The following is a 72,089-nucleotide window of genomic DNA, read 5'->3' as shown; positions in this document are numbered from 1 at the left end:
ACTTCTCACCAGGAGGGGATGTTTCTGAATCAGTCAGTTTTGAAGGAGGGAACGAAGTGTCAATTACTAGCCCAGGTTGAAGAATCTTGGTGATGCAAAACAAGGAGAGCAGAAAGAATTAAGAGGGACAGAGAGGAAACTTGGAATGAAATGGACTTGGCATTGGAAGTAATAGGGGTGTTGAGAAGGTCTGTGATGTCTTGGAAAGGAGGAGAGACAAAAGTTAAGTGTAAAGAAAAAAATACTTTGGACAAGCTTACATCTGATAGGCGTTATTCATTATTCAGGCATACTGCGATTGTTACTAAAGCTTATATTTCTTTTACTATACTACTCTCTTTGGACCATGCTGCTTTTAACAAGAGCATCTACTTTGAAGAATCTGTGTTTTAGTTTCTTAGTGAAGGGGATCTCCCTTGACAGACGAGCCAGGGAAATCGAACTGATAGTTTATTCATTAAATGATTCAACAAAATTGATTGAGCAATATGCATTTTTATATCTGTATATTTACAGATTTCCATGAATAGTCAATTATCTTTGCATTGCCTTGAGAAACTAATACAATATTTGGCTGCTTTATAAAGATCTGTGAATTGTATCAAGTTTTTGTAAGAAAAAAAGCACAGGTTCATATATAACCTCTTCTCATTTGAGAAATGCCTGCCTGTTGGTTTTGCCAGCTCAGGTGGCGGTTCTCCAAAATGCAGGCTGCATTTGTAGTGCTCCAAATCTCACCTGCCCAGATTCAAATCTAGACATTGTGATCTATTAGCTCTGTGACTTTGGGAAGCTTACTTAACCTCTCTGGGTCTTAGTTTCTTCATCTACAAAATCAGAATAATTGTAGACATATAATAAAGATGAGACATTGGAGCAGTGAGAATGGCAAATTTCTACCTTGGGCATAAAACTTGATTCTTGAAATTACTAGAAAGATAGGGAAGAAGAAGGATATTTCCTTGCCTCATGGGAGCATACAACCTAGTTTGGCAACAAGAAAATATACAAAATTATGAGGAAAGGTATCTCTGAACGTACAGTGATGGCTATCAGGTTATAGGGAACCTGTGATAGGTGTTATTAGTTGCAGTTTTTTGGATTTCATCTGGGTTTTAAACTAGGGTCAGATTTAAATTCACAATGAGAGTTATACACACCCATAATCCCAATCCCATATCCACAATTCCAAAATTCAAAATGCTTCAAAAACCTTTTTATTCATAACTCATGTGGCTACAAGAAATGACCTAATAAACCTTTTAGTGAAAACTTGACATGAACTGATGTGAGGCTATTTATTATTGCTATTATCCCACATCGTGACTATTTCTAGATGTCTCTATACTAGTGTATACCAGTTATCTTAGTGCTATGCAAAGAGGGACCCCAAAACTTATGGCTTCAAGCAGCAATCACAATTTCTTATCTCTCATGGTTCTGTGGTTTGATGGGCTCATCTGGGTGGTTCTTCTGCCCCAGCTGGTGTCAGCTGTGGGCTAAAGTCATCAGAGGTCCACCTGGGCGGGGACTTCTGAGATGGCTCACTCACACAGCTGGCAGCCAGGGCTGAGCTGGGCCTTGGGCTGAGATGTCTCAGGTCTCCTCCACAACCTTCTCTCTGTGACTCATTTGGGCTTCCTCAGAACAGCAGCTGGATTTTGAGAGGGTGAACTCCAAGAAGATCGAAGAAAAGCTACAGCTTTCTCAAGGCACAGGCTCAATGTTTAGGGTGTCACTTACACTGCCTTCTAGTGGCCAGAACGAGTTACACACCGGCCCAGATTCAAGGACCAGGGTAATGGACTCTACCTCTCAAAGGGAGACGTGGTAAGAATTGGTAAAGTGGGAGAGGGATAAATTGGGAGATTGGGATTGACCTATACACACTACTATATATAAAATAGATAACTGATAAGGACCTACTGCTGTATAGCACAGGGAACTCTACTCAGTACTCTGTAATGACCTATATGGGAAAATAATCTAAAAATGAGTGGATATATGTATATGTATAACTGATTCACTTTGTTGTACAGCAGAAACTAACACAACATTGCAAATCAACTATATTCGAACAAAAATTAATTAAAAAGAAAAGAATTGGTGACCACTCTTAACATACCACAAGATGCTATGTACTCTACAATACAGGTACCAAAAACCTTTGTAAACATACATCTCCAGCCCCAGGAGCTTTGGGTGAAGATCTGTGCATCCTTCCACTGTGTGCTTTTAGTCCAATCTGGTGCATGCCGATGTGGAAAGGCACTAACACCGGGACTGGCATCTTCAAATATTTTTCCTAACAGAATGTTGTATGTGTGAATGTTTCCCTTCACACATGTTTAGGTTAATATCCAAAATGTCTTATCATAGGGCTTCCCTTGTGGCACAGTGGTTGAGAGTCGGCCTACCGATGCAGGGGACACGTGTTCGTGCCCCGGTCTGGGAAGATCCCACATGCCGCAGAGCGGCTGGGCCCATAAGCCATGGCCGCTGAGCCTGCGTGTCCGGAGGCTGTGCTCCACAACGGGAGAGGCCACAGCAGTGAGAGGCCCGCGTACCGCAAAAAAAAAAAAAAAAAAAAAAAAAAAAGCAAAATGTCTTATCATAAATTTAAATAATTGCAAGGTTATAATTTCAAATGTCTTGTCAACATTGGAAACTTAGAGTAAAACCCTAATATTTTCTCTTTTAAATATATTTAAATATATTCAGTGAAATCTCAATCCCAAAGTGATCTGACATCCACCACCAGCTACATTTAAACTACATGAACAAACTCTTCTTTTACAGGAGAAGTTTTACATTATTTCATTTGCTCATTAAATTTGCATTTCCATTATACTTCTCTACAATATAAATATGGGTCTGTACTTAAATTTAATTTTCTAGAACATCATGTGATATTTTAAAAACCCTGGTCTACATTTTGAATAATTACTTCTGGATTTAGTTATCATTACAATAATTACTATTGCATAATGGAACAAAAATGAAAATGTCTCACAAACTTTGATAATTATAAGAAAGAACATAATATTTTATTGAAAAAAAATGCATCATTAGTGAAATGGGTGATTTTTTTTCCTTCGTTTTCTTTTCTTTTTTTTTTGTTCTTTTTTTTCTTTTAGTTCATATGTCTCTGGATGAATATTACCTATTGCTAAAATGAAAGAAGATTCAGTATCATTTCTATTCCTATTATGTTGCTCATTTCTTTGAACTCTTCCAAGCTACACTTCAGAAATCATATTACAATCTATCATCAAAAATTACTTTCAATATTCGATGAGCTGACAATTCAATTAAGTTCTCCTTTAATTTTGTTGAAAAAAAATTGGAAACCAATCTGACTTATTATCAAGTCATTAGTATAAACTCATTTCCCCATTTCTCGAAATGTGCATCTCTGAGACAGCTACCTTGGAAGATCAAGGAACGGTGAGAGGAATGCTTTTGTTCAGTAAAATGACTTTTTACCCCTTAACAATCTACAGAACCGCTGAGTCCCCTGGGTGAGCAGAAAGCACAAAAAGGAGATGGGGGAGGGAAGTGGAGAGTATGTTCTCTGGGGTTGTCAGTCATGGCTTTCAACGAGGAAAGCCAGCTCAACGTCTATGTTTTAATAAATAGGGCACTGCCAGGAGAACAGCTCCCTGACTGACCCATAAACCAGAGCATTTTGAGGAAATGAACAACAAGTTCAACATGTTGGAGAGAGGGGTGGAGAATCAGTTAATACAGTTTATTTCCCTTTGGAAAATTCTTAGCAAATTTACATTAAAAACTACAGGTAATTAAATTAAATATTTTATACTGACTGGAATGTAAAATGAGAGTTCGTGCCTGGATCCTAGTAGGAGAATAATGAATATTTCTGAATGAATGAATGAATGAATGAATGAATGAGATAATTGAAAATTATCTGAATTCCTTCCTAGGGAATAACTTTCTGAGGTCATCAGATTTTTTATGGTATCTGAAAGAAGGAATGTGTGATTTGCATGATACCATGTTTGTCCCCGCCCCCAAATCATGAATGTAGACTGAAACTCTCCAAATGGGCCCAGTAGTACTAGATGAACTTTAATTAGCAGATGTTTATACAACAATGATTTGAGAACTAGAATGCAAATTGTTTCTATAGAAAGATGGAGTCAGATTGTGAATAATTCAGTGCTGTATGTAGACGTTATCCCTTGAATTTCAAAATAAAATTGACATATTGTTGACATAAAAGAAGGTCATTATTTTTAAATATACGTGGAAAAAATCATAAAGTATGTTACCCCTCCAGGTGATTATGGCAGGAAAACTAGCTATATACCCCAAATTGTGCTCCTTCTTCCATAATATAGAGACATTATGGTAGGTGGTTGCCCAACTTAGGACATTTTTCAGCTCAGCTTTCTATACAGGTCTGGCCATCAACCATTTCTTTCCAGTGAGATATGAGCAGAAGTGATGGGTATCACGTCTTTGCTGGGGTATTTAAGAAGCAGAGGAGCCTTATCCACTGTCTTTTTGCCTTTCTGATGGTTGCAAACAATACTTCAGGGGTCCAACACAGCACCCAGGAATGGTGGAGCCACAAGATGGAAAGTGTTAGGGTCTCTGAATCACAAGTTAGAGGAAAACTGCCTACTAACCAGGAATTTCTCCTTGTACTATTACATGAGCAAGAAGAAAAAAATCCCATTATCTTAAAACACCCAAATGTTGGGTTTATTATAGCACTGCCCTAATAAAACCGAGGTATAGATTGAAAAAAAAGTATACGAATAAAAAACAACTTAAGTAAATTAATGCATGGTAGGTTTATATTTTATCTTTAAGCAAATATAAAGTGTTTATATTTAAGGAAACATAAGGTAAACATGTGGTTATATTTTCCTATTGACTGGGAGACTCCAAGGTGCCTCTTTTATTGTCAGGACTATACTCATACGTGTTAATTTTCCTTCAATTAAAAATACTTAAAACTTGTTGTAAAGCAACTATACTCCAACAAAAATTAATTTAAAATAAAAGGAAAAAAAAGAATATACTATATGCAATGTCACAATTAAAAAAAGACAACAAAAACCTTTCACAACTAACCTATGGATTTTATCACATTATGAATAATCTTTTGGAAAATATTGTCACTCCAGCATGTATCAAACAAACAAAAATAGCAGGGTGTCACTTTATTAAAATGATTAAGAGTTAGCAGCAAAGTCAGAGTGATGGCCTAGAGTGAGATGAAGAGTTGTTCTGACCATGGCATCTGTTAATTGCACTTGGGTAGCACTGCCGCTGGGAAATGTGTCAGCATCCACAATTGGCAGTGGAAGAGGCTGCCTGGCCAGAGCCCGCCACCCATCCATCTTCATTCAGCCTCCTTCCTGAAGGCCAAGGTTATTGATACTCTAACAAGCAGACTGACAGGCTTTATCAAACTTGTTTTTAGAGTCCACTAATCAAAGGAGGGCAACAGCTTTCCTGGCAATTTATACAAATGACTTTGAATATGTGAGTTTAAATGTTGATTTTTTAAAAATAATCTGTTGAGTCTTCCTATTTTTATCTGAGGTAAAAAGAGAGGAATAGGGCAAAGAATACCAGTGTGTCAATTCTCCTCTAAACTTAACTTATATAAAACAGGAGAGGGGACTTCCCTGGAGTGCAGTGGTTAAGGCTTTGCCTGCAGGGGTGCATGTTTGATCCCTGGTCAGGGAGTGAAGATCCCACATGCCTCATGGCCCAAAAACCAAAACATAAAACAGAAGCAGTATTGTAACAAATTCAATAAAGACTTTAAAAAAAAAATGGTCCACGTCAAAAAAAAAAAGAAAGAAAGAAAAATAAAAACAGGAGAGATATCAAATAACATTTGAGTCAGTTATGGGTGGATGTCCCATTTTAAATTCACAGATATCCAGCTAAAAGAACTTCTGAATTTTGCTTCATCTTTGAAGAAGTCAGTTTTGATTACTCCCTGAGAAAATCACAAATAGCACACATTACAGTTAAGCAGAGTGCAAGCAAGTTCTAATTACTGGGTACTTCTAAATTCAAAAGCATTAAGAATTGTCATAACATGATGATTAGAGTCAAACAATATTTGGGGAGGCAACATCTTCACTTGAGTGCAAATTTTGGTATATAATCCAGATGTGTTATTTACATGCTGTCAGCCCTTCATCTTTCAGATTTTTTTAAACTTTAATTGACAAATACCTTTGACTATGTTACATGACACTTCATAGGCAGAGCATTGCTTTGTTCTCCTTATGGGAATAATCAATTAAACAAAGAGTTCGGTTATTCCAGAATCCATCCATCAGTTTTCAGAGCTTGCTGTAGAGACAACCCCCGGGTCTCTGGTTTATTTCTCACTCACACTTGATGTCCTTTGTGGGTCAGTTTCAGGTATCTTCTTTCCAGCACCAGAGCTGGAGGAATGGCCCCTGATGGGGACATGCCATGGGTGTGGCAAAAGGAGCAGAACGAGAGAGGTGGGGCAAACGCTGCATGGTTCTTGGAGCTCCTGCTCAGAGGTAGCCTACATCCTGTCAGCTCACACCTGTCAGTCACCGCAAGTCACACGGTCAGGTGGGAGAGAAGGAGCCAGTAGTTGACAACAGTAGCAAAAGCTACCCCAGTGCAACCTCTCAGTCACAAATATTCCTTTACCCACCTCTGCATGCGGCAGACATCACCCTCTTGCAGAGGAAAATATTCCCCAGAGCCCTTTCAATCAAAGTTCAGTATTTCACAAAGTCTCTCCATCTGGTCTTATCTGGAGACCCAAGAACAAGAGCAACAACAAAACCAAACAAATGGTCAAAAAGTTATCTTTGAAGAAAAAGCACACAATAATCACTCATTTTTTAAGGAATAGGCGGCACACCTCAGTCACATCAGCTGAGCAAAGTTTGCCAAGTCTCCTTACCCTGGGGTAGGGTATTGTGATTCTTGAATTCTTTACAAGAGTTACTGATTTGCTATGTTGGAACTTTACTATTGCTCCCCTCAATGCTATTGAAACATAAATGGGTTCCTTAGCAAGTGGTCCAACTATTTAAAAAAACTCCTTAGTTTGACTTTGGTGTGTTTCCCCAGTTGTGGCTGGATAGGGTGTGTGGAAGATTTTCTTCTCTTGCTAATGTTATGACTGATACAGAAGCCTGAAGACTGACATATGATGCATGACACCATTATCTACTAGTGTAACTTTCCATGTCCCAGGGGAAAACTCATGAGCATTTCCGGGCCATGATTAAGGATTTTTGCTTTTCTTTTTTAATATGTTTCTTTCTCAAAGGTAGAAATGATCATTCCTTGGTGTGCCTCCTTTCCATTTTGTATGAAGATTGAGGTACAGTCATTTCCCTTATCCACAGAGAAGGCTGGCAAAGTAGAGAAAGTAATCCAGGGTAGGGGATGAAAGACTGCAGGCTCTCCTCACAGCTGGGGCAAATCCAGATTCCAGAATCAGGACCATCAAATAAAGAGATCAATTTTGATGCGGGGTACTGGTGAATGTAGGGTTGGATCAGATGAACTTACTTTATTTCCTCTTGTCATTTTTGCAACTTCATTTTACTCTCTTATCTTGCCCCTGTAAGCAGACACGAGAAGGCCCATAAATCAGACTTAATCTTGATTCAGAACTTAAATAATAAAGAAACACAGTGGGTTCAGTTCCATGGAAGTGTAGGTAGAACTTACTCAGGTGGATCATAAAGGGCAGAGATACAGTAAAATGTGAGTAGCGTGGAAGGAGCTCTTCATTTGGCTTTTCCCCTATTTCTGAAGCTCAATAAACGTGGACAGTAGAAGAAAGATGAATTGACATGAGACTGATGTCATCATTTAACCTGAAATGAGACCTAAAGTCCATGCTTTCCAATTAGACTCAGGTGATCAGGCCTGGCACTGAGGGGCTCTGGGGAAAGAATGAAATCTGCTCGTGCCGCCTCTCCTATCCCCTCCCTTCTGGACCCTTGGATATTCTCCCTTTAACAGCTCTCATCTTTCCCACCACCCTCCCCCATCACAAGCACTCGGGTTCCTCCAGACAATCCGGGAATCTCAGGTTCCCTGGAGGAGTAAATCCTCTTAAAGCCAATCATTCTCCTGTTTTAACAATCAGAGCAAGAGCTACTTGAGCACCTCGAGTTAAAATCACACAGTGGTGTCTGATCACTGCTTTTGTGAAATCAACTTTTAAAATGTTGCCTATTCTTCTGCCCAGTCACTCTCTAACTTCTGGTGTTTTCAGTTTTAAACTTTAAAGGTGATATTTCCACCCTCTTGCTTTGTGAGTCTTTCTACCTTCTTCTGGGGTCAAAAGCAGTAAAATGCTGACACAACCTTAGTGTTAAATAATGTTCAACCCTTGCAATGTTTGCATTTTAGAGAGGACCCCACAGGAAGAGGGAGGGGTTGGGCTCCACTGGTGTAATTTAAGACTCACGAGATGAGATGTCCTGGGTCGGAGGCTTTTGCAGGGAGCCCTCACATCAAGGCTGATTTATTAGACCTTATATTTATCCATCCATCCACTCATTCAAAAACAAATATGATTAAGCACTTAATATCAGCTTGGCACTGTTTTCAGGACAAAACAGGTAAAAATCCCTGTCCTTATGGAGCTTATTTTCTAGTGAAAGTATTCTTTTCCTAATAAAAATAGAATGTATAGTTTGTTATAAAGTGATAGGTGCCCTGAGGATGGGGGACGAGGATGGAGCTCCACAGAGGAACTAGGTGTATGGTGGGGGGGTGACATTTTAAATGGAACCATCAGGTAGGCATCACTGGGAAGCCGACGTGTGGACAAATGCTTGGAAGAGGTGAGACCGTGTAAGAAAAAGTTTGACCCCATTTTGATGTATGGTTGCTGACAGCTTCCAGGGGAACACTGCTGCCATGTTCCCTCCCCTTATGCCCCAGATGTCAGTGAAGCAGTGGTGCCCCAGGAGGTCTAGCCAAACCCTTGCTAGAAGGGGCTGTACAGTGCGGGCAGTCACACAGCCTTGCTCAGATCGGCTTCACACTTGCTTTAATGCTTGAAACCACATCTAATGGCCACATCTTGAAATTCTTGATCATTCTTGAACATTCTTGAACATGAGCACCCGCCCCCCGCACACCCAGTTTTCATTTGCACTTTGTCCTGCACATGATATAGGTAGTCCTTTCTCCCAGATCTGAAACAGAGGTTGAGGGAGTTCTAATATCATATTCAAACCTGGCCTTCCAGGTTTCAAAAATAGCACTTTTTAACTTTTGAGATAATTGTAATTATAACTTTTGAGAAATTGTGGATCCACATGCAGTGGTAAGAAAATCTCCAGCGAGATCCTAGATATGATTTATTTGGTTTTTTCTAATGGCAACATCTTGCTTTAAAAGTATTTTTTTTTCAGTATGAGGATTGAGCATCTTTTCTGTAACAGCTTATTAGTTGCATTTACATTTTTAAATATTTAGTAAAGTGAGCCTCTTTTTACTGTTCATTCTGTCTATAAATGTTAGGAGATAGTTGCAAGAAACCTGTGAAAAACGGTCCACACTCCTCCATTTCTTCTCTCACCAGCTCTCAGACTTCCGCCCCTCTACTGCCAATAACTGCTCTCATCGATTCATGTGATTAAATCCAGTGGGTGTTTCTCTGTTTAGCTGACCTCTCAGCAGCATCAGTGGATTTGATTTCCATCCCTTCCCTGGACCTGCTTCCTTCTCCTGGCTCCAGGTCACTGAGCCACCCCTGGTTTCCTCCTATCTCGTTGGGCACTCCTGAATCCATTGCTGCTTCCACCTGATCTCACCCCCGAATCCCGAATTCTGAGCTCTGGGGCTCACTCCTTGCACTTTGAGCTTCCCCATCCCTATATCCCTGTTCTTAGCCTGTCCAATCATATCTCAACTGAAGACTCCCAAACCTCTCTCTCCAATTTCAGACTTGTACACCCCAACTGCCTGCCCGAAGAATACTTTGTATCATCACTTTGCACCAAGACAGCCTCATTTCTTAAACCAAGATTAAAAGCAAAATGATATTAGAATGAGAATATAGATTATTTTAAAATGTAATTGCTTGACCGTTTTCTAGTCGTTGCCCAAGAACTGTTAACATCTTTCTGCTTTTGTTTCTAGATCACATTTTATTATATTCTTCTTCTTTGAAAACTTCAGGAATAATTTGAGATGCATATTTCTTCTACTCTGACATGAACTATGTATTTGAAAATTGGATTTTCTGTTTTTACATTATTTCCTGTCATCTGTAGCTTTTAACATTTGAATTAAAATTTATTTAGAAATACCTCACAAATCTAATCAATTTATAAAATATTGTAAAAATTTTTTTCTGGCTTATTCTTCTAAATTGAAGGCAGGTGGAAACTGTATATATATACATATATATATATATATATATATATATATATATATATATATATATATATATATATATATCCCATTTCAATGTCAATACTCCAACCTGAACCTGTAAATTGATGGGTGGGAAAGTGTTATCCTAAAAATACTAAGTAAAAATCAACCAATTTGTGCTTATGTGAAAACACTGCTCAGAGCCCATACAGCTCTACCCAGCATCATTGCCTATGTGGGGCAACCAGCTAACTAGAATGTCTAATCAATCAGGAGAAAGATGTTTCCACTAAATGAGGAACAGACACAATTGAAGTAAGTTAAACCAGTTGAAAGTTTTTTCTACAGAAGTAAAAAAAAAATTGTTAAATATTGGCACTTTCATCTGGTTGGACCTAATATGTACAGGCACTTCAGTATGAAGAGTGATGAAATTGCTAAGTAGCAGAACAACTCAGAAAGAGATGATTCTGACAAAGGAAAAAGAAAAAAAAAAAAACGAAAAGGAATGAAAAATACGAGTCTTCAATAACGACAAACAACTCAGGGAACATCCTGACCGTGAGTGGGACCCCTCCAAGCCCAGAGCAAATGTGGTCCCCGTGGATCCTCCTTGCAGTGGACGGTGACCAGGAGAGACCAGTCCTGGTCATGGGAACACAGAGCCATCCTCTCTGTGAGCATCTCTCCAGACATGTATTTCAGGGGAAATGGGAGTAAAAACTCTAGAGCCATGGAAACCCAACTGATAGTGACAATATAATCATAATAATGGCTTTTGTTGTCCTTTTCATTGACCATAAAGATAACCCATGTTCATTGTGAAAAATTGAGAAAATGGAGAAATTCATGATGGAGAAAGTGATAATCACTCATCTGTATACATACTTCTAGTTGTTTTGTCATGAATACTTGTATAAATACAAAATTAGGACCATATATTTTACATGCTTTTACATACTGTGTATTTTTACAACCAGTGTATTTCATCTATGTCATAACATAATTATGTTGTAAATAATTTTCATAAGAATGTCATAAGCAGTTTCCCATGAGTTGAAATAGGCTTTGAGAAGAAAGTGAGATTCAAATGTTTCCATACTAGCTATGTAATGGATGGAAAAACATGTATTTATACTTCTCTTGTGAGATATTTATGTTGCTTCCATCTTTTTACTGTGTATAACTGTGCCACTGTGATAATCTCTGTCCCCAGCTGTTGTAAACCTCTTACTATTTCTTTAAATTAATTTGGAGTAAAATGGTGTGTTCATTTTAAAAGCTCTTGCTAAATATTTCTCTTCATAGCATTTATATAAATTTACATGCCTGTCAGAAAAATAAGAAGGTAAAATACATATTTGATAACCTTTGTCAATTTGGTAGATGAAAATGATATCTCATTGTTAATTAATTTTTTAGCAAAATTAATGTGTATGTTTGATATCTATTTTCTTGGTCCTTTTATGAATTATCCTTCATTCGTCTTTTATATGGGGTTTTCTTTTTCTTAAGCACTCTGTGTATTTAGCATCACCCAGGTGGTCAACGTCTTAGCAGTATAAAGACACCTTAGCTTTAGGGACCCAATCATTATGGAAACTTAGTTGACCCCAGCTTGATTGCCAGGAATCAGCTCACTGAAACGCATCCACCCCCTATTACTTCTGAGAGACCCCAGAGGAATTCCACCACATGCTAATTATTTTTATTTTATATTATTTTATTTTTTGTGTGGCCGTACCACATGACAGCAGAATCCTAGCTCCCCGACCAGGGGTTGAACCCATGCCCCCTGCAGTGGAAGCACAGAGTCTTAACCACTGGACCACCAGGGAAGCCCCCCGACCACATGCTAATATGTTGAGCTAGTGAGCTGCCATGACCACCTGCTCTTTGACTTCTGTCCACCTTGGTCTGCCTCCCACTTGCCATGTGTACATCAAGACACCATATTGGGAAACCATACAGCTGCCATTAATTGTCAGGAATACTCTTGGGAATAAACAGAGAAACGGTCTTCTCTAGGCTGGCAAAGCAGTAGTGTCATTCCTGTAAACTCTACGGATGGCTGTCCTTTGGATACAAGAATTTGCCAGGCTTAAGAGAGGGGATGAGTAGCCTGGAAAGGGAGGTAGAACAGCTGTCTATACCTAGGAGCATCTGGAATCCAGCTCAACTAGCCAGATGTGCCCTGATGTACAAGCACATTAAGCCTTTGTCTGTGACAAATGTTGAAAATATTTTCTTTTAGCCTGTTGTTTCTGCTGTAATTTATTAGGTTGAAGTATGTAACTTCCTCTACATGAACAAAATAAGGAGTTGACTTCTTTTTATGGAAACATGGTCCACTAGGTATTCTGAAGTGCAGAACACCAGGAAGGGCTGGATAAAAATAAACCAAACTTCTTTAAAATGAATAGCTGTGCTCACAACAAAGTGAGGAAGCCCTCAAGGGTTAAAAATAAAGAGAGAATAGAAATTCACTTGGTTGCTTTGTGTGAACTGTGGGAGAGGGTAGGTAGGGCATGCCTATCTTGGTGACCAATAACCAAGGGGTTTAGATTTTAAGGTCACAGGAAATAAGGCCTTGGGGCATGCAAGAGGGTATGAGGACATTGTTTCTCCGCCCTCCACCTCAAAATCCCTTGAATGGCTATATCCTTAGTGAAAGGGAATGTGAAACGTCCACTCACCAGCAAAGAGACAATAAAGTGATTTTCTCCTGGCCTCATGGTGGGAAAAACTCTTCTCTTAAAAATTATAACCCTGAGCTTTCTTTCACAAAGATTTTGAGTTTGACGTTACTACACATGGGATCCCCAAAGGAGGAAATTAACAACAACAAAAAAACATAACCCCAGTCTGGTATCACTCCTGGGAAACCCCAAACCTTCTCCAAGGGATATATTTTAATCCAGGACACTCAGGGTTTTCACAGATAAAGTCCCACTGAGCACAAACTCACAATCTAAACTTAAAAATCATAAAAGAACAATCTACCATGTGCACAAGTGAGCAGAAAACACAAACAGTAGATTCAGACACTAGAAATATAGGATACTGAGGACAAAATTAGCATACTTGAGATGACTAATGCCACAAAAGAAAGCAGAAAATAAGCTCAGTATTCTTACAAAAAGACCACGTACATTCTAACAATGAAAATTATGCCTATTGAAAGTAAGAGCTTAATGGGCATGTTAAAATAAGGTGTTAAACCAGTTGTATCTGAAATGAGAACTTCAAGCAGTTACCTAAAGATTCATTCACTCAATTTAATATCATTTCAGATAGAAGGACAACCTGTTCTGGCATCACTCAGGGTGGATGCTCACTGTCTGGGAACAGAGGGACGATCAAATGACAGCGGAGGATGAGGTTGCCCTAATATTTCAAAAAAGGAATTTCCTAAAATTTCCTTGTTGGCAATATCACCAATATTCTAGAGGAGGGAGATTCAGAGGTAAAAATATATAGTCACCCTGCAATTACATCTATAAACTAATTATAGGTTGTTTTCTAAATATTTATGCTTCACATTAAAAAGATTCCATGATGTGGCAGAGGTTCCACGATATCAACTTCCCTTCCTTCTCTAGCAATAAAAACCTTGAGTTTTGTCTGGACACTAAGCCATGTTGAAAAATGAGTTTATTCTTAAGATTTAATTCTGAATAATAGGATTGAAGAGAAAAGAAGTGTGAAATCTCCAGGGACATAGCATCCCTTATTCTGCCTCCTTCCTGGTGGACATGGTCCTAAGAAATGTTGAGCCTTGAAGACCAGAGAGTTACCAAGGCATGGCAAGGCGACCAGGAAAAAGATCCTGGGTGCCTGGTGGCCCTGTGGAACAGAGATACAAGTTTAGATTCTGAGTGAGAAAGAAGTCAACTTCTAAGCCATCATAAATCTGGGTGAATCTATAGAGCAGAATTTGATTACTGGGAGTGCAACATTGCCTTTGTTAGAAACTAAAATTGATGTCATTGTCTTAGAGGAAACATTTTGACAGTGGGTGACAAAGATAGATCTTGGAGGCTGGAAAGTTGGTGATCCTTGTTATGCGTGACAAAACATTCAGTGATACTGTTTTCTGCAGTATCTTGGGAGGCAAAATACATGCCGTCACCACCATTCAGGAAAATGATCAGAGAATTCAGAATGTTGGTGTGTTCTGGCTGCTACTTGACACATAAGGGAGGTGTATTACAACTAGAGCCAGCTAGACATTCAGCAAAAATGGAAGGACCTCAGCTCTGTTATGTCACATTCTCTCTTGAGGAAGCGACTAACTCCCCTGTAGTCAATTGAGTTGACTAAGGGTCCTCTTGGGACTTGGTAAGGCTGATAAATCCATACCCTACCCCAAATTGAAACAGTGACAAGAGGCAGCTTAGAGAAGACTACAAAGGCAAGAGCTCGTAAATTGTTCTCATGCTCCTCAAATAAGGAGTTTCCTGTCAGACAATGGGAGACCAGAACAAGGAAATTTCCTTATTTTATTTCCTTGAGACACCCTCAAGGCAGTCACCATTTACTTGAATTCTGGCAGAGCACAGAAGTGAGGGGAAAAAATGTTGAATTTTAAGGTTGAAATGGCAGTCACTGCTAAGTTTTTCTGAGAAAAGAGTGTTGTTAAGGAAACCGCAAGGCGAGCCTGCATACATATGTGATTGGTGACTCACTGTCATCCTGTTGGAGGTTGTGCTTGTCCCAGGTGGATTACACAGGCTAAGGGACCACAAGGGCAAAGGTACCACACAGGCATCCCCAGCAGACAAAGCCATGCAAGACAAAGGACAAAAATCCTCTTCCAGAGAGCTCTGCCCAGGGTGTCCAGATGCAGTGACCAGAGAGTTGACCCCACTTCCTGAGCAGGGCGACTTCAGAAGGATTTGCTAACTAGTAAGAACCTGTGGCTGCTATTTGTCTTCCATTGAGAGATTTTTTTTTCTTTGAAGTTTCCTGTTCCTACTTTACCACTGTGTATTGGATGTGATGGATGGGCAGAAAACTTATCTTTTAATGTATACTTGCTAGGCTAGGGGACCAAGCCTGGACCTGGTGAAGACAGCACACATTTGGAGGCGAATGCAATGACAATATGGGATTGCCTGCCTGGGTTAGGGGTTGGATGTGTCTTCACATGAGAAGATGATTAGGCTTGGATATTTGGATGGCCAGAAAGTCCAATTAAGACAGAACTAATGCAAAAGCAATAACCATTGTTTCTTCTATAGTATGTAATTCTATACACTATATTTAGCTGGGCCCATGGTGACTCAGAATCTATATCTGACCATGTAACTAAGTTCCAGCCAAGATCATGTGTGTGCAGCCTCCATGTGGCATGTCCATGTGAGAAAGATTATGCATTCCCTTTCTCTTCCCCTCCCTTCTTTCATAGCTGGAATTTTGGGGTGGTGGTTAAACATTTTGGACCGTGAAGACATGGGAAGCCCACTAGGAATGGCCCCAGAGAGGAGCCAGGCTCCCAAGGAATTTTGGAAGTGATCTATCAACACAAACCTGGCTTTTCCTTTGCCCCCAGGGTTTAAGCCCCTGTTATTTTGTGTCTCTGTCATATAAAGCCCAATTAAATCCTTGTTACCACACATAGCGAGGTTAAGTCATACTTGAATAATTCTTTCATGGTCTTTGTACAATATTTTGCTGACAGATCCAAGTAAATTATGAAATATCTGAAAATGGGGGACTAAACTCAAATGTATAGCCAAATAATTATTATAGATGCGCGTGCACCTGTGCACATACACGCCCATCGGAAGGTGAAGCAGTGAGAGGTAAATCGCAGCCCCTTTCCTGTAAGGAATTAATGAGGAGAGTGAAGCATAGGGACAGGGGGCCTGGTTTACATGCCAGGAGGCCAGGATCAGATGTTGCTCTGTCCCCAGCTGGCTCTGGGTATCCAGAAGGGCCACATAATCTCTCCAGCCTCAGTGTCTTCATCTGTGTGATGAAGTTCAAGATCAATGATCTTGAAAATCCCATTTGGCTCTGAAATCTTATCTTGACATTAACAAAGTAATATTAATTTTGCAGTTTCCTAATCTGCAATTATATATTCTCACCTTCAACTCCATCTGTTTGCCGACCTTGGGAATAGGAGCCATTTAACTTGGAATAAAAACACTTAGAAATTAAGTTTGCCTTTTTTGTTATGAAATAAAATTAAAGTGTTGAGAGTGTTTTGTCAGTTCAGATTAACATTTGGATGCAGCTCTGACGCTTGGGTACCAAACACAGTGAACAATCTTTTCACTCTCCTGCTGCATTCAGTTTTTCCCAGAATTGGGAAAAAAGAAAGGAAAAATCATACTTTGAAGCTAAACAAGATTCCTTTTTCTTTTACTTCAAATAGTTTGGAGATCATTTAAATTTCCCACCCGTTTTTGTAAATAAAGAGAACCGGGGGCCCTGATGCCCTTATGGTTCGGCCAGGGCACTGAGATTTGTAAGTGGCTTGCTCCTTGCCTTATATCTGGCTACTTACCCCTAAGGGGAGTCAGTCCGAAAAGGTATCCTGTGCTCGAGTTATTTCTACACATGTCCAGTCAGCCTTAACCCAATCTTTTAACAGTAAGATCTGTTGTTGACTAGATTGCTAATGCCTTTTGTGAAATCCTATAACCTACAACTCCATTTGTCTCCAATCTCTAAGGAATATTTTGACAGGCAAAGGCTTCTTCTATGGAGAATGGCAACTCCAAGCAGGCTACATTTAATGTGACTTGGACAAAACTCAGGACTGTTTTAAAATGCAGATTTTCCTTAAATTTGTGAAGTGGGAAAAATTAGCTACTCTACCATACAAATGATTTCCCCACACTGGGTCATGTCATGCTCTGAATCTGAGCAATTTACCGAAATCCTTACTATTTTTGTCACATTCTAAAAAAATGTTAGAAATAATCTAACTGAGCACTAGAGTCATTCATTTTGCTTTCACTCTACAAGAAAATAGTTTTGAACTCCTGGTAACATAAGCCACTATGCCGGCACTGTGAATACCAAGAAGATAAAATCTGGTTCAGGTCTGAAGAGCTGATGTTCCTGAAACAAAATTCCTGAGAGTAAAGAATGCAAGGGGAAGGAAATGACAGGGATTTAGTTATAGGAATGGCAAGACTTTATGGTAATTCTGATTTACCTTCAGAAGATAACATGCAGGCTGTGTGTGCTAACATTCTCCACGGCTGCCATTCTCAAAGGGCGGTCCCCAGACCCGCAACATCAGCGTCACCTGGAGACAGTTAAAGATGTAGTCTTGGGCTTCTCCCAAGACCTAATGAATTAGACACTCGGGAGGGTGTTGGGCACCAGTTTGATTTTAAGGAACTCTCCCAATGATTCTGAGGCATGTTCAATTTTGGGCGCCACTGGGATCAGCCACCCGGGGGGCCAAAGGTTGCGCTCCACCTGCTTTTGTAAATAAAGTGTTGTTGGAACACAATTCATTTATCTCTTGTCTGGAGTTACAACAGAGACCCCCATGGCTCACAAAGCCTAAATATTCACTACCTGGCCTTTACAGGAAAAGTTCACCAACCTCTGGTCTAGTGCATAGTAGAGGTGGTAGAGAAGATCCAGCCTCAGGACAGCAATCTGAATCCCATCTATGCCTCCCAGTTGTCTGATTGTGGGGGAAATGACTTAATCTCTCTGCCTCAGTGTTCTCATCCATAAAGTGGTGATAATAATTGTTTCCAGCATGTAGAGATTTTGTGAGGACTTATCAGGTTAATAGCTTAAACCTTTAAGCCCAGAGCCTGGTAAACAGGAAATACTCAACACATGTCAACTATTGATACATGAAAGACACACTGTAAGACACTTGCCTGGGGACTGTCTGAGCCTCAGATGTTTGTGACTTCACCTGAGCAGTCACCATAGATGAATCACGTGCCTTGAACAGCACGAGGCTCTGAGGAATGACATAGAAGACAATCCTGTCTACTCAGAGAGGGTAGCAGTATTGGGCTCAGTGGAGGTTGGCAGATGTGACATAATTTTCTGGGAATGGGTACCTACAGGCCATTTCCTCACCCACCCAAGAGCCTGACATGTTTCCCCGGGGTGAACTGGAATGATATCATCTCCTGGGGGCAGTGAAAGGTGAAATAAATATTATTGTACCTCCTATGCTTGCATGATTAAAGAAACATGTCTGTGCTGGTTGAGCTGAGAATTTAGGGTAGGGAGAGAGTAAACAATGGTCAAAATGGTCTTCGTGCTACTCAGTGGGGAATCCTTTCTCAGTCCATATCCCACAGAAGGTGCTTTCATCCATGAACAAAGCTGCAAAATCTGATCCTAGCAGAAGAGAAAAGTGTGAGTGTGTGTGTGTGTGTGTGTGTGTGTGTGTGTGTGTGAGAGAGAGAGAGAGAGAGAGAGAGACAGACAGACAGACAGAGGCAGAAAGGGAGAGACAGAGACAGAGGCTCTCATAATACAGGCAATCTCTAAACTAATAATCAAGGCAACATTTTGCAGGAGATACTACAGATAAAATATTCTATAGAAATCAATTGATAAAAGTTGATTTTTAATGAATTTTGGGGCAAGGTGAGCAAATATTAAGAATCTGCTCTGATGATATAAGATTCTAAACAGAAAAACATCTCTCAATATAGCTTAGTATGGAATGAGTTGCTCTATAGGCTACTCAGAGCAAGAATTCCAGAAGCTTAGAGATGGATAGAAAAACACTCCCAGTTGAGCACTCAAGCCTTTGTTCTATTGGATCATTTCTTCCTGAGGACTATCAGAACCACTCATGATTTAGAGAGAAGTAAGCTTTTGAACTGACAGTAACCTGAGTCAATATGGGTTGTGTTTCAGACTCACCCAGGGAACTTTTTCAAAATCACATATCTGAACTCACCCCCTAGAGATGAATTCACTGGGTTGAGGGTCAGCCTGGGCTTATGTTTGTTGACAAACTCCCGAGATATTTCTGATTAGTCACACTGGTTAAGGATTGTGAAGATCAGTTCCTTCTAGAAGAGATACAGGAGATTAACATCGAATTCCATTGCACAGTTATTCAGGTTTACTGTGTTGGAACTTGTATGAGAAGTTTAGTACAGTGGGAAGAGGGTGGCGTTTGGAGTCCAACCCTCCTGGGTTCCTCTGGTTATTAGCTTGTGGGTTACTTCATAGAGACTCATTCTGTCTGAACCACATTTTCAAACTCTGTAAAATGAATAAGGTCGTGTCCCTTTCTCATGGCTGTTGTCTGCTGACCTGCCTGGGTCACCCTGCCTCTCCCACTGAAGTCTCCTCCTGAGGATTTCAGCACCTACACTGATCACACATCTAAGATGCTGGGTTTCTGTTCCATGACCCATCTGTCCTCCCCACTTTCAACAACCACTAACTTCTCCCCCTTGGCCCCCATCTCCATGGAAACACCTTGATGCACTGCACCTCCTCAACCTACCCCTCCCCCATAACAACTTCTTCTGCTTCACTTTCAAAGGGATCCCTTGCAGTGATTCCTGACTTTATCTTATCCTCCAGTCCACTGACACCATCATTTTTGTCCCCACGTCCTCCTTAGTTGGCTTCCATTGCATAATTGTAAAGTCACTTGCTTGTAAACATCTTCAGTTTTCCTGCTTTTCTCCTTTTCCATTGCTTGGAGAAATCATCTCCTGGTTGGGCCCAATCACTGGCCTTCCCCACACCAGTGCCTTGGCTGCTGATCTTTGCTGGAGAAAACATTACTAGCATGTGGATGGGGTTCATTTTATGATGACGACCACAAGCTTCATTTGTCATTCAGTGCAGCATGGAGATCCCAGTAAGTTTGTTTTCCTGATTTCCAAGATGCTGATTTCACAGCTTCTCTTCTCTAAACTTCATGCCCTCTACCAACTCCCCACCCGAACCTGACGTCATACTTCATTAGGAAAACAAAAGTTATCAGAAGGGCAGGCGTTCATCGGTGCCAACAAAAGTCCATTCCTGCCTGTGCCTGATCTCTCCCTGGCCCTCTCTCCTATGACAATGCTAAGACAAAACCCTGCTATCTCCAAACACAAATTCTATTATCTCCTATTTTTCCAAGGACTTTGTTCCTGGTATTACCTTTTTTCCTCTATTACATAGGCAATTTCTTTCTGTCTCTGAAGGTATTTCAATCAATGCATAAACATGCTTCACATGACCCACTTTAATAAATAGCCCTCTGTACACACATCTCTCCAGCTGCCACCAGTCCTTTTGTTCCTCTTTAGGACAAAACTGCCCTAATGAGTTTGTTTTGCCTACTGTGCGCACTTTCTTACTTCCCATGAACCTTCTTTAGTGAATTATGAAATCTTGTGAGCATACAGAAAAGGATAATAATCTAATGAACACCCACCAAACCAACTGTATCCAATCTTAACATTTCTCAATATTGCTTCATATCTTTTTTTTAATGGAAAACAGAATCACAGATAAAATTGGTGTCCCTTGTTTATCTTTCTAAAATCTCCTTCTCCCCTCCCTTCCCAGACATGAATGTTTATCGTTTCTGTTGCTATTTGACTACTGTGTATATATCCATACATTATACAGCTGTGATTTTTGGTTTTACTACTTTATATGAACTGGCAGTATACTGAATGTCCTCTGAAACTTTGCCCACTGAGCTGTATGGAATGTACATTTTCAACTTTATAGGGGTGGCCAAAATGCCTTCCCAAGTGATTGTACCCATTTACACTTCTAAGTTCCCCTAGTCAATATGTGATAGCAGTTGGTATTGCCAGACATTTTCGTTATTGCCACTCTGATTGGTTTGGCATGGTGCCATCTTGCTTTAATTAAATTTCCATGATTATTAGGGAGGTTGAATTCTATTCTTATGTTTATTGGCCACTGAGCTTCCTGTTCCATTTGCACATTTTTCTATTGTTTCCTCCTTCTCCAGTGGATGGGAGGGAGGTAGAAGATATATTCTGTCTACCATCTTTTGTCATTTGTATGCACTGACAATTCTCCTGGGCTCTGGCTTCCTTTAAGTTGTATTCTGTCATATGCAAGTTCTAACTTTAATGTTGTTTGCCGTATAGATCTTTTTTATTTTCTTTAAGACTGGTCTTTGTATCTTATTTTGAGAACTGCTTCCCTACCCAGAGGTCATATAGATAGATGCTTAACATGTTTCCCTAACTGTTTGAATATTCTGCTTCTCACTTTGGCTTTAATCTACTTTGAAGTTCTTTCTTTCTTTCTTTTTTTTTTTTTTAGTTTCTGCTTTATAACAAAGTGAATCAGTCATACATATACATCTGTTCCCACAACCCTTCCCAATTGCATCTCCCTCCCTCCCACCCTCCCTATCCCACCCCTCCAGGTGGTCACAAAGCACCGAGCTGATCTCCCTGTGCTATGTAGCTGCTTTGCACTATATATCTACCTTACGTTTGGTACTGTATATATGTGCATGCCTCTCTTTCGCTTTGTCACAGCTTACGCTTCCCCCTCCCCATATCCTCAAGTACATTCTCAAGTAGGTCTGTGTCTTTATTCCTGTTTTACCCCTAGGTTCTTCATGACATTTTTTTTTAATTCCATATATATGTGTTAGCATACGGTATTTGTCTTTCTCTTTCTGACTTACTTCACTCTGAATGACAGACTCTAGGTCTATCCACCTCATTACAAATAGCTCAATTTTGTTTCTTTTTATGGCTGAGTAATATTCCATTGTATATATGTGCCATATCTTCTTTATCCATTCATCCGATGATGGACACTTAGGTTGTTTCCATCTCCGGGCTACTGTGAATAGAGCTGCAATGAACATTTTGGTACATGTCTCTTTTTGAATTATGGTTTTCTCAGGGTATATGCCTAGTAGTGGGATTGCTGGGTCATATGGTAGTTCTATTTGTAGTTTTTTAAGGATCCTCCATACTGTTCTCCATAGTGGCTGTACCAATTCACATTCCCAACAGCAGTGCAAGTGTGTTCCCTTTTCTCCACACCCTCTCCAGCATTTATTGTTTCTAGATTTCTTTTTTTTTTGAGGTTCTTTATTTATTAATATTTTTTTTAAATTTTACAAATTTAATCAGTTATACATATACATATGTTCCCATATCCCCTCCCTTTTGCGTCTCCCTCCCACCCTCCCTATCCCACCCCTCCAGGCAGTCACAAAGAACCGAGCTGATCTCCCTGTGCTATGCAGCTGCTTCCAACTAGCTATCTACCTTACGTTTGGTAGTGTATATATGTCCATGCCGCTCTTTCACTTTGTCACAGCTTACCCTTCCCCCTCCCCATATCCTCAAGTCCATGCTCTAGTAGGTCTGTGTCTTTATTCCTGTCTTACCCCTATGTTCTTGATGACATTTTTTTTTCTTAAATTCCATATATATGTGTCAGCATACAGTATTTGTCTTTTTCTTTCTGACTTACTTCACTCTGTAGGACAGACTCTAGGTCCATCCACCTCATTACAAATAGCTCAATTTCATTTCTTTTCATGGCTGAGTAATATTCCATTGTATATATGTGCCACATCTTCTTTATCCATTCATCTGATGATGGACACTTAGGTTGTTTCCATCTCCAGGCTATTGTAAATAGGGCTGCTATGAACATTTTGGTACATGTCTCTTTTTGAATTATGGTTTTCTCAGGGTATATGCCCAGTAGTGGGATTGCTGGGTCATATGGTAGTTCTATTTGTAGTTTTTTAAGGAACCTCCATACCGTTCTCCATAGTGGCTGTACCAATTCACATTCCCACCAGCAGTGCAAGAGTGTTCCCTTTTTCCACACCCTCTCCAGCATTTATTGTTTCTAGATTTTTTGATAATGGCCATTCTGACTGGTGTGAGATGATATCTCATTGTAGTTTTGATTTGCATTTCTCTAATGATTAATGATGTTGAGCATTCTTTCATGTGTTTGTTGGCAGTCTGTATATCTTCTTTGGAGAAATGCCTATTTAAGTCTTCTGCCCGTTTTTGGATCGGGTTGTTTGTTTTTTTGCTATTGAGCTACATGAGCTCCTTATAAATTTTGGAGATTAATCCTTTGTCAGTTGCTTCATGTGCAAATAATTTCTCCCATTCTGAGGGTTACCTTTTGGTCTTGTTTATGGTTTCATTTGCTGTGCAAAAGCTTTGAAGTTTCATGAGGTCCCATTTGTTTATCTTTGTTTTTATTTCCATTTCTCTAGGAGGTGGGTCCAAAAGGATCTTGCTGTGATTTATGTCATAGAGTGTTCTGCCTATGTTTTCCTCTAAGAGTTTGATAGTGTCTGGCCTTACATTTAGGTCTTTAATCCATTTTGAACTTATTTTTGTGTATGGTGTTAGGGAATGATCTAACCTCATACTTTTACATGTCCCTGTCCAGTTTTCCCAGCACCACTTATTGAAGAGGCTGTCCTTTCTCCACTGTACATTCCTACCTCCTTTATCAAAGATAAGGTGACCATATGTGCGTGGGTTTATCTCTGGGCTTTCTATCCTGTTCCATTGATCTTTGTGTTTTTGTGCCAGTACCACACTGTCTTGATTAGTGTAGCTTTGTAGTATAGTCTGAAGCCAGGGAGCCTGATTCCTCCAGCTCCGCTTTTCGTTCTCAAGATTGCTTTGGCTATTCGGGATCTTTTGTTTTTTCAAACAAATTTTGAAATTTTTTGTTCTAGTTCTGTGAAAAATGCCAGTGGTAATTTGATAGGGATTGCATTGAATCTGTCGATTGCTTTGGGTAGTAGAGTCATTTTCACAATATTGATTCTTCCAATCCAGGAGCATGGTATATCTCTCCATCTATTTGTATCATCTTTAATTTCTTTCATCAGTGTCTTATAATTTTCTGCATACAGGTCTTTCGTCTCCTTAGGTAGGTTTATTCCTAGATATTTTATTCTTTTTGTTGCAATGGTAAATGGGAGTGTTTTCTTGATTTCACTTTCAGATTTTTCATCATTAGTGTATAGGAATGCCAGAGATTTCTGTGCATTAATTTTGTATCCTGCTACTTTACCAAATTCATTGATTAGCTCTAGTAGTTTTCTGGTAGCATTTTTAGGATTTTCTATGTATAGTATCATGTCATCTGCAAACAGTGACAGCTTTACTTCTTCTTTTCCAATTTGGATTCCTTTTATTTCCTTTTCTTCTCTGATTGCTGTGGCTAAAACTTCCAAAATTAAGTTGAATAAGAGTGGTGAGAGTGGGCAGCCTTGTCTTGTTCCTGATCTTAGTGGAAATGGTTTCAGTTTTTCACCATTGAAGATGATGTTGGCTGTGGGTTTGTCATATATGGCCTTTATTATGTTGAGGAAAGTTCCCTCTATGCCTACTTTCTGCAGGGTTTTTATCATAAATGGGTGTTGAATTCTGTCGAAAGCTTTCTCTGCATCTATAGAGATGATCATATGGTTTTTCTCCTTCAATTTGTTAATATGGTGTATCACATTGATTGATTCGCATATATTGAAGAATCCTTGCATTCCTGGAATAAACCCCACTTGATCATGGTGTATGATCCTTTGAATGTGCTGTTGGATTCTGTTTGCTAGTATTTTGTTGAGGATTTTTGCATCTATGTTCATCAGTGATATTGGCCTGTAGTTTTCTTTCTTTGTGACATCCTTGCCTGGTTTTGGTATCAAGGTGATGGTGGCCTCGTAGAATGAGTTTGGGAGTGCTCCTCCCTCTGGTATATTTTGGAAGAGTTTGAGAAGGATAGGTGTTAGCTCTTCTCTAAATGCTTGATAGAATTCACCTGTGAAGCCATCTGGTCCTGGGCTTTTGTTTGTTGGAAGATTTTTTATCACAGTTTCAATTTCAGTGCTTGTGATTGGTCTGTTCATATTTTCTATTTCTTCCTGATTCAGTCTTGGCAGGTTGTGCATTTCTAAGAATTTGTCCATTTCTTCCAGGTTGTCCATTTTATTGGCATAGAGTTTCTTGTAGTAATCTCTCATGACCTTTTGTATTTCTGCAGTGTCAGTTGTTACTTCTCCTTTTTCATTTCTAATTCTATTGATTTGAGTCGTCTCCCTTTTTTTCCTGATGAGTCTGGCTAATGGTTTATCAATTTTGTTTATTTTCTCAAAGAACCAGCTTTTACTTTTATTGATCTTTGCTATCGTTTCCTTCATTTCTTTTTCATTTATTTCTGATCTGATCTTTATGATATGTTTCCTTCTGCTAACTTTGGGGTTTTTTTATTCCTGTTTCTCTAATTGCTTTAGGTGCAGGGTCAGGTTGTTTACTCGAGATGTTTCCTGTTTCTTAAGGTGGGATTGTATTGCTATAAACTTCCCCCTTAGAACTGCTTTTGCTGTGTCCCATAGGTTTTGGGTCGTCGTGTCTCCATTGTCATTTGTTTCTAGGTATTTTTAAATTTCCTCTTTGATTTCTTCAGTGATCACTTCGTTATTGAATAGTGTATTGTTTAGCCTCCATGTGTTTGTATTTTTTACAGATCTTTTCCTGTAATTGATGTCTAGTCTCATAGCATTGTGGTCGGAAAAGATACTTGATACAATTTCAATTTTCTTAAATTTACCAAGGCTTGATTTGTGACCCAAGATATGATCTATCCTGGAGAATGTTCCATGCACACTTGAGAAAAATGTGTATTCTGTTGTTTTTGGATGGAATGTCCTATAAATATCAATTAAGTCCATCTTGTGTAATGTATCTTTTAAAGCTTGTGTTTCCTTATTTATTTTCATTTTGGATGATCTGTCCATTGGTGAAAGTGGGGTGTTAAAGTCCCCTACTATGAGTGTGTTACTGTCGATTTCTCCTTTTATGGCTGTTAGTATTTGCCTTATGTATTGAGGTGCTCCTATGTTTGGTGCATAAATATTTACAATTGTTATATCTTCTTCTTGGATCGATCCCTTGATCATTATGTAGTGTCCTTCTTTGTCTCTTCTAGTAGTCTTTATTTTAAAGTCTATTTTGTCTGATATGAGAATTGCTACTCCAGCTTTCTTTTGATTTCCATTTGCATGGAATATCTTTTTCCATCCCCTTACTTTCAATCTGTATGTGTCTCTAGGTCTGAAGTGGGTCTCTTGTAGACAGCATATATATGGGTCTTGTTTTTGTATCCATTCAGCCAATCTGTGTCTTTTGGTGGGAGCATTTAGTCCATTTACATTTAAGGTAATTATTGATATGTGTGTTCCTATTCCCATTTCCTTAATTGTTTTGGGTTCATTATTGTAGGTATTTTCCTTCTTTTGTGTTTCTTGCCTAGAGAAGTTCCCTTAGCATGTGTTGTAAAGCTGGTTTGGTGGTGCTGAAGTCTCTCAGCTTTTGCTTGTCTGTATAGGTTTTAATTTCTCCATCAAATCTGAATGAGATCCTTGCTGGGTAGAGTAATCTTGGTTTCAGGTTTCTCTCCTTCATCACTTTCATTATGTCCTGCCACTCCCTTCTGGCTTGTAGAGTTTCTGCTGAGAGATCAGCTGTTAACCTGATGGGGATTCCCTTGTGTGTTATTTCTTGTTTTTCCCTTGCTGCTTTTAATAGGATTTCTTTGTGTTTAATTTTTGACAGTTTGATTAATATGTGTCTTGGCATATTTCTCCTTGGATTTATTCTGTATGGGACTCTCTGTGCCTCCTGGACTTGATTAACTATTTCCTTTCCCATGTTAGGGAAGTTTTCAACTATAATCTCTTCAAATAGTTTCTCAGTCCCTTTCTTTTTCTCTTCGTCTTCTGGAACCCCTATAATTCGAATGTTGGTGCATTTAATGTTGTCCCAGAGGTCTCTGAGACTGTCCTCTCTTCTTTTCATTCTTTTTTCTTTATTTTGCTCTGCATCAGTTATTTCCACTATTTTATCTTCCACCTCACTTATCCGTTCTTCTGCCTCAGTTATTCTGCTAATGATCCCATCTAGAGTAGTTTTCATTTCATTTATTGTGTTTTTAATCGATGCTTGATTCATCTTTATTTCTTCTAGGTCCTTGTTAGCTGTTTCTTGTATTTTGTCTATTCTATTTCCAAGAGTTTGGATCTTGGAAATAGAATCTTGGATCATCTTTACTATCATTATTCTGAATTCTTTTTTAGGTAGACTACCTATTACCTCTTCATTTGTTAGGTCTGGTAGGTTTTTATCTTGCTCCTTCACCTTCTGTGTGTTTTTCTGTCAACTCATTTTGCTTATCTTCCTGTGTTGGGCGTCTCCTTTTTGCATGGTGCAGATTAGTAATTCCCGTTGTTTTTGGTGTCTGTCCCCAGTGGCTAAGGTTGTTTCAGTGGCTTGTGTAGGTTTCCTGATCAAGGGGACTGGTGCCTGTGTTCTGGTGGATGAGGCTGGATCTTGTCTTCCTGGTGGGCAGGACCGCATCCGGTGGTTTGTTTTGGGGTGCCTGTGGCCTCATTATGTTTTTAGGCAGCCTCTCTGCTAATGGGTGGGGTTGTGTTCCTGCCTTGCTAGTTGCTTGGCATAGGGTGACCAGCACTGTAGCTTGCTGGTCGTTGACTGAAGCTGGGTGCTGGTGTTGAGATGGAGATCTCTGGGAGATTTTTGCTGCTTGATATTATGTGGAGCTAGGAGGTCTCTTGTGCACCCGTGTCCTGAAGTTGGCTCTCCCACTTCAGAGGCACAGCACTGACTCTTGTGTGCAGCACCAAGAGCCTTTCATGTACGCGGCTCAGAATAAAAGGGAGAAAATGTAGAAAGAAAGAATTAGTTGAAGAAAGAAAGAGAGAGAGAAAGGAAGGAAGGAAGAAAGAAAGAAAGGAGGGAGGGAGGGAGGAAGGACGGAAAGAAAGAAAAAGAAAGAAAGAAAGGAGGGAGGGAGGGACGAAGGAAAGAAAGAAAGGAAGAAAGAAAAAAGGAAAGAAAGAAGGAAAGAAAGACAGGAAGGATGGAGGGAGGGAGGGAGGAAGGGAAAGTAGGAAAAAAAGAGAGAAGATAAAGTAAAATAGAATAAATTATAAAATATGGTAGCATTATTAAAATAAAAAAGTAGTTATTAAAAAAAACGGACAGATAGAACCCTGGGACATATGGTGGGCGCAAAGCTATACAGAGAAAATCTCACACAGAAGCATACACATACAAATTAACAAAAAAGAACAGGGGGAAAAATCGAAAATCTTGCTCTCAAAGTCCACTTCCTCAATTTAGGATAATTCGTTGTAAAAAGAGGAAAAGGGGAAACAGTCTGAAATCTTGTCCTCAAAGTCCACCTCCTCAATTTGGGATGATTCGCTCTCCATTCATGCACTCCACAGACGCAGGGCACATCAAGTGGACCGTGGAGCTGTAATCCGCTGCCTCTGAGGTTGCACAGAGAGATTTCCCTGTCTCTTCTCTGCTCTCACAGCTCCCGGGTCTCTGACTTGGACCTGGCCCCGCCTCTGCGCGTAGGTCGCCGGAGGGCGTCCGTTGTTAGCTCAGACAGGATGGGTTTAAAGGAGCCGCTGATTCGGGGGCTCTGGCTCACTCAGGCCGAGGGGAGGGAGGGGCACGCAGTGCGGGGCGGGCCTGCGGCGGCAGAGGCCGGCGTGACGTTGTACTAGCCCGAGGCGCTCCGTGCGCTTTCCCCGGGAAGCCGTTCTTGGGTCCCGAGACTCAGGCAGGGGCGGGCTGCACAGGCTCCCCGGAAGTGGGGGTGGACAGTGACCTGCGCTCGCACACAGGTGTTGTGCCGGCGGCAGCAGCCGCCCCAGCGTCCCTCGCCCGTCTCCGGGGTCCGCGCCTTTAGCCGCGGCTTGCGCCCATCTCTGGAGCTTCTTTAAGCAGCGCTCTTAATGCCCTCTCCTCGCGCACCAGGAAACAAAAGGGAAGAAAAAGTCTTGCCTCTTCGGCAGCTCCAGACCCTTTCCCCGGACTCCCTCCGGGCTAGCCGTGGTGCACTAACCCCTTCAGGCTCCCTTCCTGCCGCCAGCCCCAGTCCTCTCCCTGCGCTCCGACTGAAACCCGATACCCGAGCCTCAGCTCCCAGCCCCGCCCGCCCCGGTGGCCGAGCAGACAAGCCTCTCGGGCTGGTGTGTGCCTGAGGGCACCGATCCTCTGTGCCGGAATCTCTCCGCTTTGCCCTCTGCACCCCTGTGGCTGCGGTCTCCTCCGCTACTCCGAAGCTTTCCCCCTCTGCCACCCGCAGTCTCCGCCCATGAAGGGGCTTCTAGTGTGTGGAAACCTTTCCTCCTTCACGGCTCCCTCCCACTGGTGCAGGTCCCGTCCCTATCCTTTTGTCTCTGTTTATTCTTTTTTCTTTTGCCCTACCCAGGTATGTGGGGAGTTTCTTGCCTTTTGGGGGGTCTGAGGTCTTCTGTCAGCGTTCAGTAGGTGTTCTGTAGCAGTTGTTCCACGTGTAGATGAATTTCTGATGTATCTGTGGGGAGGAAGGTGATCTCCGCGTCTTACTCTTCCGCCATCTTCCTCCGTCCCCTTTCTTTGCTTTTGTGTGCTTTTCTTGACTCTATTAGAGCTTGAGACTCTTCCTTCTTCTGACACGATGTGACTCCTTCAGTTGACCTGTCTTCTCCTTCACCTCCCTGAGACCCTCCGCTGGCCAGCGAGGGCCTCCGTCTCCGCCGACCCAAGTCCGCGCCACCGACCCCAGCCGACGACCTGAAGTTATTTCTATGACTGGCTTGAGGGAAGTATCTGATGAAATGTTTTTTCATCGGGATAGTCAATTGTCTTAGACCCAATTTGAGCGCCACTTCTCCCCAGTGAGCCCCTTTGTCGCATGTTAAAGCTGGCATACGTGGGCGTCTGTCTATGGGCCCTCTGCGCCATTGTTTTCTCTGTCTCTCTCTGTGCCAATATATAAATGTCATAATTGCTATAGCTTTATGAACAGTACTGATATCTAATGACTCCTGTCTATCTTGTTCATTTTCTACAGAAATTACTTAACCACTCCTAAATATTTGCTCTTGCCTTGCTTATACATTTTAGGATCTACCTAAGTTCCATAGAGCCAGTCGAGATCTTGATTGGACCTACATTGTCTTTAAGGATTAATTTGCAGAAGATGGACATTTTGAAATGAATATGTCATGTTCAGGATATTATACACTGAATCATTCCACCCTTAAATGTGAGATAGGATTGATTTATTTAGATCACCTTTAGGATCTTAAAATTTAGTTTTATAAGTTTTCCACAAAGGTTCAACATATCTTTTGCCAACATTATTCCTACGTAACAATTGGTTTTTTTTTTTTGTTACTGTTATCTTTTCTAAATTATATTTTCTGCTATTTGCTGCTGGCTTATGGGAACACAATTGATTTGCATGTAGAGATTCTATCTAGAAACCTTGCAGAACTTTCTCTTTATTCTAATTATTTATCTGTAGATGTTCTTAAGTGGTTTTACTGGAGACACTTATACAGTCTGCAATTTAAAGTTTGTTTCTTCCTTTTCAACCATTGTTTCTGTGTTGAATAAAGGTGTTGATATGTGCATACTGGCGTTGATCTTCTCTTTCAAGTAACTATCTCCAACTTCTCACAATTAAATGTCAAGTTTGTGTGTGTGTGTGTGTGTGTGTATACTCTATTAGATTAGGTAAATTTCTTTCTACTACTAGTCTATTTTTTTTTGAATTTTTGAATTTTATTTTATTTATTTTTTTATAGAGCAGATTCTTATTCGTCATCCATTTTATACACATCAGGGTATACGTATCAATCCCAATTGACCAATTCATCCCTCCACCACCACCCCCGCCTCTTCCCCCGCTTGGTGTCCATACGTTTGTTCTCTACATCTGTGTCTCTACTTCTGCCCTGCAAACAGGTTCATCTGTACCATTATCTAGGTTCCACATATATGCGTTAATATACGATATTTGTTTTTCTCTTTCTGACTTACTTCACTCTGTATGACAGTCTCTAGATCCATCCATGTCTCTACAAATGACCCAATTTTGTTCCTTTTTATGGCTGAGTAATATTCCATTGTACCACATCTTCTTTATCCATTCGCCTGTCAATGGGCATTTAGGTTGTTTCCAAGACCTGGCTATTGTAAACAGTGCTGCAAGGAACATTGGGTGCGTGTGTCTTTTGAAATTATGGTTTTCTCTGGGTATATGCCCAGTAGTGGGATTGCTGGATGATATGGTAGTTCTATTTTTAGTTTTTTAAGGAACCTCCATACTGTTCTCCATAGTGGCTGTATCTATTTACATTCCCACCAACAGTGCAAGAGGGTTCCCTTTTCTCCACACCCTCTCCCGCATTTGTTGTTTGTAGATTTTCTGATGACGCCCATTCAGGTGATACCTCATTGTGGTTTTGATTTGCATTTCTCTAACAATAAGTGATGTTGAGCAGCTTTTCATGTGCTTATTGGCCATCTGTATGTCTTCTTTGGAGAAATGTCTATTTAGGTCTTCTGCCCATTTTTGGATTGGGTTGTTTTTTTTTTAATATTGAGCTGCATAAGCTGTTTATATATTTTGGAGATTAATCCTTTGTCAGTTGCTTCATTTGCAAATATTTTCTCCCATTCTGAGGGTTGTTTTTTTGTCTTGTTTGTAGTTTCCTCTGCTGTGCAAAAGTTTGTAAGTTTCATTAGGTCCCATTTGTTTATTTTTGTTTTTATTTCCATTACTCTAGGAGGTGGATCAAAAAAAGATCTTGCTGTGATTTATGTCAAAGAGTGTTCTTCCTATGTTTTCCTCTAAGAGTTTTATAGTGTCCGGTCTTACATTTAGGTCTCTACTACTAGTCTAACAGCTAAGAGGTTTTTTAAAATGATAAATATATGTTGAATTTTATCAAAGCATATTTTGTAGTTTCTCAAATGATCATACGGTTTTTCTTTTTTATTCTGTTGATGAGGTGCTTTATATTGGTATATTTTCTAATGATAAAACATCCTTGAATTTTGAGGAGTTTGGTCTATGGTTTTTGTATTCATTGGAATAACTTTCATAGAATAGGGATTAATTGTGCCTTGAATATTTGGTAGAATCTTCCTAGAAAACCATGCAGGCCTGTTTGCCTGTTCTTCTTTTTACTGATTCAGTTTCTTTAATGGTTATAAGTGTTTTTGGATTTTCATTTCTTCTTTAGTTAGTTTTCTAAAGCTGATTTTTTTCTAGTGAGTTACATATCTTTTCAGAGGTCTATTTTATTAATCTTTTATGATTTTTTAAAAACAGCTTTGGTATTGTCCATTCTCTCTATTGTATCTTTATAGCTTATTTCATTAAAATGTGATAGTAACTACATTATTTTCCTTGCTCTGTTCTTTCTCTGGGTTTTGAATTAGACATTTAGCTTGTTTATTGCAGTCCTTCTTAGAGTTCTCATCCCCCCCAAAAACCATTTTTTTCTATTTCTTTAGATTTTTATCTATATGAGACGTTGGATGTTCACTAAACTTACTGTGACAATCTTTTTATGATGTAAGTCAAATCATTATGCTGTACACCTTAAACGTATACAGTGCTGCATGTCAATTATATCTCAATAAAGGTGGAAGAAAAAATTCACTGCTTCCTTCCTAATATAAGTACTTAAGGCTAAATTTCTCTGTAAATATGACTTTACCTATATTACATAAGTTTTACATGTTGTATTTTTATGCAACATATGAATTTTTCTGATTTCCATTATGTCTTCTTTGTCACATGTGTTATTAGAAATATGGCTTACAACTGACAAATGTGAAGTTTTCTAAATTCTTTTTTAAATTATTAATTTGTAACCTAATCATGGTACTAACTATTCAAAATTTATTGAGACTTGCTTTGCAGCCCCAGACTTGATTAATTTTTCTAAATCTTGCACGAGCATTTGATATATCCATTAGAATAACCTTGCTAATTGCTTTTCTCCAGATATCTAAATTCATACATTTTTTTTCCTGTGGATCCATAAATTAGTGAGAGAAATATGCTCCATCAATGAGGATTTGTGAATTTTCCTTACAATACTGTAGATTTTTACTTTTTATATTTTGAAACTCTTTTGTTAGTTGTATACATATTTGTATTTCCTAATGAACCAAATCATTTTTAGATAGTAAATATTTTTACTGAAAAAAATTTTAATCTAAATATCTGTGTTTCTGATATTAGTATTTGTAAACTAGCTTTATTCTGACTGATGTTTGTCTGGTGTATTTTTCCCTTTGTGTTATTGTGCTTTCTGATATAACTAGATTTTATATATTTACTTAATTTCCTCTAGTTTTTCTTTCTACAATTTTTTTCTTTACAGTTGTCTTCATTCCCTTTCCAGCCTTCTACTGGATTGATCAAGTTGTCTTTATTTCATCTTCTTTCCTCTCTACTGTTTTAGAAGATTGTATCTGCGGCTGTTCTTTTGCAATTACGATTACTATCCTTGATATTTTAACAACTATGTATGAGTTAACTTCTAAAGTTAAATATTTCTGCTTTTTCCTGGACTCTTACTCTCTTCCCTATTTTCTTGTTAGTCACTACTCATCCTTCCAATGTCAGCTCAAATGCCACCTTCTCAATGATGCCTGTTCTGACTCCCCAGACTAAAGCAGACACTCCTAAACTTGCCTTTCATAGCACTTCCCAGGGCTTATGCTGACATACTTGTGAGATCAGTCATTGATTCCCACCTCCCCAAGGTAATTCTGAAAGGGCAGGCATTGGCTGTGCTGCTCTCCCTTCTACTCAACCTGCATCCAAGTGCCGGGCACATGCCAGGCAACAAGCTATACTGAAAGCAGAAAAGCAGTGTGGGAGGGAGGGATGGAGAGGAGGAGGGCTGCATGGGTGGTAATGCTGAGAGATGAACCTGCAGGGATGCTGGATCTGGAAGAGTCTTATGTGTTCTGTCAGTTAGAAATCCCATTCTTCTGCAATAGAGACAATGATGGATAAAACAGAAGGGAAAGTCATTTCTTTTTCATGTTATGAAGTCTGCAGGTAGCAATCCCGGGCTGATAAGGAGCCTCCGTAAAGTCACTAGGGATTCAGGCCTTTTTTTTTTTTTTTTTTTCTTCCCAGCTTTACTATCCGTAGCTCATGGCTTATATCCTAAGGTTAACTTACAAGTCCAAGATGGTGGCTGGAATTTCAACTATCACTACCAAGTTCCAGGCAGGAATCTGGAAGGGGGAGGGAAGGGCAAGAAAGAGTACACCCAGGTAGGTGTTGCCCCCCTTTATGAAGCCTTCCTTGGAATCCCAGGGACTTACATCTTATTTTTGTCATGGCTAAGTTCCATGGTCAAACCTAGGTGCAAGACAAAAAATTTATTTTCAAAGCCAGGAAGATTGCAGTTTAAATATAATCAGGGGGTCTGTGTTATTAAGGGTGATGGGGGCAGGGGTTGCTGTTTGCAGATGATCACTGTGGTGTAGTGATATAGACTAGGGGTGACGGGGAGACAGGTAAGAGGAGGGGTTGGTATTCTGGGTGAGAGAAGTTGACATTCTGCATTAAGGCAACACTAACAGGAATGGAAAGGAGGGTCTGAAATGAGATCTGACAGACGGTGCGACAGGATCCTTAACAGTTCATCTTCCTGCTGATTTGCTTCAGAAGACACTTTGCCTACTGGTGTAATTTCACTTAGTAGATATCCTTTTCATTGAACTAAAGATAAGTATGAGTTGATCTCCCTCATAAATGATGGAATAAACTAAAACAGACTAATTTGTGTTTCTAAATCTATGTAGGATAAGCATTATTTTTAAAAATATATTCCCAAAGGTACTTATTTCCCCACCAAAGCTCTATTTCCAAAGACAGAGGGATATAGAGGACATTGATTAATAAGTATCAAACATATATATATTTTTAAAAGTACAGTCTTTCTTTGCTTATAGATACTCAAGATATATACAAGGCTCAATGTCAGAAAATTACACTCAGGAGTGTTTTATCTCCATGCTGCAAACCATTTGCATTTCCTCTAGGTATTCCCGCAATCTTTTAAACTTAGCATTTTCCCCCGCCCCACACCCATACAATGGTTATAAAAAGGCGACTTGAGGTATTTTGAGCATACCGATTTTATTTTAAGGAAAGTGGGTTGCTAGAAAATATATCTAGACATTTAACCATAAACACAAGGAAAAATACTTCAGATTTCTAGAATACTTTGGTTTTCTGGATACATAGCTGAGGTAAAACACATCTTTTATTAATAGACCCTTACTGAAAGTGAGATTAATTACTAAGCTTTTCTAAGTAAAAAATACGTGAGCATTTCTTGTTGAATATATGCTCTGATTGTTGTATCCTTGAGTTCTTGCTGAGGTCCGCAGTAGACAGATTTCAAGCAGGCTGTTCCCTTGAACGTGGCTGTGAGGTCTGGGAAGGTGGTTTTCACCTGTGAAGTTAGATCAAGAGAGCTCACTGGTGAGCAGAGCTCACTTGGATGGGGCGAGGGCCAGGTTACTCTGTACTAACCTGCATGGAACAACCAGCAGTGGCAAAGCATGTTCGCCTGACCAGACGTGGGAAGCTTGAAGCAGGCCCTGGATGGACTTGGGTGGAAACTGAGACTTCAGAGAAGGGGACACGATGGAATGTCCAGTGCACAGACTGGCAGAGCGCTGGTGCCCACGTGGTTGACCTGGTCCTTCCATTTAAGGTCCAGAAAATTGCACTTTGTCCCATGCCATGCTCATTCTCAGATGTGCCATAACTATTCTTTCTATTCTGTCCTAGTTTCTGGGCTGCTTTTTTTTTGAATAAAACTGGTCTGCTTACCTCTGCCAGGGGAGTGGGCTGCTACACTAAAAGGGGAGTGAGCGTTTCTTGGGTTAAAAAAAACCTAAAGAGTTTCTGGGGAAGCTCAAGGGATGTGAGTAGGAGCTGATGACTCACTGAACTCTCCTTTCTCAGCGATTCTTCATCTGTAAAAATTCTAGGGAGCATCCCAATGTCACCTGCAACCTTAATCATGGGTCTTCCAAATACTTAAAATTGGTGAACAAAAAGCAGCATTGAGCAATTTTAGTGATGCTCAAACAGATATCTTTTCATCAATGTTTGGCCATTTTAAGAAAAAAAACTGATGGAGTTGATCAGATGATCCAGCAGTTGTTTCAATTCTTAAATGCCATGGATCTAAAAGAAGGAAAATAGGGGTGAAAAGAGAACATATGTTGATGGTGATTGTAACGTGTTCCCGCCTCATTGGTAGGAAAATCCAGTTATGATGTAAATGTCTAGAGTCACAACTTCTGGGCTGAAGTTTTTCATGATATTAATATAATCTCATCACATTGTAAGGATCACAAACAACAAGGTTTCCCTTTAAGGTCACTTGTGACCCACAGCAGCATCATGATCTCTTCTGGGTGATGTTCTCTGCAGCCCCCTCCTGGCTTCTCTCCTCTAAGTTGGCAGTTTAACCATGTGGCTGGAATTCAAGCACAAGGGAGGGAAGTAAAGACAAGACAAAATCAATTACTTATTTCAGAGACATAAGAGATCCTTCATAGTTTCACCCAGAAACTGAGGTGAATCAGGAAATGGATGGCGTTTTTCAAATCACATGAATCAGCGCCCCAGAATTCATCATTTCCACCACATGTTTAGTTGGATTTCTCATTCTTTTACATTAACTGCATGGCTTACCTAACACAGTTTAGGGAAAGCTATGATTTCATTTTTAAAGGAAGAGAACTAAACAGTTTTGTTTTGAAATGATCACCTCCAGTCTTGGCTGCGATGTGTAGCAGCCTAATGCCAGAATTTCTTCAGTGAGTAGTTCTAAGGAAAAATCCCAGAAATTGCATGTGGAAAAAGGAAACACCTGTGGATTCTTTTAAATAATTTTTGTTGTAGAGAGCCTACTTCTGTGTTGGGCCCTAGGTGAGTATTTCACTTATGTCACTTTCTTTTTCCTTTAATGTTTACAGAGGACCTATGTAACATCAGGTTTGTTTAAGCTCCTTGATGAAGAAACTATACCTCAGAAAAGTTCAGGAACTTTCTCCAGGTCACAAGGCAAAATCATGACTTCAGTTTAGTTCCATTTTGCTTTAAAACTAAGGATGCACCCTAAATTATTATTTGGTTTCTCCCATTCCTCATTTTTATTATTAATGTATTTGTAATTCATTATCACTAAAAATACATATTTTAATAATGCTTTGGTGTAGTCTGTAAAGTACCTGTAAAATCGACCCCCCCACCCAAACATACACATAAAGTTACATAACTTATTGAGTTAAATGATACTAGCCCTCCTGGGTTATGGAGTAGATAGCTACTTCCTTCCCACTGCTTAGCTCTCTATATGCAGAGAATTTTTGTTTTTTAACACCTTTAACTGTAGTGTTGAGGGGCAAAGTACAAGGAGTAGTTAAACACATTTGGGCTCTAGTTTCTTTCTCCCTTTGCCCTGGCGTCTGGAGGATACAAGGTCGGCATATCCACCCAAGGGTTGCAAGGTCAGGTGTAAGACAGTGTCCTCCCTCCCCTCCCCACCTCCCCAGGGACAGAGCAGCCGGGCTAGACCTTGGCCAGCCTCCTCCTCCCGGGGGAGCGCTCCTGGGCCTCCGTGCCACGTAGACAGGAGAATCGGAATGTCGGGAATGGAGCTAGTGCCCCACGTGTCAAGCACAGAAGGAGGCGTGTTAAGCTTTCCATTAAGGCCCCAGGAGCCCGGCAGCTGCCAGGCACCAGGCTGAGCGCTCCCAGCACAACCCAAGGAAGAATGCACCTCCGAGACCCGCCCAGCTACTGACATTTCCTCCGGACATCTTAAAGGAAATCCGAGTAAGGCCTTGAGTACCCACAGCAGCTCCATCACCAGCGCTACAGAGAGACTGGAGTTCTGAGGCTGGGCTGAGCTTCCATGGAAACCTGCGGAACTACTTTCATTTAATTCTTTTATTAAAAAAATATTTCTAGAAAATAAAGACAAATCAATGTCAATTTGTTTTTCGATTGTTTTTCTCTTGGATCTGCGTGGCTACAGCGGGAGCCATGACACCTTGCAGCCAGAGATGGGTTCTTTGTCTTGTAGCTGAACTCAAGGGCACAGTCTTGGGCACGCTGGGCCACTCCCACTATCGGGAATCCCAAGACCCGGCCACTGGCCCTGAAGCGGCTGTGTGAATGTGGGCCGTAGAGCTTTCCATTGTCACTGCGGTAAGAGGGTCGTGGTGGGGACGTTCATGAGTTTCCTTACGCAAGGGAAACTTGAAAGCCACCCTTTGAGGCCGAGATGGAGAAAAAAGGGCCCAGAGAGACTGTTCCCCACCCCCATCCAGAAGGAAAGGGTCAGGCGCGACCCTACAGCTTTCCCTACCGAAGTTTTGCAACAGAGTTTCAACAAATTTTGCAACAAATTCCAGGAGTCTTGAAAGGTACTCTGCTTTCCAATTACGAATCTTTTCACCTGAGTACTCGCTCGATAAAGGCGAAAGATTCGGCAAAAGGGCAGCAAGTATCAATAACATTTGCCCCATAATTGGACGAGATGACTTTGTCCATCTGGGGGCCCCTCTCTTAACGCTCATTGTGTCCATCTGGGGACCCCCTGACCTGCCTCCCTGGTTCGCCGCATCTGTTCGTTTCTCTAACTCAACTCTGCTGAAACTGACCCGATCTAGCCGGGAGGCGCACCCCCAAATCGCTCCTCCAAGAACCCGCAGCAACTCCCTCGGTCTTTAAGAAGTTTCCAGCTCAGAGCGCGCAGGAGGATGTCGCACAGAAAGAACAAAATCACAGAGTCGGAGTCGGGAGGACCCCGCGGCCCCTGCCCCCGCTCTCATCACACGGCCGGATTCAGCCGGGGGACGTGCACGTACCTGGAGCTGAGGCCGGCGGAGTGGACGCGCCACATCTCGGGTCTCCGCCCGCGCTGCCTCCGGCCCTTTATGCCGCCCCTCCACTCTCCCCCGGCCCCCTCCCCCCGCAGCAGCCACGTCGGAGCTGCGGGACCGGGGGCGGAGGAGCTACAGAAAGTCTCTGCAAGGCGGGGGAGAGGGCGTCCCTGAAAGTCCACGCTCGGGCGCAGTCGCACTGGGCAGGCAGCAGTGAGGCCCCTGTAGTCCAGGGGGACGCCGGGGGAGCGGAGGGGGTCCGGTCCCGGGAAGGGGAGGTGTCAGGGGAGGGGCCCAGGGAGGTCAGGCACCGGGTGGGGCGCTCGGGATTCAGCCGGGCTGGGAGGAGGAGGAGGAGGAGGCGCGGCGGGGGGGCGGGGCCTGGGCGGGGCCGGGGGCGGGGCGAGGCGGTCCCGCGCTCCCGGCCCGTGCTCCCTTCGCAGCTCTACTCGCCGGGAAGGCGGCGCTGGCGGCGGCTGCTCTCCCTGTGTCCGCTCCCGCGCGCCGCGCTCCCGCCGCGGGTGGGCTCCGCAGCCCCCGGCCGCTCGCGGTCCCTCCCCGGCGGCGGCCCCCACCGTCCACTTCTCTCGGCTGGGGCGGCCCGGCCCTTGTGGCCCATCCGAGGGGCTCCCCTCTCCCACTCGGGCTCCTCTGCGGAGCTGGCTGGAGCACCCAAATTTGCCTCCTCGCCCGACGACCCCGTTGGGCGCGAACCTGCTCAACCCCGGTCCGGCCGTGCGCCCAGGGACGGTGCGCCTGGCGCTCGAGCCGGCGCCCCAGCCCGGAGCGCAGCGAGTTGGGGGTGGCTCTGGGCAAGTGGCGGGGGGCGGCGGCTGCTGCCTCGACTTCCCTCGCCGGGCGCTGAAGAAGACCCTCAGAGCCGCTCCGGGTCCCCGGCGCTGGATACTGGCACGAGGAGCGCGCCTCCCACCTGGTGAGCGACCCCCGCCCCGTCCCCGTGTGGCCGTAGCCGCAGCCCCGACCGAGCCCCGTTGGGGCCAGGGCCCGGGGGCGGCAGTGGCCGGCGGGTGGGTCGAGTCGATCTTGGGCCGGGTCGATCTGCAAGCACTGGGCGGGGGGCAGCCCGGGTGCAGGGTCAGGACTACCGTCAGTGCAGGGGCGCGCACAGTTGAGCTAGTACACGGGTTGGAAGTTTGTGTCTCTGCCTTTGCAGAGGTCTAAGTGTGCAGAGGTTAAGGAGCGGAAGCGACCCGGTGGGCGTCCGGGCGGTAGGAGAGAGGGCACCCCTACCCAACACCTCCATAAGGTGCGCAGTGGAGGTCTTTGCACGCAGCCGGCGCGTGTCCAGGCTCGCATCGTCGGGAGCTACAGGCAGGGGTCCCAGTGGCCGACACTTCGCAGTCCGGTAATCGCCGTCTGGGGCAAGGTTTTTCTGGGCGAGTTACTGGGGCTTTGCGGCGCTCGCGAGAACCCGGGAGGCGGTGGGACTTGGGCTCAACTCCACCGAGCGCTTTGGTTAATGAGGTAGACTGAGGCTGGCGGTCGCCCTGAACGCCGTGGCCAGGGATGCAGGGGCCTGGGGAACCACTTGCTCCATGTTCTGTAGCCAGGCCAGTCCCTTTCCGCGGGCGTCTCTACGCCGCTCCATGATTTCGCATCCCCTGGCTCAGGATTTCGGGGCCGGAGGTAGATCTGGGCGCCGGAGGGAAGGCGTGCGATGGAGCCGCCGCCGAGGAGTGATCTCCCCGGGATCGCTCCCCGCGGCGCTCGGTGCCCGGCCTAGCGCAGGCAGATCCCGATTCCCCGGGATTTGGCGGGAAGCGCGTTCACCTCCTCGCCCTTTCCTTGCTTTGTACCTGGATGCGGCTGTTCAGAGTTGGGATTTAACTTTCCTGCGCTTGCGGCGTCCCCGGGATCCCCGGCAGGGGGCGCTGAGAGCGAGCGCAGGAAGAGGGCGAGAGGATGCTAGGAGCACTCGGTGCTGGGTGAGTGGGTGGAGGTCCGAGTCAGCAGAGCGAGACCAGGCGGATCTTGCAGTGATTTCACAGAGGTGGAGGGTGGTGGAGGAGTTGGTCTGTTGACCTGAGGGAGCTGTCAGCCTTGTTAGAAGAAGGGATAGGAAAGGTGGTTTCCAAACTCAAGGCCCTTAAGTAGAAAGACTCCTTTCAGAGACAAACGTATCCTTGTAAACGGTTCCTGTTTGTGCATCTGTCTTCCTCCCTGTGACCGCTGTATTTACTCAGAAAGAAATCGAAATTGAGTGAAGATCAGGTGAGTTATGTTTAATATCGACATTAAGTTCTCAGGTGCACATTAGTTAAAATGCCAGGAGTTACAAATAATTGTCGCATCTTTTTTTTAAATTGAGGTTTATGTTGAATCTCGTATTTAAGCAAAACAATTGTATGTCACAGTTAGCTTATCCAGAAGAGTTCTGTCACGATGGCCACCTTTGGAAACGACAGATATGTTATTAATTATAGAGTTAGTCTTTCCTAAGGAGACACAGAAAGACAAAAACAGACTTTACCAGGGAAGATTTTTAACACCTAATTAGGACTGCTAAATTAATTGCTAGTTAATGCCACTTTCATTATTGAAGAGAGGGTAAAATTTATCATACACTAGTTTGAGTGACCAATTCACACTTTCAGTTCAAGCAGATAATACCTTAACTTGTGTATCATTTAAATAACATTCCTGTCTATGTCTACGTTTACTGCAGAGGAAACAGGGATTTTGTACCCCCAAAGATTTTTTGCCATGCTTGTCTTAAATGAAAAAGCAGTCTGAAATGTAACTGCTTGGGCCCCTTGAAGCAGATTTCTTTTTTCTTGAGTTTCTTTCTTGCAGAAACTTTGCCACGAAATAGCAGCTCATCCACAGGGCTGCACGGGTCACGCTCATCATTTGCACACTCATGGAATTGTGGGGGTGATGAACTGGTACCTGCTTTTACATGCTTTTAGCCTTGTATGTACTTCCTTAATAGGGAGAAGGTGGATGATTCTAATCATTTTATGCCTTTTACAAACTACACTAACTTATTTGGTTGTTTTAATGGCAAACAGCTGTGAGATTCCTGCTGTGAGCAAAGACTTTGGTCTCCTGGGTGGTAAAGCTTGCCTTTGTCCAAAAGAAGTTTCTGAGATGTTCAAAACTTGGTAAAAATAAACCTGTGCTCTTCTCTGCTGTCTCCTTTTAAAATGATTTCTTCTCCATGTCTGGATAGAATGAAACATAGAAACATATAGCGCAGCGGCTGTTAAAAGACGTCGGCCAGTGGGGCATGATGAATTACACATGTTCTAAACTTTTGCTTAAGTTTTAGCGTTTGTAGACCTTCTGAATCCCCATTCACAGCTTTGCAGTGAGAAATCTTGCTTCACTTTAGATTCTTGATCGGACATGTTAAAAAGCAGCAAACTTTTCTCTGTGTTGTATGCTAATTGCTCAAAATAACAGATGCCAGTTCCTTGGGAACTGTCTCATATGCCCCTGATACTAGAGAAAGCTGCTTAGCTGAATCATTACATAATTTTTATTAACTTCGTGATTATTTTGAATGATTCCAAATGTCTGTTTTTGTTGTTATAAAGTCATTGAAATTAAGGCTTTGCTTCTGATATGCATACGGGAAAGTGGCGGAGGGGGGAACAGACCTCATTAAAGGTCCAGCCAAAGGTCTAAAGACATTCCATTATGTAAACAAGTGATCAGTAACTCTAGAGTTAACCAAGGTTAGGAACTAATCCGTAACAAGAAATTTGGATCACAAAATCGTCCGGCTTGTGAGACAGAACAAGTCAATTAGTTTATAATACGTCAGAGTCAAGGATTCCGTTTTTGGAGTAGTCTATGCACAGGTGTTTGAGAAAAGTCCCACATCCTGCAGTAAATCCCCCATAATTCTTGATTCTAAAATCATACCATATTTGTGTTTAAAAATGCTCCTGACATTGTTGCTACAGGTACGCAAATTGCTTAGAGTATAATTATAACACCAAAGTGACACGTTTTTATGTTTAGAGTTAAATAAAAATTTTTTAAAATGTAGCTTTTGCCCTGGAGCAAACTGAGTTACACCGAAGTGCAAAGTGTGTGCGTGGAACCTGGTACATTTCTGCCCACACGCGTCTATTTGCATATTTATACAGAGAAAGTGAACGATTTTCTTGAGTCCTAAGATGAGTACACATAAGCACTTTAAGCTGTTTATACTATCTTTGTGTACTGTTGTTGATAACGTAGACATTTTCACATATGTCTCTGGCAACCTTTTAAAATTGAGATACAGAAGTTTTGTTGAAAATTACTGGCTTTTATCACTCTGCTTGCTGCCTTGTAGAAACGATCAGCTGTAGATAGGGGGCAATCTGCTGTCTCTAATTCCTGCACAAATTGGTGGCATCTTAAAGATAAATTCAACAGGTGAGGAGTCGCTAGTTCATTGGGAAGCAGTTTGAAGAAGCAGCTTTTGTTGTGCTTGATAAAGATATCACTGATTTCTTTGATGAATTTATCGGGTACTGGTTGTCTTAGATATATATAGAATCAATTTCTAATGGCAAGAAAAGAGGAAAAAATTAAAGTAAGCTGGAATCTACGTAGACACACTTGTTTTGATTCAGAATTTATGCCAAACAGAACAAAGCAAACGAAAAGTTGATCCAAGGTCCAGTATAACAAGTAACTTATTATAACATACTGGTATTGACACAATTAATCTTTGCCATCTAAAGGTTCTAGAGCTAGGGAAACTTGGTTCTGAATTTCACAGAGTGTTTTGAAGCCACTTCAAAGACAAGTTATATGGTTCCCTGGGGTGTGACATTTAAAATAGGATGAACCCAATGGTGGGCTCAAGAAAACAGAAAATTTTCTCAAAGGAATTGCTGTTGTCTTTTTTTCTTTACCTTCTTTTATTGTCCAAGATTAATGGTTGTTTGACAAGAGCAAAGTTGAGCACTTGACTTCTCTTTCCTAAGTTTTAAAATATATTAGCTTAGTCCTGTTGCATTTGGGAAAAAGTAAATCATTCCATTCTTTACTCTTTTTTTCCCTACATGTACTAGAATTGGCTTCCTGATTAATATTGAAAAACACTATATTTTAAAAGAGAATAAAGTTTTAGAGGGTGAATTTCTTTTATTTCTGGAAGGCCATGAACTCACTAATCTTTATCTTCCCATCTGTCATTCATTACTTGTCACCATCTCTCTGGGGAATCAGCTACACTAGGATTCACGTAGAATGATGAGGAGTTACACATTGGAACAATTTTATTTTATGTTGCATTTTTATGTCCATTTGAGAGTAGATTACATTACTGCAATAGGTAATTCAATTACAGATATGTATGATAAATAACCAGGAGACTGATGCTATCAGAAGGCAACTCTACTGGAGAAATAATACTGTATTTGCTGAGATATGAAATTAAATAAGTTCTAGGCAAGTGACAGTCAGGATTGAGCAAGGACAAATTGTTCACAGGAAATGGAGCCGCTTTCAATCAGTTCAAATTCACCCAACATTTGGCAACGATATATGATATGCCTATGCAAAGAAAAACAGAGTAAAAAAAAAAAAAGCAGTAAGAAAAATTCTGCTAAGCCATTTCCTGTACATTGTCTGCAGAAACATAAGATGGTTAGTGCCTGCTGTAACTTCCCGGAAGAGATCCGTTTCTCACCAAATGACCCCAATACAATTCCATACAAAGAACTTCCCTTTCTGTAAAAGAAGCTGGAGATATGACACATCTTGGGGAGGGCTTCCAAACCTGTGCTCAGTCAGCCACCAAGGATGCAGCTGCCCCGTGGCCAGGACTACTCAAGCACTCAGTGCCAGGCCAGCGTCCCCAACAGAGGCCAGGGACATTTATGGCTGGACATCCTGCAGCCAAATGGGCTTTAGCATCACACCCTGCTTCTGTGATTCCTTTTACAGGGCTGAGATTTAGATCTGCTGTAAAGCTTTACCGATTGTAAAGCTGAGAACATTGTTTGTAACTGGTAGCCTAAAGCAAAAATAATTGCTCTGGATGTTAACCGTCCTTTCTTTGTTCAACAGACATTGCTCTTAAGCCATGGTTCATGCCAGTTGAGGTACATGTGGGAACTGAGTAAGAATTTGCTTGTGAGACGCCTGTCAAGTCAATTCCTGCCTGTTCTAGCTGTGGACTTGACGTTGGGAAAGTTAGTGCTAGGAAAGCTGGGTAGGATAAATTACCAGAAACCCAGGCTTTAATAGAGTACTTGCCTAATTGGGCAGGGCAGTTGGGAGAGGCCTCGGCCTCCAATGAAGCACTTGATGGCCAGGGAGAGGTCCCCACAGGACAGGCCCGCCTACTGTGCTGGAGCGATGTCAGCGGTGGTTAGACAGGTTGCAGGCCAGCTGGAGAGGGGTGGTGAACCAGCAGCAGTTGACCATGGCGTAACTGTCCCCGTCTGACTGAGGGGTGTCCGATAGAGGTCCTGGGAGGGCCCTGCACAGAGGATGCGGGTGGAGCATGTGGATGGACTTGGAGATGGCCAGGCAGCAGTGGTGGGTCAGGATGCCAGGCCTGCATCGCCTCTGGGGGCCCTCACCTTAGAAGCAGGTCCTCCAGAAGATAGGAGGGGAGAAGGAGCCAGGAAGTGGGGAAGGACTTCCCTACCAGAGTGATGAGGATGTTGGGTTGCTCCAACCCAACACGCTGTATTTCTTAAAGACTTTCACCAACACAGAATGGAAACTTAGCAGCCACTGGTGAGTCTTCCATGTCTAAAACAATGCCTGGCACACAGGCTGCCCTGGATTCACACGTGTGGTGAGTGAATGAATCGGTAGATGCCTTTATGTGGTATATAAATAGTACAGACTGCGATATAGTGTCCTGGATAAAGGCTGCGACCTTACTAAGACTTTGGGGGCCAACCGTGGAAGCTGAACACTATTTAGGTGGAGAAAGGTGTTTCAAATACCCCCAGACTGATTTATTTGCACAGTCTTGAGATAAAGATGGCTTTGTGAGCCAAGGACTGTGCACTTCACATATCCTAATACAGGGCTATTTGCACCGTTGTGAATGCTTGTTCCATGAATTGATGACCTTGCTGGACTTGGAGATTAGCATGAAACACTTTATGTGTATTCAAATAGTTTATTAAAACATAAAAAAGTGAAATTCAGGGATGTTGTTTACTTATTGAGACCAGCTCCCCTCCCCTCACCCACCCATAGGCACAGAAATTCCAGGGAATGTATTGTATCCTCATGATGTATTTTCACACATTACAGAGACTTTTAGAAATTCTAGAATACTTTAGAACTAGGGAAGCCTTTCTTATTTTATTTCTGCGATGAGGCCCATAAGCCTTGTCACTTAGTTGGATTTATAGATTTAATAAGCTGAAACAGATGAGTGGATAAATAAAATGTGGTCTAGCCGTACAATAGACTACTATTCAGCAATCAGATGAATGAACTCTTGATAGAGGCTTCAGTAAGCGTGAACTTGGAAACATTATGCTTTAGTGAAAGAAGCCAGTCACAAAAGACTGCATGTCGTATGATTCCATTTATAGGAAATGTCTAGAAAAGGTAAACCTGTGAAGGCGGAAGGCAGATGCACAGTTGCCTGAGGCTGGGGCTGCAGGTTGGAAGGCACTGCAAATGGGCAGGTGGGACTTTTCAGGGCAATGGAAATGTTCTAACACTGCATTGTGCGGATAGTCGCACAGCTCTGTACATTTACTAAGAATCATCGAATTGTACACTTACAGTGTGTGAATGTTACGTCATGTAACCTATACCTCAGTAAAGTTGTTGACGAAAAAAGAAATCTGGGACATAATCTCTAAAGTTAGAGTCCGTGAAACCCCCATGGCCTAAACAAATCCTGCTGGGTTTCCTGGGAATTGTGTCTGTGTTTCCAGGATTTTTACAAAGCCCAGTGCCTTGGCCACCAGATGCCAAGACGAGCAGCATCTCTTTGATCCTGCGGCACTTCCTGGGAAATGTATCAGAGCTGTGATCTCTGTCATGAAAACAAGCAAACCCAGGTTGTTTCCAGATGAGACCACAGAACCGAATCAAATCCATTAAACTCATTGGCCCACCTAGCTACTCAATGTTGGCTACACCCCGATTCCCAGTCGTTTGTTAGAGGATACTTCTCTTCTGCCAGTTTTATTGGTACATGGACATCGCTCCGGGAGGGGGGTTGGAAATCTTTGAAAACATAGTCTCATGATCTCATTAGAGCTGCAGGGTCTGGGACTCCCAGAGCATGGCTCTGCTCGCCAAGGGATGCTGCTTTCCTGGGATGGACCAAAGTGCACGACACCTGCTTCTGTATCCTTGTTCACTTAGCAGAGCTTTTGCTTCCCCTGGTGAGGTTACTTCTAACAGCCAGAGCCAGTGGCAGAATGCAGATTTTTGAATGCCCAGAGCCTGAATGGTTAAAGTGGAGAGTGCCTTTTTTTTTTTTTTCCCCCATTAGAAGAAGAGCCACAGGATCACTTCTGGCTCTTTCCATTTTTCTTTGACGTGTTTTTGAAGTTTAAAGCACAAGCTGAGATTAGGTTATGGGTAGAGATACATATGAATTGCCTATAATTTCACTCTCTTGCCCTTCCCTCCTCTGTTTCAACTCCCTCCCCCATGTGAAAGGGACTTGCCAGGCTTTGTCTAGCAGTGGCATCTCCAGTACCTGGCACTTTGCTCTGGGGATTCAGAGCTGCTGCTGGATGCTGTGATATCATAGGTATCATCGACGGACATGTTCTTCGGCTCAGTCTTGTTCCTGGGCTGCTTCATGTTGGCTCGTATAGGTCAGTCCTCATCTAGGTCAGTTACAAGAATGACAGGAATGCGATGGCTACTTAATTTCACCCCAGCATTTGTTTCACATCTGATGGTGCTCTCGAGCTGGGAGAACCATGCATCGGCTTATCAGTTGAGAGAAGCACTTGTGAGAAGGCAGTGGGAACCTCTCCATCCCTCAGCCTTGCATCCTGATGGAAGAGATCGGAAGCCTTGGAGCTATGCTTCTCAAGGCCCTTCCTCTTCTCCACCTTGAACTCTCACTTCCCTGGCCCCTGGTCACAAAGCTGGTGCCAGGAAGGTGAGGATACCTGAACCCAGATGCTTCAGTTGACAATATTTCCCACTCTACCTGTCTATCTGCACTTTCCTTAAAATGCACATCTGAAACAAGTGTAAATGCTCCTCGTGAATGGAAATTGTGATGTAGTCGGGGGTGGGGCTGGGTGAGGGTGGATATGGGAGGTCCGGGAGCTCTGCACCTCCAGGCAGGGCACATTGGCTGTCAAGGCTTCCCAAGCAGACTCCTAAGTCAGGCCTGGAGCCAGATTTACTCTCTCTCTGCCGGCCGTGATGGAATTCCTAACTTCTATCGCCAGCTTGTGAAAGGAAATCATTCAGAAAACTGCAGGCTGGTGAGTAAGGATTGCAAAGATTCATTCACTTGAAAGCTGATACCTGAAACTTTTATTTAAGTTCAAACAATTTCCCCAGGCCCACCTGCTGGGTTTCCATCTCCTTGTGGTTCATCTTGGTGCAGAGGGAAGTTCGTGGTGGTAAAGGGCTCATGGTGGGGATCTTGGTGGACAGTGCCCAGAGATGGTACTGGCAGAAGGGCCTTCTGGATGTCCCACACCTCACTCATCCCTGACCCAGGAATCTGTGCAGGAAGGTCCACTTCTTTTGAACTCCGTGGAGTAAATACCAGTGCTTGGACGTTAGTTGCTAAAGCTGTAAACCCCAGTTAGACTGTAGAGGGGAATAGTCGGTCTTCATAGTGGTTAGACACCTTGTCAACTCAAATACGTTGAAGACACTTTTAAGAAGAGTGTCTGTCAATGAATTAATTGTTTATGGAGGGAGCCTCAAGGAAATCAATGCTTTGAACTTGGACCATGGCTAGAGGAGAGACTGACTTGCCCAACACGAGGAGGAGAATACAGAGAGTAACATACCTTACGTTTTTTTGATTAGGAAGAATAGTACCTTCCCAAGGCCTACGTAGTATTTAAAAGGGACTTTTTGTTTTTTTCTCATATACTGAAAATAATAACAGAAGATCAAACACTTCAGATTCAAACCCACTTTAGAAGTATATTTGATGTATTTGTTTGGCTTTGTGAATGGGAGTAGTGCCAGCTTTAGAGTGAGTTTGGGAAACAGAAGACCAGATAAACATTCTTTGTTTCATCTTTGGGACCCTGAGTTCCTTGATAATCTTTCAGAAAAATCTCAGTTTTTCTTCTGGTGGCCAATTACTTTGCTCTTTTCTGTCAAGAGGGAAAAGAATATCATGGCCTCTTACCTAGTAAGTATGGATTAGAGGAGAAACTCAGGTGCAGATCTTGTTTCATACTTCTCCAGAGTGTCACCAGATCTTTGTCCTCTATCAGAAGGCCCAGCTCCATTGGTGCATTGGTTTGGAGTCAACATGAAGAAGGGACAGAGAAAGGAAAAGAGTGCCCTGAATGCCGGAAATCCTCCTGCGCTCCAGAGAATGCTGGTTCCGCTTAGTCATTTTTTTTCCTTTTAATAAATTCTATACTGACTTTTTCTTTCCTTCTCCCGCAACCCAGACAGTGATCCTTTTTTTTGCAAAAGCAATCACAGCTCTTATCCTTCCTGTCATCAGCGAGCTTGTGATCTGCAGAAGAGCCACAAAGCACCACGTCACACATTTGCATGGGAGCACAGCCCCAGTGGACTGGGACACTGGCCAACCTGCCCCCTGGAGTGGGCACCATGGGGGTTGTGACCCACAAAGCGAGGCTACGCATTCACCCCTGGATGATCTGTAATCTGGAGTCTCTTTCATTACTGGTGGTAGTGCGTGAATGTTGATGCAGGTTTTGGGTTTGCCGCTAAGTGCCTTTCAATGGGCTTTTAATTTTTCGTTTTTAAATTAAAAGTATGTGTTTGACAGAAGAACTGGCTTCGGGGCCCAGATTTCCTGCCTGGAGGTTGTTGGAGATGGGGCTAAGTGGGAAGAATAAAAATTGTGATCGGAGGCTTGGCAAAAATCATCATTAAGAGGCCCGGGCAAAGGGCACAATTAGTGCACGGCTCAGATCGGAGACTGATGTGGGAGACCCGCAGGGCCAAGTGCCCTTTGTGGGTTCTTCCTTAATTGCACCTTTGAGTGAACACCCAGTTTAATTAAGCCTGCGGGGGTAGACTTACAAAGTCAAAAGCATGTTAGGGAAGGCTGCTTGCTTGAAAGAGTATGGGAACCCTCGTGTTTATCGCTGTTACTCTTCAGGTGAGTGCCACCCTGTCTTTTTATTTTATTTAAAAATTTTTTTATTTTATATTGGAGTATAAGAGGGAAGGGATGTGGGAACAGATGTATATGTATGACTGATTCACATTGTTATAAAGCAGAAACTAATAAAAAAATAAAAAAAAATTAAAAATATTATAATGATGAATATATGCCACTATGCATTTGTCCAAACCCATAAAATGTACAACACCAAGAGTGAATTCTAAGGTAAACTATGGATTTTGGGTGATTATGATGTGTCAGTGTAAGTCCATCCTTGGTAAAAACAAAAAAATGTACCATTCTGGTGAATGATGTTGATAACGGGGGAGGCTATGCATGTGTGGGGTATATTTCTGTGTCTCCCTCTCAATTTTGCTGTAAATTTAAAGCTGCTCTAAAAAAATAGTCTTTTAAAAAGTTAATTTGCTGAACTTGATAAAAGTTAACTACTGGAAAATGTATAACAACTATAATTGATGATACCTTTGAAATACTTATTTGCCTTAAAGTCAAGAATAAATAAAGAATGCCTACTAAAAAAGTTTTTTCTAAATTTTATATTGGAGTATAGTTGATTAACAATGTGGTGTTAGTTTCAGGTGTACAGCAAAGTGATTCAGTTATACATATACATGTATTTTTTCAAATTATTTTCTCATTTAGGTTATTAGAGACTATTGAGCAGGATTCCCTGTGCTATGCAGTGGGTCCTTGTTTGTTATCCATTTTAAATATAGTAGTGTGTACACGTTAATCCCAAACTCCGAATTCATCCCTCCCTGCCCCCCACCTTTCCACTTTGGTAACCATAAGTTTGTTTTCTAAGTTGGTGAGTCTGTTTCTGTTTTGCAAATAAGTTCATTTGTATCATTTTTTTTTAGATTCTGCATATAAGTGATATCATATGATATTTGTCTTTCTCTGTCTGACTTCACTTAGTATGAAAATCTCCAGGTCCATCCAGGTTGCTGCAGATGGCATTATTTCATCCTTTTTAATGGCTGAGTAATATTCTATTTTTTGTTTTGTTTGTTACAAGGTATTTATTTATTTATTTATTTTGAATTTTTGAATTTTATTTTCTTTATTTTTTTATACGGCACGTTCTCATTAGTTATCCATTTTATACACATCAGTGTATACATGTCAATCCCAATCTCTCAATTCATCACACCACCACCACCACCCTGCCTCTTTCCCCCCTTGGTGTCTGTACATTTGTTCTCTACATCTGGATCTCTATTTCTGCCCTACAAACAGGTTCATCTGTACCATTTTTCTAGGTTCCACATATATGCGTTAATATACAATATTTATTTTTCTCTTTCTGTCTTACTTCACTCTGTATGACAGTCTCTAGATCCATCCATGTCTCAATGATGACCCAATTTTGTTCCTTTTTATGGCTGAGTAGTATTCCACTGTATATATGTAGCACATCTTCTTTATCCATTTGTCTGTTGATGGGCATTTAGGTTGCTTCCATGACCTGGCTATTGTAAAGAGTGCTGCAATGAACATTGGAGTGCATGTGTCTTTTTGAATTATGGTTTTCTCAGTGTATATGCCCAGTAGTGGGATTACTGGATCGTATGGTAATTCCACTTTTAGTTTTTTAAGGAACCTCCATACTGTTCTCCATAGTGGCTGTATCCATTTACATTCCCACCAACAGTGCAAGAGGGTTCTTTTCTCCACACCCTCTCCAGCATTTGTTGTTTGTAGGTTTTCTGATGATGCCCATTCTAACTGGCGTGAGCTGATACCTCATTGTAGTTTTGATTTGCATTATTAATAATTAGTGATGTTGAACAGCTTTTCATGTGCTTCTTTGCCATCTTTATGTCTTCTTTGGAGAAATGTCTATTTAGCGCTTCTGCCCATTTTTGGATTGGGTTGTTTGCTTTTTTAATATTGAGCTGCATGAACTGTTTATATATTTTGGAGATTAATCCTTTGTCCATTGATTCATTTGCAAATATTTTCTCCCATTCTGAGAGTTTTCTTTTCGCCTTGTTTATGGTTTCCTTTGCTGTGCAAAAGCTTTTAAGTTTCATTAGGTCACATTTGTTTATTTTTGTTTTTATTTCTGTTACTCTAGGAGGTGGGTTAAAAAAGATCTTGCTGCAATTTATGTCATAGAGTGTTCTTCCTATGTTTTCCTCTAAGAGTTTTATAGTGTCTGGTCTTACATTTAGGTATCTAACCCATTTTGAGTATTTTTGTGTATGGTGTTAGGGAGTGTTCTAATTTCATTCTTTTATATGTAGCTGTCCAATTTTCCCAGCACCACTTATTGAAGAGACTGTCTTTTCTCCATTGTATATCCTTACCTCCTTTGTCATAGATTAGTTGACCATAGGTGCGTGGGTTTATCTCTGGGCTTTCTATCTTGTTCCATTGATCTATATTTCTGTTTTTGTGCCAGTACCATATTATCTTGATTACTGTAGTAATCTTTGTAGTATACTATACTTTGTAGTATACTTTGTAGTGTAGTTTGAAGTCAGGGAGTGTGATTCCTCCAGCTCCTCTTTTTTCCCTCAATACTGCTTTGGCTATTCGGGGTCTTTTGTGTCTCCATACATATTTTAAGATTTTTTGTTCTAGTTCTGTAAAAAATGCCATTGGTAATTTGATAGGGATTGCACTGAATCTGTAGATTGCTTTAGGTAGTATAGTTATTTTCACAATATTGATTCTTCCAAGGACATGGTATATCTCTCCATCTGTTTGTATCATCTTTAATTTCTTTAATCAGTGTCTTATAGTTTTCTGCATACAGGCCTTTTGTCTCCCTAGGTAGGTTTATTCTTAGGTATTTTACTCTTTTTGTTGCAATGGTAAATGGGAGTATTTCCTTAATTTCTCTTTCAGATTTTTCATCATTAGTATATAGGAATGCCAGAGATTTCTGTGCATTAATTTTGTATCCTGCAGCTTTACCAGATTTATTGTTTAGCTCTAGAAGTTTTCTGGTGGCATCTTTAGGATTCTCTATGTATAGTATCATGCATCTGCAAACAGTGACAGTTTTGCTTCTTCTTTTCCGATTTGTATTCCTTTTATTTCTTTTTCTTCTCTGATTGCTGTGGGTAGGACTTCCAAAACTATGTTGAAAAATAGTAGTGAAAGTGGACATCCTTGTCTTGTTCCTGATCTTAGAGGAAATTCTTTCAGTGTTTCACCATTGAGAATGATGTTTGCTGTGGGTTTGTCATATATGGTCTTTATTATGTTGAGGTAGGTTCCCTCTATGCCCACTTTCTGGAGGGTTTTTATCATAAATGCCTGTTGAATTTTTTCAAAAGCTTTTTCTACATCTATTGAGATGATCATATGGTTTTTATTATTCAGTTTGTTAATGTGGTGTATCACATTGATTGATTTGTGTATATTGAAGAATCCTCACATTCCTGGGATAAATCCCACTTGATCATGGTATATGCTCCTTTTAATGTGCTGTTGGATTCTGTTTGCTAGTATTTTGTTGAGGATTTCTGCATCTATATTCATCAGTGATATTGGTCTGTAATTTTCTTTTTTTTGTAGTATCTTTGTCTGGTTTTGGTGTTAGGGTGATGGTAGCCTCATAGAATGAGTTTGAGAGTGTTCCTTCCTCTGCAATTTTTGGGAAGAGTTTGAGAAGAATGAGTATGAGCTCTTCTCTACATATTTGATAGAATTCACCTATGAAGCCATCTGGTCCTGGACTTTTGTTTGTTGGAAGATTTTCAAATACAGCTTCAATTTCATTACTTGTGATTGGTCTGTTCATATTTTCTATTTCTTCCTGGTTCAGACTTGGAAGGTTATACCTTTCTAAGAATTTGTCCATTTCTTCCAGGTTGTCTATGTTATTGGCATAGAGTTGCTTGTAGTAGTCTCTTAGGATGCTTTGCATTTCTACGGTGTCTGTTTTAATTTCTCCTTTTTAATTTCTAATTTTATTGATTTGAGTCCTCTCTCTCCTTTTCTTGATGAGTCTGGCTAATGGTTTATCAATTTTGTTTATCTTCTCAAAGAACCAGCTTTTAGTTTTATTAATCTTTGCTATTGTTTTCTTTGTTTCTATTTCATTTATTACTGCTCTGATCTTTATGATTTTTTTCTTTCTGCTAACTTTGGGTTTTGTTTGTTCTTCTTTCTCTCATTCCTTTAGGTGTATGGTTAGATTGTTTATTTGAGATTTTTCTTGTTTTTGAGGTAAGCTTGTATAGCTATAAACTTCCCTCTTAGAACTGCTTTTGCTGCATCCCATAGGTTTTGGATGGTCGTGTTTTCGTTGTCATTTGTCTCTCGGTATTTCTTAATTTCCTCTTTGATTTCTTCAGTGATCTCTTGGTTATTTAGTAACGTATTTTTTAGCCTCCATGTGTTTGTGTTTTTTACGTTTTTTTCCCTATAATTCATTTCTAATCTCATAGTGTTGTGGTCAGAAAAGATGCTTGATATGATTTCAGTTTTCTTAAATTTACTAAGACTTGATTTGTGACCCAAAATGTGATCCATCCTGGAGAACGTTCCGTGCGCACTTGAGAAGAAATTGTAATCTGCTGTTTTTGGATGGAATGTCCTATAAATATCAATTAAATCTATCTGGTCTATTGTGTCATTTAAAGCTTGTGTTTTCTTATTAATTTTTTGTTTGGATGATCTGTCCATTGATATAAGTGAGGTGTTCAAGTCCCCCACTATTATTGTGTTACTGTCAATTTCCTCTTTTATAGCTGTTAGCAGTTGCCCTATGTATCGAGGTGCTCCTATGTTGGGTGCATATATATTTATAATTGTTATATCTTCTTCTTGGATTGATCCCTTGATCATTTTGTAGTGCCCGTCCTTGTCTCTTGTAACATTCTTTATTTTAAAGTCCATTTTACGTGATATGGGTATTGCTACTCCAGCTTTCTTCTGATTTCCATTTGCATGGAATATCTTTTTCCTTTCCCTCGCTTTCAGTCTGTATGTGTCCCTAGGTCTGAAGTGGGTCTCTTGTAGACAGCATATATATGGGTCTTGTTTTTGTATCCATTAAGCAAGCCTGTGTCTTTTGAATGCAACATTTAATCCATTCACATTTAAGGTAATTATCAATATGTATGTTCCTATTACCATTTTCTTAATTGTTTTGGCTTTGTTTTTGTATGTCCTTTTCTTCTCTTGTGTTTCCCAGTTAGAGAAGTTCCTTTAGCATTTGTTGTAAAGCTAGTTTGGTGGTGCTGAATTCTCTTAGCTTTTGCTTGTCTGTCAGGGTTTTAATTTCTCAATTGAATCTGAATGAGTTCCTTGCCAGGTAGAGTAATCTTCATTGTAGTTTCTTCCCTTTCATCACTTTAAGTATGTCATGACACTCCCTTCTGGCTTGTAGAGTTTCTGCTGAGAAATCAGTTGTTAACCTTATGCGAGTTCCCTTGTATGTTATTTGTCATTTTTACCTCGCTGCTTTCAATAATTTTTCTTTGTCTTTAATTTTTGCCAATTTGATTACTGTGTGTTTCAGCATGTTTCTCCTTGGGTTTATCCCATATGGGACTCTCTGTGCTCCCTGGACTTGGGTGGCTATTTCCTTTTCCATGTTAGGGAAGCTTTTGACTATAATCTCTTCAAATATTTTCTCAGGTCCTTTCTCTCTCTCTTCTCCTTCTGGGACCCCTATAATGTGAATGTTGTTGTGTTTAATGTTGTCCCAGATGTCTCTTAGGCTGTCTTCATTTACTTTCACTCTTTTTTCTTTATTCTGTTCCACAGCAGTGAATTCCACCATTTTGTCTTCCATGTCACTTATTCTTTCTTCTGACTCAGTTATTCTGCTATTGATTCCTTCTAGTGTAGTTTTCATTTCAGTTATTGTATTGTTCATCTGTGTTTGTTCTTTAATTCTTCTAGGTTTTTGTTAAACATTTCTTGCATCTTCTCAATGTTTGCCTCCATTCTTTTTTTTTTTTTTTTTTTTGTGGTACGTGGGACTCTCACTGTTGTGGCCTCTCCCATTGCGGAGCACAGCCTCCGGACATGCAGGCCCAGCGGCCATGGCTCATGGACCCAGCTGCTCCATGGCATGTGGGATCTTCCCAGACCGGGGCACGAACCCGTGTCCCCTGCATCGGCAGGCGGACTCTCAACCACTGTGCCACCAGGGAAGCCCCTTTGCCTCCATTCTTTTTCCGAGGTCCTGGATCATCTTCACTATCATTATTCTGAATTCTTTTTCTGGATGGTTGTATACCTCTAGTTCATTTAGCTATTTTTCTGGGGTTTTATCTTGTTCCTTCATCTGGTACATATCCCTCTGCCTTTTCATCTTTTCTATCTTTCTGTGAATGTGGTTTTTGTTCCACAGTCTGCAGGATTGTAGTTCTTACTTCTGCTGTCTGCCCTCTGGTGGATGAGACTACCTAAGAGGCTTGTGCAAGTTTCCTGATGGGAGGGACTCATGGTGGGTAGAGCTGGCTGTTGCTCTGGTGGGCAGAGCTCAGTACAACTTTTGTCTGCTTGACTGCTGATGGGTGGGGCTGGGTTTCCTCCCTGTTGGTTGTTTGTCCTGAGATGACCCAACACTGGAGCCTGCCTGGGCTCTTTGGTGGGGCTAATGGCAGACTCTGGGAGGGCTCACACCAAGGAGTACTTCCCAGAACTTCTGCTGCCAGTGTCCTTGTCCTCACGGTGAGACAGAGCCACCCCCACCTCCACCCTCTGCAGGAAACCCTGCAACACTAGCAGGTAGGTCTGGTTCAGTCTCCCGTGGGGTCACTGCTCCTTCCCCTGGGTCCCGATGCACACACTACTTTGTGTGTGCCCTCTAGGAGTGGAGTCTCTGTTCCCCCCAGTCCTGTGGAAGTCCTGCAGTCAAGTTCCTCTAGCCTTCAAAGTCTGATTCTCTAGGAATTCCTCTTCCTGTTGCCGGACCGCCAGTTTGGGAAGCCTGATGGGGGCTCAGAACCTTCACTCCAGTGTGTGGACTTCTGTGGTACAATTGTTCTCCAGTTTGTGAGTCACCCAGCCAGCAGTTATGGGATTAGATTTTATTGTGATTGCGCCCCTCCTACCGTCTCATAGTGGCTTCTCCTTTGTCTTTGGATGTGGGGTATCTTTTTTGGTGAGTTCCAGTGTCTCCCTGTCGATGATTTTTCAGCAGTTAGTTTTGATTCTGGTGTTCTCGCCAGAGGGAGTGAGAGCACATTCTTCTACTCTGCTACCTTGAACCAATCTCAGTGATATTCTGAATATATATGTACCCTGTCTTTTTAAACTAGCTGTTGGGATGGACCTTGATGTCTGCCAATTAGCCATTTTGCCTGCTAATGGCCGTGTGACCCAAATATATTACAGTTTATGTGAGATTTTTTTAAAAAAACCCTGGTGAAGGAGACCATCACTGCCAGCCAGATCCATCCCTGTGTCTTTCCTCTATGTGGGAAGAGAACAATTTGTATTATAAATGCATTTCTATCAAAGATTTGACATTAGACATTTAAGAATTTGTTGAAAGCTAAAGGAATTCATATAAAGATATAATTAGAGGTACATTTGAAACTTGTAAAATATACAGGTTTGAAATGCTTGACTTTTCTGAGCAATTGGGATGTTGTTAGCTGTTTCCTTTTCCTACATTAGCTTCCAGATGATTAATGGGATTTGTTTAATTAATTGTTCACATTTAAGTGAAGTGGAGGCCCGGGGAGTGTTCTGAAAATAGTATCAATTATTTTCTATTGATCTACAGTATGCACTATGGCTTGCTTATAGTTAGAGAAAAGACATTCCATTTTATATTAATAATCTTTTTAAAATTATTTAACTATTAGCTCTAAAGTGAAAAATCTGTTTAAAAAAATCTATGAGCACCCTGAAAAATTCCCTATCATGAAATGCTACTCCTTTACTGCATTCCTCAGGAGGAAGCCAGTTTTGAAATGAGAAGCACGTTTCTGTGGCTGCCACAGTAAGTTGAAATGTTCCGAGGGGTAGCTGGGCTATTTTTAATGAGTTCCAATGTATCCTGTAGTGGCTGATTTCCAATGATCCAAAATTAGTCATGGGATCTTGGCCACCACAGTGTCTGAGGTTCAGATGATCAGCATGCTCCATAGTTTTAAATTGTCAACCTAAATCTACCACTAGCATTGATTGCTTTGGTCAAACAGTATATCATTCTTTGGAGAAAACAAAAGGATAACCTCTCATTGTGAGCTAAGAGGTCAGGAGCTATGGAATTGCGTGCTAGGCAAAGTGGGTGCTGACTAAAATTGGGAACACTTTCAGACTTTTGGAAGGTGACAGTCTCTTGGTGATGAGAATGGTTAAATACCTAACAGGGACATTTTAATTTTATTGGTAGGGTCATAAAAAAAAACAATTGAGTTTTTTTTTTTCCTCTTCTGTTTTGTTTACATGAAAAGAAGGTCAAAGGAGAAGGTAGACAGGACCCCTAGGGCAGGAAAGCCTTGATGATCACAGGGGTCTTTCATCTGTAGCAAAAGGAAAGATACAGTTACCCTCCTGAAAAGATCTCTTCTTACACATGTTGCCCCCAATCATTCTAGAGACAAATGACCAATTCACTTTGGAAGAATTAAGTTTACATTTCCCTATGTATAGAGAAACACTTCCTTATTAAATATATTCACAGCATACAATTATCCTTTGCTGTGTTCATTGATGACTGTTTTTCCTGAAGATTTTTTGTTTGGTTGTAAAGTAATCTATAGTTGATAAAGGATGGGCTAAGTTTTAATAGCTTTATTCTGACAAACCCTTTCTGTTGTCTTAATTTAAATTGACATGGCAGCCAGGAGGTCGATTTGATTCTAAGGAAGGGAACTGCACTTGATTGAAGCATAGTGTCTTATTTGTTGACTGTTGACTGCCTTCTAATTGATAGAACCATTCCACAGAATTGCAGAATTTGGGGGACACTGTTGAGGCTGTCCACTGCATCTCTTTGTCTACTAACATGGGTGTTGCGTTATAATGTGGGCCATTAGTTTATACTGTAGTCCAGCTCCAGAGGAGCACTGGGTGAAAGATGACATTTGGTCATCCAAGAAGTGTTTACCAGAAACTTCCTCTGTGCCAGATCCTAGGCCCTGCTCTGGGAATACAGAATGTGTATAGCACAGAGATGGTCTCTGTTCTCTTGGTGCCGATCTTCCAGGTTAATGTTCCTTGCCGTGGTGTGGATGCCATTTTTCTCTGGTGTTCCTCAAGAACCTGAATGATGCTTCAGACACCATCAAACTTTGAAGATTGCCTAGAACCTCGAGCCAGCATGAGGTGACAGCAGGCGGAAGACTGGGGCATGGGAACATTTGGAACACCACTCTTGTCTCCACGCCCTGGCAGAGCTTCCTTCCTTGCTGGGACTAAAGGGAGCTAAGGAGGTTGGGAAGATGCCCCACTGGCAAGGACACATGGTTGGTACTTGGTCCAGGGCTTTGGGGAGGACCCTCCACTCTGGGTGCACAGCTGCACCCATTCAGAGCACGTGTAGCCAGGATATGTGCCTTCAGATGTGCTTCTCTGTGAGCATAGAGGGCCTGGAAACCAGAAATGGCTTCAAGATGGCTAAGGGAAAGATGGAACTGTTCACAGCCTTCCCTTCAGGGTCTTAGAGAAGTTTGCAGGCACCTCCGTGGGGTTGCTCAGAGTCCTTCCTCATTAGGGCTGGATGCTGAGACCTCTGTATGATTAGCTCACTGTATGATTTGGAGAAAGGCGTTTATGTCACTGGTTCCAAATGTGAGATAGGTTTCTTGGTGTGTTTTAAGTGACAGAAATCACGTAATCCCCCTTCATTGCAGAACTGTCATTTCCAGCGTCTAATGCACTTTGCAGTCAGGATAAAGAAGGGACGCTGACCTTTCCCGAAATTGAAGAGCCTCAGGATGTGAAGAGGGGAATTGGCGCTGGAGCAAAGTCAGATAACTAAGCTGCTTAAGACCCACTCCTGGCCAGCCTTCCCTAGGGATGCCCGCACACTCCGCCTGCCTCTCTCACGCTGATTTTGAGCCCCTTAGCATAGCGTCCGGGTTTAGGTGAACACTCCTTTGTAGAGGGATTTCAGCTTGTTGGTCAAGATCCCTAGTTAGGCCGTGTGCTGCTGGAGAGGGCCATTTCTCTCTTCTGGAAGTCTTCCTCCGTGTATCCCAAATGCTCCCTTTCTCTGACTTGAGCCATCATCAGTGGGTTGCATGACAACAGAATGCCAATGACTGTTTAAATCACTCAGGTGGTGTGCCGATGTGGTCCATCCATCATTTCTCATTGCAGAGCTGTTTTTGAGCCAGAAGAATTAACTCACTTCTGTTCTATTTTCTTCCCTTTGTCTTTTATATAAGCCTGAAAGAGAAGCGCCTCGTTTGGGGATGAATGTTAGCAAATATCTTGGAAATAAAGGGCCTATTTTAAAGGAGCCCCCTTTTATTTTCAGGACATTGTTTGAGACTTGAAGAGTTTATTAATGATGTGGGTTGTTTCCTTTTGGATGTTTAATTTGGATAAAGGTGTTGATGTTATAATTATCCATCAAGTTATATGCATCTGTGAAAGCCTTGAAATGTAAACAGAAATGTGGCTGTTAGTTTAAAAGGGAATATCTGAACTCTCCTCCTGTCACCTGCAGCCCTAAGTGAACATAATTTTTTTTAAAACACATGGTCTGTCTCTTCATTGGATAACCCAACACAGCAAAAAATTGCCGACTAGCTTTTTTTTTTTTAACATCTTTATTGGAGTATAATTGCTTTACAATGGTGTGTTAGTTTCTGCTTTATAACAAAGTGAATCAGTTATACATATATATATGTTCCCATATCTCTTCCCTCTTGCATCTCCCTCCCACCCTCCCTATCCCACCCCTCTAGGTGGACACAAAACACTGAGCTGATCTCCCTGTGCTATGCAGCTTCTTCCCACTAGCCATCTAGTTTACATTTGGTAGTGTATATATGTCCATGCCACTCTCTTGCCTTATCCCACCTTACCCTTCCCCCACCCCGTATCCTCAAGTCCATTTTCTACGTCGGCGTCTTTATTCCTGTGCTACCCCTAGGTTCTTCAGAACCATTCTTTTCTTTTCTTCTTTTTTTTTTTTTTTTTAGATTCCATACATATGTGTTAGCATATGGTATTTGTTTTTCCCTTTCTGACTTACTTCACTCTGTACGACAGACTCTAGGTCCATCCACCTCACTACAAATAACTCAGTTTAGTTTCTTTTCATGGCTGAGTAATATTCCATTGTATATATGTGCCACATCTTCTATATCCATTCATCTGTCAATGGACATGTAGGTTGCTTTCATGTCCTGGCTATTGTATATAGTGCTGTAATGAACATTGTGGTACATGACTCTTTTTGAACTATGGTTTTCTCAGTGTATATGCCCAGTAGTGGGATTGCTGGGTCATATGGTAGTTCTATTTTTAGTTTTTTAAGGAACCTCCATACTGTTCTCCATAGTAGCTCTATCAATTTACATTCCCACCAACAATGCAAGAGGGTTCCCTTTCCTCCACACCTCCTCCAGCATTTATTGTTTCTAGACTTTTTGATGATGGCCATTCTGATCAGTGTGAGGTGATACCTCATTGTAGTTTTGATTTGCATTTCTCTAATGATTAGTGATGTTGAGCATCCTTTCATGTGTTTGTTGGCAATCTGTATACCTTCTTTGGAGAAATGTCTATTTAGGTCTTCTGCCCATTTTTGGATTGGATTATTTGTGTTTTTGATATTGCACTGCATGAACTGCTTATAAATTTTGGAGATTAATCCTTTGTCAGTTGTTTCACTTGCAAATATTTTCTCCCATTCTGAAGGTTGTCTTTTCGTCTTGTTTATGGTTTTCTTTTCTGTGCAAAAGCTTTTAAGTTTCATTAGGTCCCATTTGTTTATTTTTGTTTTTATTTCCATTTCTCTAGGAATTGGGTCAAAAAGGATCTTGATATGATTTATGTCATAGAGTGTTCTGCCTGTTTTTTCCTTAAAGAGTTTTATAGTGTCTTGGCTTACATTTAGGTCTTTAATCCATTTTGAGTTTGTTTTTGTGCAGAGTGTTAGGGAGTGTTTGAATTTCATTCTTTTACATGTGGCTGTCCAATTTTCCCAGCACCCCTTATTGAAAAGACTGTCTTTGCTCCATTGTATAGTCTTGCCTCCTTTATCAAAAATAAGGTGACCGTATGTACATGGGTTTATCCCTGGGCTTTCTATCCTGTTCCATTGATCTATATTTCTGTGTTTGTGCCAGTACCAAACTGTCTTGATTACTGTAGCTTTGTAGTATAGTCTGAAGTCCAGGAGCCTGATTCCTCCAGCTCCATTTTTCTTTCCCAAAATTGCTTTGGCTATTCAGGGTCTTTTGTGTTTCCATACAAATTGTGAAATTTTATGTTCTAGTTCTGTGAAAAATGCCATTGGTAGTTTAAAAGGGATTGCATTTAATTTGTAGAATGCTTTGGGTAGTATAGTCATTTTCTAGTCATTTTCACAATGTTGATTCTTCCAATCCAATAACACGGTATACCTCTCCATCTGTTTGTATCATCTTTAATTTCTTTCATCAGTGTCTTATAGTTTTCTGCATACAGGTCTTTTGTCTCCTTAGGTAGGCTTATTTGAAGATATTTTATTCTTTATGTTGCAGTTGTAAATGGGAGTGGTTCCTTAATTTCTCTTTCAGATTTTTCATGATTAATGTATAGGAATGCAAGAGATTTCTGTGCATTAATTTTGTGTCCTGCTACTTTACCAAATTCGTTGATTGGCTCTAGCAGTTTTCTGGTAGCATCTTTAGGATTCTCTATGTATAGTATCATGTCATCTGCAAACAGTGAGAGTTTTACTTCTTTTATGATTTGGATTCCTTTCATTTCTTTTTCTGCTCTGATTGCTGTGGCTAAAACTTCCAAAACTATGTTGAATAATAGTGGTGAGAGTGGGCAACCTTGTCTTATTCCTGATCTTAGTAGAAAGGGTTTCAGTTTTTCACCATTGAGAATGATGTTGGCTGTGTGTGTCATATATGGCCTTTATTATGTTGAGGTAAGCCCCCTTTATGTCTACGTTCTGGAGAGTTTTTATCATAAATGGGTGTTGAATTGTGTCTAAAGCTTTTTCTGCATCTATTTAGATGATCATATGGTTTTTCTCCTTTCAATTTTTTAATACTGTTTATCAGATAGATTGATTTACATATATTGAAGAATCCTTGCATTCCTGGGATAAACCCCACTTGATCATGGTGTATGATCCTTTTAATGTGCTGTTGGAGTGTTTGCTATATTTGTTGAGGATTTTTGTATCTATGTTCAGTGATATTGGCGTGTAGTTTTCTTTTTTTGTGACATCTTTGTCTGGTTTTGGTATCAGGGTGATGGTGGTGGTGTAGAATGAGTTTGGGCGTGTTCCTCCCTCTTTTATTTTGGAAAAGTTTGAGAAGGATAGGTGTTAGTTCTTCTCTAAATGATTGATATAATTCACCTGTGAAGCCTTCTGGTCCTGCGATTTTGTTTGTTGGAAGATTTTTAATCACAGTTTCAATTTTAGTGCTTGTGATTCGTCTGTTTATATTTTCTATTTCTTCCTCTTTCAGTCTTGGAAGGTTGTGCTTTTCTACGAATTTGTCCATTTCTTTCAAGTTGTACATTTTATTGGCATATAGTTGCTTGTAGTAATCTCTCATGATCCTTTGTGTTTCTGCAGTGTCATTTGTTACTTCTTCTTTTTCATTTCTAATTCTATTGATTTGAGTCTTCTCCCTTTTTTTCTTGATGCGTCTGGCTAATGGTTTATCAATTTTGTTTATCGTCTCAAAGAACCAGCTTTTAGTTTCATTGATCTTTGCTATCATTTCCTTCATTTCTTTTTCATTATTTCTGATCTGATCTTCATGATTTCTTTCCTTCTGCTGTTTTTTTTTTGTTGTTGTTGTTCTTTCTCTAATTGCTTTAGGTGTAAGGGTAAGTTGTTTATTTGAGGTTTTTCTTGTTTTTTGAGGGAGGATTGTGTTGTTGTATACTTCCCTCTTAGAGCTGCTTTTGCTGCATTCCATAGGTTTTGGGTCGTCATGTTTTCATTGTCATTTGTTTCTAGGTGTTTTTTGATTTCCTCTTTGATTTTTTTCAGTGATCTCTTGGTTATTTAGTAGTGTATTGTTTAACCTCCATGTGTTTGTTTTTATTACAGATTTTTTTCCTGCAATTGACATCTAGTCTCATAGCATTGTGGTCGGAAAAGATACTTGATACGATTTCAATTTTCTTAAATTTATCAACGCTTGATACGTGACCCAAGGTATGATCTATCCTGGAGAATGTTCCATGCACACTTGAGAAAAATGTGTATTCTGTTGTTTTTGGATGGAATGTCCTATAAATATCAATTAAGTCCATCTTGTGTAATGTATCTTTTAAAGCTTGTGTTTCCTTATTTGTTTTCATTTTGGATGATCTGTCCATTGGTGAAAGTGGGGTGTTAAAGTCCCCTACTATGAGTGTGTTACTGTCGATTTCCCCTTTTATGGCTGTTAGTATTTGCCTTATGTATTGAGGTGCTCCTATGTTGTGTGCATAAATATCTACAATTGCTATATCTTCTTCTTGGATCGATCCCTTTATCATTATGTAGTGTCCTTCTTTGTCTCTTCTAACAGTCTTTATTTTTAAGTCTATTTTGTCTGATATGAGAATTGCTACTCCAGCTTTCTTTTGATTTCCATTTGCATAGAATATCTTTTTCCTTACCCTCACTTTCGGTCTGTATGTGTCCCTAGCTGTGAAGTGGGTCTCTTGTAGATAGCATATATATGGGTCTTGGTTTTGTATCCATTCAGCCAGTCTATGTGTTTTGGTTGGAGCATTTAATTCATTTACACTTAAGGTGATTATCAATATGTATGTTCTTATTACCATTTTCTTAATTGTTTTGTGTTTTTTTATTGTAGGTCTTTTCCTTCTCTTGTGTTTCCTGCCTAGAGAAGTTCCTTTAGCTTTTGTTGTAAAGCTGTTTTGGTGTTGCTGAATTCTCTTAACTTTTGCTTGTCTGTAAAGGATTTAATATCTCTGTAGAATCTGAATGAGATCCTTGCTGGGTAGAGTAATCTTGGTTGTAGGATTTTCCCTTTCATCAGTTTAAATATGTCCTGCCACTGCCTTCTGGCTTGCAGAGTTTCTGCTGAAAGATCAGCTGTTAACCTTATGGGGATTCCCTTTTATGTTACTTGTTGTCTTTCCCTTGCTGCTTTTCATATTTTTTTTTTGTATTTAGTTTTTGATAGTTTGATTAATATGTGTCTTGGCATGTTTCTCCCTGGATTTAACCTGTATGGGACTCTCTATGCTTCCTGGACTTGATTAACTATTTCCTTTCCCATGTTTGGGAAGTTTTCAACTATAATCTCTTCAAATATTTTCTCAGTTCCTTTCTTTTTCTCTTCTTCTGCTGGGACCACTAATTAGAATGTTGGTACGTTTAATGTTGTCCCAGATGTCTCTGAGACTGTCCCCAATTCTTTTCATTGTTTTTTCTTTATTCTACTCTATGGTCGTTATTTCCACTATTTTATCTTCCAAGTCACTTATCCGTTATTCTGCTATTGATTCCTTGTGTAGAATTTCTGATTTCATTATTGTGTTGTTCATCATTGCTTGTTTGCTCTTTAGTTCTTCTAGGTCCTTGTTAAATGTTTCTTATATTTTCTCCATTTTATTCCCCATATTTTCGATCATCTTTACTATCATTACTCTGCATTCTTTTTCAGGTAGACTGCCTATTTCCTCTTCATTTGTTAGGTCTGGTGGGTTTTTGCCTTGCTCCTTCATCTGCTGTGTGTTTCTCTGTCTTCTCATTTTGCTTAACTTAACTGTGTTTGGGGTCTCCTTTTCTCAGGCTGCAGGTTCGTAGTTCCTGTTGTTTTTGGTGTCTGTCTCCAGTTGCTAAGGTTGTTTCAGTGGGTTGTGTAGGCTTTCTGGTAGAGGGGACTGCTGCCTTTGTTCTAGTGGATGAGGCTGGATCTTTTCTTTCTGGTGGGCAGGATCACATCCAGTGTGTGTTTTGGGGTGTTTGTGGCCTTATTATGATTTTAGGCAGCCTCTCTGCTAATGAGTGGGGTTGTGTTTCTGTCTTGCTAGTTTTTTTGCATAGAGTGTCCAGCACTGTAGCTTGCTGGTCATTGAGTGGAACTGGATCTTAGTATTGTGATGGAGATCTCTGGGAGAGCTTTTGCCAATTGATATTACATGGAGCCGGGAGGTCTCTGGTGGACCAATGTCCTGAACTCATCCCTCCCACCTGAGAGGCTCAGGCCTGATACCCCACTGGATCACCAAGACCCTGTCAGCTACACGGCTTGGAAGAAAATGGAGAAAAATGAAAGAAAGAAAGAAAGAAAGAAAGAAAGAAAATTATGATATTAAAATAAAAAATTAAAAAAAAAATTAAATAAAGTAAGAAAAAGAAAACTAAAGAATGAAAGTAGAGAGCAACCAAACCAAAAAACAAATCCACCAATGATAATAGGTGCTAAAAATTATGCTAAAAAACAAAAAAGGACAGAATCCTAGGACAAATGGTAATAGCAAAATTATAGAGACAAAATCACACAGAGACATACACATGCACACTCAGAAAAAGAGAAAAAAGAAAAAAAATATATTTTAAAAACAAAAAAGAAGAGATCAACCAAATCAATAAACACATCTACCAATGATAAAAATCTCTAAATACTACAAAACCAGGAACGAATCAGTCTCATACAGCAAATCCCCAGTCTATAGTTGCTCCCAAAGTCCGCTGCCTGAATTTGGGATGATACGTTGTCTATCCAGGTATTCCACAAATACAGAGTACGTCAAGTTGATTGTGGAGATTTAATCTGCTGCTCCTGAGGCTGCTGGGAGAGATTTCCCTTTCTCTTCTTTGTTCGCACAGCTCCCAGGGTTCAGCTTTGGATTTGGATCCGCCTCTGTGTGTACGTCACCTGAGGGCGTCTGTTCTTCACTCAGAAAGGACGGGGTTAAAGGAGACGCTGATTCGGGGGCTCTGGCTCACTCAGGCTGGGGGGAGGGAGGGGTACGGAGTGTGGGGCGAGCCTGCGGCGGCAGAGGCCAACTTGATGTTGCACCATCCTGCGGCCCACCGTGTGTTCTCCCGGGGACGTTGTCCCTGGATCACGGGACCCTGGCAGTGGCGGGCTGCACAGGCTCCTGGGAGGGGAGGTGTGGACAGTGACCTGTGCTTGCACACAGGCTTGTTGGTGGTGGCAGCAGCAGCTTTAGTGTCTTATGCCCGTCTCTGGGGTCCGCGCTGATAGCCGCGGCTCGCGCCCATCTCTGGAGCTCGTTTAGGCGGCCCTCTTAATCCCCTCTCCTCATGCACCCCGAAACAATGGTCTCTTGCCTCTTAGGCAGGTCCAGACTTTTTCCCGGACTCCCTCTCAGCCAGCTGTGGTGCACTAACCCCCTGCAGGCTGTGTTCACACCGCCAACCCCAGTCCTCTCCCTGTGCTCCGACTGAAGCCCAAGCCTCAGCTCCCAGCCCCGCCTACCCCGGCGGGTGAGCAGACAAGCCCCTCGGGCTGGTGAGTGCTTGTTGGCACTGACCCTCTGTGCGGGAATCTCTCCTCTTTGCCCTCCGCACCCCTGTGGCTGTGCTCTCCTCCGGGGCTCCGAAGCTTCCCCCCCACCCGCCCACCTACCGCCTCCGCCAGTGAAGGGCCTTCCTAGTGTGTGGAAACTTTTTCTATTTCACAGCCCCCTCCCAGAGGTGCAGGTCCCTGTCCCTATTCTGTTGTCTCTGTTTTTCCTTTTTCTTTTGCCCTACCCAGGTACATGGAGAGTTTCTTGCCTTTTGGGAAATCTGAGATCTGCCAGTGTTCAGTAGGTGTTCTGTGTGAGCTGTTCCACATGTAGATGCATTTCTGATGCATCTGTGGGGAGGAAGGTGATCTCCACATCTTACTCCTCGCCCGTCTTGAAGGTCCCCTCTCAGTTCAACCTTGTAATATTTAAAAAGTTCATCTCTAAGTTATAGATTTCTGGTTTACTGCTTCTTAGTTTCAGTCTCTGTTGGAAATACTCAGGCATCTCTACTCCTTTGGTTAAAGCCAATGAACTCCAGAATAATCAGTGGAGCATGCTTAACTGACAGTCTCTCTCTCTCTCTCTTGCATGTGGGTTCCCCCCCGACTGGCTTTTGATATCATGTCCAGAAACAGTCATGTCTAAGAGAGCTAGAGCATGCGGGGGTCAGGAACAGCAAGTGGGCATTCTGAGGAAATGCCCCCAACACTTCTGTCTGCCCGGCTGATTCTCTGACTTTGCCTTCTCTTCAGAGGTCACACTGGCCACTGAGCCTTTTGGAAACTGTGTGGAGTCTATTTGAACACGACACCTTTAGGGTTTTATGGTGGTTAAGTTGCAGACAACTACTCCAAAGGCTACACTTCTACGTGATTTAAGGGAAAGTATAAAGCATGGAGAATCTGGGTAGTTAAGTAGCAAAAAGAAAACCATACATCAAGTTGCCCCCAAAGAACTCTTTTTTTTAATTAAAAAATTTCTTTATTTTTTGGCTGTGCCATGTGGCATGGGGGATCTTAGTTCCCTGACCGGGGATCAAACCAGCACCCTCTGCATTGGAAGCATGGAGTCTTAAGCACTGGACCGCCAGGGAAGTCCCGAAAAGAACTTTTATTTCACAATCCCCCACCCCTTTCTTGCTGGAGAGCTTTAAACAGAATGAATGAGTAACTGCAGGCCACTTTCAGAGTTACCTGCATATGTGCCCATGGAATTTTATAAGGATTGAAATATCAAGAGAAGTCCAGTATTTTAAATGCAAGTTATCAGTTTATAATGTGGAAAAAAAATTCTGGCTCCAGATCAGTAGATATCTTAATCATGTTGGCCTAGGCCTCTAGGTCAATGTTTGAAATGTTCATGGTATAAAGAGCTTGCATGTTTTATTTTGTTTTACTTGAAGTTTATTAGTGGTAGCTTTGGTTCAGTAGCTCACCGTGAAATGAAGGCCACGGTCCTATATCCTGAAGACGTTGGGAGGAGCCGTGTCTCTGGTGGGGAGCAGTCAGAGGAAGGGGGAGCTCTCAGCTGCCTCCCGGGTCTGGCCAAGTGGCATCCTGACCTCTCAGAAAGGCCCTGACAAGGCCAGTAGCCAGAAAGAACACCATGGGACATTTGCTTCAATGATACTGGTGGAAACATGTGAGGCAAGGCTGGCACTCTGACGCAGGCAGCTCTTCGTACCCAAGGCCTGGCCGCCATCCCTGGACAGTTCATCAGACCGTGATGTAGCTGACAGCTGGTTGTGCTTTTGGAACTGGAAGGAAGACTCATGGTAATAGCCAGAACCATCTGGATACAGCGCTACGAGTCTCAAAGCTCAGAAAAGCCTGCCCTCTGTCTATCTCTCTGGATTTTCTGGACGCACCAAGACCTGCAAATATAATTGCCATATCTTACAAATTACCTAATGCAACAAAAGCAAAAATAAACAAGTGAGGTTCCATCAAACTCAAATGCTTCTTCCCAGCAAAGAAAACCATCGGTGAAATGAAAAGGCGATCCTGTGGCACGGGAGAAAATATATTTGCAAATCATATACCTGATAAGGGGATAATATCCAAAATATATAAAGAACTCATACAACTCAATAGCAAAAAGCCAAATAATCCAATTTAAAAATGGGCAAAGGATCTGAATAGACATTTTTCTAAGGAAGACGTACAGATGGCCCACATGAAAAGATGCTCAACATCACTAACCATCAGGGAAATGCAAGTCAAAATCAAAATGAGATAATACCTCACATCTGTCAAAATGGCTATTATCAAAATGACAAGAAATAACAAGTGTTGGCAAGGATGTTGAGCAAAGGGAACCCTCTTGTGCTGTTGGTGGGAATGTAAATTGGTGCAGCCACTATGGAGAACAGTATGGAGGTTACTTAAAAAAACTAAAAATAGAACTACCATACAACCCAGCAATCCCACTACTGGGTATTTATCTGAGGGAAAGGAAAATACTAATTCGAAAAGATATCTGTACCCCCATGTTTATAGCAGCATTATTTGCAATAGCCAAACATGGAAACAGCCTAAGTATCCATGAGGCATGAATGTATAAAGAAGGTATGGTGTATACACACACACACACATGCACACATATTATTCAGCCATAAAAAATAAGGGAATCCTGACATTCATGTCAACATGGATGGACCTTGAGGGCCTTATGCTAACAGAAATAATTCAGATAGAGAAAGACAAATACCGAATAATTCACTTATATGTGGATTCTTAAAAAAAACACAACCATCAAAACTCCAGAACTCATATATATAGAGATCAGATTGGTGTTTGCCAGAGGTAGGGGAGGAGGGTGGACAAAATTGGTGAAAAGTGTCACAAGGTACAAACTGCTAGTTGAAAAAAGAAAAAAAGGAAAAGACTGCCTATCATAAAAGCTTTCCAGACCTCTGGAGCTGGGTCCTACTGAAATTTCCTATAGATGCCTGGCTTCCAGGTCAAATTGTTTTTCTGCCTGGGAATTTAAGGAAACAATGTAGTTCTCTTATTTTTGGCTCAGGGCCCTCTTACCCTTTCACTCTTCTCAAAAGAAAATACATTAAATTGATAAACTCATTTGCTTCCATGATCTATTTGCTATGTAGCAAATAACCTCATCATTTAGTGGTTTAAGACAATATTTTGTTATTCCCCCTCACAGTCCTTTGGGTGGGCTGAGCTCAGCTGGGTGGTTCTCCTCCTGTTTCTCCTGCAGTTGTGGTCATATGGCAGCTGGGCCTGGTGGGCTAGCCTCATCAGGGACTTTGTAAACCTGGATGTTGCAGATGGCTTCATTTGGACATATGGCCTCCCTCTTCTCACATGAAGGCATGGGTTTCAAGAGGCAGAAAACCCACGTTTCCAGGCCCTTTAGAGACTGTACCCAGAGCCAAGGATCTCCACTGTACTCTATCGCTCAGGGCAGTCCTAGGGCTTCCCCAGACTCAGGAGGCTGGAGGAATAGATTGCTTACTGATGGGCAGGTGCACTACAGAAGATCATGTGTGGGGGGCAGTGTGTGTTGAGGCCATCTGTGGAGAAGTACCATCTGCTACCCCATTCCTCAGTGTATGAGAACTGACAAAATAAATGTGTAATCGCTTGCTTAAGTCAATCATCCTCAACTTCATTTCCATAGACAGGATTTGGAAACCAGCACACGAGTACTTCAGCAAGTACAACATGCAGTGGCCAACTTATAAATCACCAAATGGGTGATCCTTTTCACTCAAATGGATTTTTTTTTACTCCACGAAGGAAGATTAGTTGTAGGATTTCTTTAAGCGTCAAGGTCTTGTAAACCTTTTCACTGTAGGTTATGAGATGTAGTGGTTACGAGAGTGGGTTTTGGAAGGAGATGGCTGGGTTTGTAGCTCAGTTCTGCCGCTAAAGAGCCATGAGAACTTGAGGAAGGTACTCAATCCCTCTGGGCCTCACTTTCCTCAATTCTAAAATGATAAGAATACTTCCTGCCTCGTAAGGGTCTTTGTGAACATTCGTGACTGTTGATGCATGTAAATTATCTGCTCCATAGTGAACGCTCTTAATGTTAGCAGGTATTACTGTTGTGATGATTCGATGAATAGATGT

At 41.3% G+C, this 72,089-nt stretch overlaps 1 long non-coding RNA gene and 1 other non-coding gene across 2 annotated transcripts; both read right to left on the bottom strand.

Annotated features, from left to right (window-relative positions):
* Positions 1–35,404: 35,404 nt before the first annotated feature.
* Positions 35,405–39,455, bottom strand: LOC132485104 (uncharacterized). Its single transcript, XR_009531390.1, has 3 exons — positions 39,141–39,455; positions 35,782–36,739; positions 35,405–35,701 (listed from the first exon to the last, which is right to left on the bottom strand). It is a non-coding gene; the product is annotated as an uncharacterized LOC132485104 (long non-coding RNA).
* LOC132487305 (small nucleolar RNA SNORD123) lies at positions 36,839–36,908 on the bottom strand. Its single transcript, XR_009531591.1, has one exon. It is a non-coding gene; the product is annotated as a small nucleolar RNA SNORD123 (small nucleolar RNA).
* Positions 39,456–72,089: the final 32,634 nt, after the last annotated feature.

This window comes from Mesoplodon densirostris, chromosome 3 (genome assembly GCF_025265405.1).
Source record: "Mesoplodon densirostris isolate mMesDen1 chromosome 3, mMesDen1 primary haplotype, whole genome shotgun sequence".
In the NCBI taxonomy this organism is placed as follows: Eukaryota; Metazoa; Chordata; class Mammalia; order Artiodactyla; family Ziphiidae; genus Mesoplodon; species Mesoplodon densirostris.
The sequence above is the reverse complement of the archived record's forward strand: the minus strand, read 5'-3'. Positions and strand labels throughout refer to the sequence as shown.